This window comes from Rhamphochromis sp. 'chilingali' (assembly GCF_963969265.1).
Source record: "Rhamphochromis sp. 'chilingali' genome assembly, chromosome: 1".
NCBI lineage: Eukaryota > Metazoa > Chordata > Actinopteri > Cichliformes > Cichlidae > Rhamphochromis > Rhamphochromis sp. 'chilingali'.
In genome coordinates, this window is record NC_137929.1 from 66,141,671 (window position 1) to 66,213,759 (window position 72,089).

General features: G+C 41.8%; 3 protein-coding genes and 1 long non-coding RNA gene across 6 annotated transcripts in view; 1 reads left to right on the forward strand and 3 right to left on the reverse strand.

The window, feature by feature from the left end:
* Window positions 1-31,010: 31,010 nt before the first annotated feature.
* On the forward strand, window positions 31,011-33,636 carry LOC308405326 (uncharacterized protein; the record flags this gene model as incomplete). The annotated part of the gene is made up of 6 exons (XM_080895872.1): window positions 31,011-31,515; window positions 31,778-31,906; window positions 32,113-32,306; window positions 32,803-32,950; window positions 33,046-33,250; window positions 33,332-33,636. Exons 1-6 carry the CDS (start codon window positions 31,306-31,308, stop codon window positions 33,634-33,636), a joined length of 1,191 nt encoding a protein of 396 aa, XP_080751998.1. The 5' UTR covers window positions 31,011-31,305.
* LOC308405335 (uncharacterized protein) lies at window positions 33,633-36,511 on the reverse strand (the record flags this gene model as incomplete). Of its 3 annotated transcripts, none has more annotated exons than XM_080895883.1 (6): window positions 36,072-36,508; window positions 35,512-35,762; window positions 35,126-35,316; window positions 34,899-34,992; window positions 34,524-34,717; window positions 33,633-33,903 (listed from the first exon to the last, which is right to left on the reverse strand). In XM_080895883.1, the coding sequence occupies exons 1-6, from the start codon at window positions 36,267-36,269 to the stop codon at window positions 33,716-33,718; spliced, it is 1,116 nt and encodes a 371-aa protein (XP_080752009.1). In that variant the 5' UTR covers window positions 36,270-36,508. The 3 variants fall into 3 exon arrangements, with proteins under 3 accessions (XP_080752009.1, XP_080752010.1, XP_080752011.1); XM_080895884.1 differs by having other exon boundaries at window positions 33,716-33,903; window positions 34,524-34,714; window positions 36,072-36,511; XM_080895885.1 differs by having other exon boundaries at window positions 33,760-33,903; window positions 34,534-34,717; window positions 36,072-36,511.
* A 5,076-nt stretch (window positions 36,512-41,587) lies between these two features.
* On the reverse strand, window positions 41,588-46,274 carry LOC308405267 (nuclear factor 7, brain-like). Its single transcript, XM_080895773.1, has one exon. The coding sequence runs from the start codon at window positions 46,188-46,190 to the stop codon at window positions 44,817-44,819; it is 1,374 nt and encodes a 457-aa protein (XP_080751899.1). The 5' UTR covers window positions 46,191-46,274; the 3' UTR covers window positions 41,588-44,816.
* Window positions 46,275-70,714: 24,440 nt separating this feature from the next.
* LOC308405593 overlaps window positions 70,715-72,089 on the reverse strand; it is a 2,840-nt gene continuing 1,465 nt past the window's right edge. Inside the window, exon 3 of the long non-coding RNA XR_013973364.1 lies at window positions 70,715-72,058. This is a non-coding gene — a long non-coding RNA (uncharacterized lncRNA). The remainder of the gene's footprint in view (window positions 72,059-72,089) is intronic.

Genomic DNA, 72,089 nt, shown 5'->3' on the forward strand with positions numbered 1-72,089 from the left:
TTGAATGCCTCTGATTTTAACATGGACCTCAAACTTACACAGAGAGAAAAAAAAACTTAAGAAACAAAAAAACGTCAGTGTCAAACTAGCTTTAATTTTATGGATCTGTAGCAATGTCACCTGATTTATCACTCAGTGTAAAAACCAACAAAGGACTCATTCATTACATATTACTTCTTGTATACCTGCTAACATGACACATTGTTTTCTTTACCATCTGTGTAAGGCTACGTCCACACGTACCCGGGTACTTTTGAAAACGCAGATTTTTCTATGCATATGCACCTTTCGTCCACACGTAAACAGCGTTTTTGGTCACTGAAAACGGAGATTTTTAAAAATGCTTTGGCATGTTCCTAGCAGCGTTTTCCTTCATTTCTGCCTTTACGTGTGGACGGGATTATTTTTTAAAACGAAAACAGAAAATCTCCGTTTTCAAAAAAACCGCGTACGTGTGGACGTAGCCCAAGTCCGCCAGAGCTTATATTATATTTTTACATGCTGTAGTGCCATTTTTGGGAGCATTTCAAGTTGCTATACATCAATACAACCATTATAGCCCAGATGTTAATAATATGTATTCATTAAGTGCATAGTACTTTCATAAATTGCAAAAAAGAGCAATAAACTACAAAAAAATTAAAAATCGTTTTTGTCTTTTTAACATATATTTCTAGTTGGAGAAATTTAAGAAGCTGATCCCGCAAAACTGTAAATACAAAAAAGTTGCACAAAACAGTTTCCCACCACAGGAAATTTATTTTGAGTGTCTTCATAATTTTATTTTTGAAATAAACCAACTTTTATACACTGCAGGAAAAACCAAACTAAATATTGTAATGCAAATTTGCAAAAAAAAAAAAAAAAGGCATATGCATCAAAATAAACTATTCCCAGCAGTGCAATTTGAGTTCTAAGTATCCCAGATATGATACAGAAAGTCATAAAGTCAAACATAACTTTTAAAAATACCAGTATAGGCTTATGAGGCCCTGAAGTAAAAAAAAAAAAACTACATTTCCGTGAAAATGACGTCATTTCCTGTTTCGGGCCGGTCATGGCGGACATGCGACAGTTCGCGCTGACTTCTAATCCAACGTAGGAAGTGTTACAAACAGCTGATCGGATCGGCAAAGCGTGTTTCTGGAATATTATGTTTTTGTTGCTGCAAGCGCTTTTTATACAATTTTTGCAAAGCTATATGTGGAAGGAAACTGTGACCGAGGACAAGCTGATGGCATAAGATTTAAGTACAACTCCTCCGGTTTCATATGCAAAAAAAATTATTGCGCTAGCTTACGTGGTTCCAGTTCTACCGGGATTTAAAAATAGTTACGCAAAACGGAGCGTGCCCGCTCCGACCGGCTTTAAAGGGTTAATGGTAGAGCTGGATCTTTGACATGAACGACGCGAGCCAGCTCGTTGTTGCGAGCCGTGGAGTTTTTTTCTTTCTCTCACCCTCTCTCTTGCACTTTTTTCCGCTTCACTCTGCATGCGAGCCTTGTGCTTTGCGCTGGGAAGAAGGGGGAGGGGCGGCAGTTACACTCTCAGTAGCACAGGAACAGAGCGGGAGGGGGAGACAGACAAAGAGAGCCAGGGACAACAACATCACATTAGTGGTTTGCACTGTTTTGTGTTGTTTCACTTTAAATTTGTTTAAAAGAAAAAAGCTGAAAATTTGAATAGTTAAAAGTTGAATTGTGAATAGTTGTTTTTTGTATTATATGGTTTATTTATTACATTTTATGTGGAGTGAATAAATAAAAGTATATTTATGGTGGCCCCTACAGACAAAGCACATATAAACTTCAAAACACGTAAAAACTCCGAAGCACGTACAAACTCCAAAACACGTACAAACTCCAAAACACGTAAAAACTCAGAAGCACATACAAACTAAGAAACATGTACAAAACACAACAGAAGTGCTCCAGGATGCTAGAACTATTTTGTTTAATTATCTGAATATGTCACGGTTCTGGGTCCGTTGGACCCAGTATTTTGAGTTTATTATGTTTTGGTTTATTTTTGCATTATGGATTGTTTTCTGATGTTCTGGTGCTTTGTTTATTATGATCATTATGGATCTGTTTCTGTTATTCTTGGTGAGGGATCAGTTCTTAGGTTTTGGGTTCTCATGTGAGTTGCAGTTTCTGGTCAGTGTCAGTGTCATGTCTGCATCTGGTTTAGTAATTCTTGTTTCCTGTCTTAATGTGAAAGTCTTTGTCTTATGTTAGTGTGTGCAGCTTAGCTCCCCCGTCTCGTTAGCCCTGATCTCCCCCAGCTGTGTCTCCCTTCTGTTGCCCATTCCGTCATTACTACCCTGTGTATTTAAGCCCTGTGTTTTCCCATGCTCGGTGTTGCGTTGTACCCTCAGATCTTGCCTGTGTGTTCCTGCTTGGTTTCATGGTTTGGTTTGGCTTCTGTTTTTGTTTCATGCCAGCAATAAAAGCTGTGGTTTTCAGTTACATTTCGTCTCGGAGTCCTGCATTTGGATCCACATTTCCACCTGCCCGCACACAGAGCCCTGACAGAATATATATGAGTGCTGGTCTATAAATACATAAACAATACACGTATGCTTTCAATTGTGTAATTTAAGTGATCTAGGTAGCTCTGTTTTTAAATTCAACATTTGTAGATGAGAATTCAGCTGCGTTGTTTTTTTAAATTTCACTGTAAAAACCCCAAAATGCTCTTTATTTAGGATGATATTCTTATGGATTCTGTTTTTTTTTTTATATATATATTTTATTCTATGAATAACATTTATGCTATAAAAAATATTAAATTTTAAATGAAGATGCAGATGTTTGATAAAACACATTTTTAACAGAGCCAAAGAGCACAATGGAGAAGGCTATTGTGTTTTTAACATATATTTCTGAAATTTTAAGAGAAATTTAAGAAGCTTATCCCTCAAGACTGCAAATACAAAAAAGTTGCACAAAATAGTTTCCCACCACAGGAAACTTATTTTGAGTGTCTCTATAGTTTTATTTTTGAAATACACCAATTTTTATATACTGCAGGAAAAACGAAAATAAATACTATGATGCAAATTTGCAAAAAAAACAGCATATGCATCAAAATAAACTATTCCCAGCAGTGCAATTTGAGTCCTAAGCGTCCCAGAAACGACACAGAAAGTCATAAAGTCAAACATAACTTTTAAAAACACCAGTATAGGCTCATAAGGCCCTGAAGGTAAAAAACTACAATTCTGCAAAATGATGTCACGTCCGGTTTCGGGCAGGTCATGTCGGACATTTGATAGTTCACCCTGATGAACTAGGAAGTGTTACGAACAGATGATCGGATCGGCAAAGCGTGTTTCTGGAATATTATGTTTTTGTTGCTTTTTATAAAAAAAAAACACCCAGCACGCCCCTGCGGGCGGTTTATCCTTCAAGCTCGGGTCCTCTAACAGAGGCCTGGGAGCTTGAGGGTCCTGCGCAGTATCTTAGCTGTTCCCAGGACTGCGCTCTTCTGGACAGAGATCTCCGATGTTGTTCCCGGGATCTGCTGGAGCCACTCGCCTAGCTTGGGAGTCACCGCATCTAGTGCTCCGATTACCACGAGGACCACCTTTACCTTCACCCTCCACATCCTCTCGAGCTCTTCTCTGAGCCCTTGGTATTTCTCCAGCTTCTCGTGTTCCTTCTTCCTGATATTGCTGTCATTCGGAACCGCTACATCGATCACTACGGCCATCTTCTTCTGTTTGTCTACCACCACTATGTCCGGTTGGTTAGCCACCACCATTTTGTCCGTCTGTATCTGGAAGTCCCACAGGATCTTAGCTCGGTCATTCTCCACCACCCTTGGGGGCGTCTCCCACTTTGACCTCGGGACTTCCAGGTTATACTCGGCACAGATGTTCCTGTACACTATGCCGGCCACTTGGTTATGGCGTTCCATGTATGCCTCTTGCACCCTGCTGTTATGTGCTGGATTGTCTCTGGGGCATCTTTACACAGCCTGCACCTGGGGTCTTGCCTGGTGTGATAGACCCCAGCCTCTATGGATCTTGTGCTCAGAGCTTGTTCTTGTGCTGCCATGATTAGTGCCTCTGTGCTGTCTTTCAGTCCAGCTTTGTCCAGCCACTGGTAGGATTTCTGCATATCAGCCACCTCCTCTATCTGCCAGTGGTACATACCGTGCAGGGGCCTGTCCTTCCATGATGGTTCCTCGTCTCCCTCCTCTTTCTTGGGTTTCTGCTGCCTGAGGTATTCACTGAGCACTCGGTCAGTTGGGGCCATCTTCCCAATGTATTCTTGGATGTTCGTTGTCTCATCCTGGACTGTGGTGTTGACACTCACCAGTCCCCGGCCCCCTTCCTTCCGCTTAGCGTACAGCCTCAGGGTGCTGGACTTGGGGTGAAACCCTCCATGCATGGTAAGGAGCTTTCTTGTCTTTATGTCAGTGGCTTCTATCTCCTCCTTTGGCCAGCCTATTACTCCAGCAGGGTACCTGATCACGGGCAGGGCGTACGTGTTGATGGCCCGGATCTTGTTCTTACCATTCAGCTGACTCCTCAGGACTTGCCTGACCCTCTGCAGGTACTTTTCTAGCGGCCTCTTCATTATTCCCATTCGCCTGCGGGATCCCCAGGTACTTGTAACTGTCCTCTATGTCTGCAATGTTGCCTTCTGGTAGTTCAGTCCCCTCAGTTCTGACTACCTTCCCTCTCTTTGTTACCATCCGACTACACACACACACACACACACACACACACACACACACATATATATATATATATATATATATATATATATACATATATATAAAAAAGGGGTGCAACAATACACAAAATTCACGGTTCGGTTCGATACTTTGGTGTCACGGTTCAATATTTTTTCAATACAAAAAAATGTTCATGCCTTTTTAATTTGTCATTTACTAAAATTATAAATATATATTTTAACTCAAAAGTACAGTTTTTAAATTTAGTAATAAAAAAATAAATCTATCTGATCGAGAAATCTCTCATCTTTGGAAAAGAGAGTTTATTACAGAGAAATGCCTCTTTCCAAAATAAAAGCTATACTATACGGTTCTTCTGGGCTATATTCTCAGCAGCATATTAAACATATCAGGTCCCCATAAGGAGAATCATGTGCTAACGGCTGTCTAAATGACTCGGCTAAAGTTTGTAACATGCATGCTTGTTGTTTTTGTCTGCTTCCACTTGTCTTTGCACTAGGATGATGTCGGAGTAAATGTGCAGTCACATTCATTGTGTTCCCACTAGTGCTGTCAAGGTAAGCAGAGCCAGTTCAATCAATGTCTGCACATTGGATTGCTGTCTAAATTATTCCCACAAGTGTCCTGAATGCTGTTGTTGGTGAGTTGACGAGAAACGGTGGAAAGCTCCAGTCTCTACAGGAGTTAGATGTTAGCAGGAAGTTAGCTCGCTAGCTTCCACCTAAACATGATATACCATGTTCTGACTGAGAGATTTCTGAAAAAATTAAAGTCTACAGCTCTGCTATCACTTCAAACATAAATGAAGACAGAAAACTAAACAGTAGTAACGTTTCTAGGGTTACTGAAGCTGGCGTAGCTGGTATATTATGATACACTACATGGTGGCTCACTACAGAGCTATGGTTAGCATGATATAAAAACATTAGCACAGTGAAGCTGGAGGATGAACGATAACCTTTTTCCATTCGATAAAAGTTAAAGTGAGGGTTCCCGATGGTTAGGGACAAAGGCGATTGTATGGCAGGATGCTGTAAACGGACGAAACTTCAGTCTGAGATAATCCATCCACAATACGAGGTTAGTCATTAATTTGCTGTTGCATGGGCTGGGCTGTAGTTGCATTGTAAGTTTTTAAAAACTGAGCTTAAAAATGAACAGGGATCTCTGCCTTTTTTTAGGGTTCTTACGTTCGTGCCCCTAAAGCCACAAAACGGCCACACTCCAAAAAGTGCTATAAAAATGTTGTATATTAGTATTTTTTCCACTTTAAATGAGTCAGTTTTTTAAAACTACTCCTTTAAATCCCAGTATCTTTACATTACTTTTTTTTTTTACAGAAAAAACTAGAAAATTAAAATTTTTTTCATAAAATACATTTAAAGACATGTTTTTTTTTATTATAATTAGGCCTTTAGATGGATCAAAGATTGGCACCAACATTCATTTTGATCCATCTTTTTTTTTTTTTTGCAGTGGCACAGCAAATTCAGTATAAATGCTAAATGATTATTACCTTGTTGTGTTCTAAAATAAAATGAAAAATTATGTAAACAAAAATACAGGAACAGTTTAAACCAGAAAAAAAAACATTTATTTTAGAACAATAAACATTTATGTTTTTTGGGAACAGGAAAAGGTATGAAAAAAGAGCGAGTAAGAGGTTGAGAGAGAGAGAGAGCGTATGTGGAGGTGTGTCAGAGTCCTGCTCAGTTGAAGCAGAGGCTGCAAATGGACAGACTGTGGTCCTTACATGCGAGCCTTCCGCATTTGCAGCAGGTGCTGACGATTTGTCTTTTTTCGGTGTAAACTCGCACTGCCTCATGCCCTTCGGTTTAAGGATTGGAGAGGGGCCTGCAGCAGCACCCTGCGCTCTTGTCACAAAGTCTGCAGAAGCTGATGAGCGGGGAAGGTGCCCTCGCTTCAATATGTGTGGGTTTACCAACATTTCACCCACCTCTTCAACATACAGCCACCTCCTGTGTGTTTTCCTCTGCTTCCAGGATGGGTCATTGGTGTCCACAGCACGTAGGCATTGTATAGTGAGATGTCCAGCCGGTTGTGGAAGAGGGCCACTGGCCAGCGATTTGTTCTCCTCCTGCAGGAATAGGTGTCAAGAACCTAACAAAAAAAACAAAACCTGAAACATAAAACCTATGAATATATACAAATAAGGCGGAACGTCAGGCTTGATTTAGCAAATTGTGCCAACCAGGGCCAGTTTCCTCCTGAGTAGCTTTTCTGCCAGGGTGTAATGAAGTAAAAAAATTGTCACAGGTGATGGCGCGTCCCTGGAGCCCCTCTGTTAGTTCCAGGACCACCCTAATCCCCTGGTTGACCTCGGCACGATCACCATCTTCTTTGCCCGTGTATACCTGCAGTCAGGTGTTGGATGTTTTTCACATGACACACAACCCATATTTTTAGATCATATTTGGCCGACTGTTGGCATGTACTGCTTGAAGTTGCACCTGTCTCTGAATGCGACGAGCTGTTCATCGACACAAATGTCTCTGAACAGCAGCTCCAGACGATGTGTCCAACAATCCCATACCTTGCGGAAGGCAGACAGCTTGTCGGGGTCGGGAAAGTTTGTCATCAAAACGCAGCACCCTGCTGATTTGATGAAATCGCTTGTGGGACATGATAGCCTGGAAAATGTCCCGTCCGGATTTTTCACTCCAGAGGCTGAGGGTCGATTCGGTAGACACCAGCCAAAATGAGCGGCCCAACATAAGCACAAAATTCATCTGAGTCCATTTCTCGCAAGTCGGCGACTGCGCGTCTCCCGTGCACATTTGTCATGGCCACGGTGTGCTGCACAATTTCATCAGTGAGGAAGAGTGCAAAGCTGGATGTCGGGTCACTGATTTAGGCAGCAGCATAGTGTGTAGGTCCCGGGGTGACACTTGTGGCTGCTGGGACATAGTGGAGCATCTCCAAATTTGTGGGCAACCAAACGATTTTCCCGTTTTTTTGAAGTCCATCCCGATGCTGCTTCATTCATCCATCTCCCCTTCGCTCTCATTTTCAGAGGATATTTCACAGAAAATTGGACTCCAGCTACTCTGTTTCTACAGAATAATCCGTCTCATCTCTATAATCCTCGGAGGAGGAAGACGAGAAGCCATCCTCGCACTTAGAGTCCAGGACCATTTCCAATACCTGGTGGACAAATAAAAAAATTGCAAGTTTAAGGCCAGGATTCTAAAAGGAAATCATAACATAAAATGATTCCTTACTTTATGTTATCATAGTTTTGGAATGAAAAATAGTATTTAGAATTGTTGTCAATGGGCCAGAAAACGGCCATTAGGATAATGTGTGTGAGTATTTTTGCTGCTTAGGCATTTTAAGCTAATTTAAGAAACTCAGACCGAAGCTTAAAGAAGCTAAATAAAAAAAAAAAAATTATATCCTTTGGCAAATTTGGCTATATTTCATTCAACAGGAAATGGCTTGAAATAAAAAAAAGCAAGTGGCAGAAAATGGTCCCGGGGACACAGAGTATTACCGAATTACACTAACCCGGGAGGCACAAAACTAAAATACTGCACCCAGCATTTGTCTTCATTGTGCATTCAGCTATTACTCTGAGGCTACATCCACATGTATTTTTGAAAACGCAGCTTTTTCTATGCGTTTGCACCTTTCGTCCACACGTCAACGTTTTTTTTTTTAGTTTTTTACACGCTTGCATACAGACACACTTACTGTCTGTTCATTTACAAAGACAGAAGCATCAGAGTGAACTTCTCCATTCAACACAGACACTCTCACAACCCTAATCCCGACGTCGGTTTTGAATATTTTTTTTTAAATTTATGTATGCTGTATGCATTTTGTTCGTTTTTAAGTTGTGAGTCTACACCAGCCAAAATACTGTCTTTAGTCATTAACATTTGAAATGACGCAGGCACTTAAAAAGTAACACAAAATTAGCTGCCTTTCCAAAAAAAGTTTTTAGAAGTACTTAAGGTTTTTCTCTCCCAGCCATCTAGACTTCTGATTGACCAACATTTCTACATGGTTAGGATTGGCATGTTCTTGACAGCGCTTGACTTCGTTCTTGGTGTTTACATGTGGACGGAGATATTTCTTCAAAAGTGTACGAGTAAACAGGATATATTTAAAAAAAAAAAAACAAAAACACAAAATCTCAGTTTTCAAAGACACCCGTGTACGTAGTCTGAATATAAATTCTAAAACTGAAAATATTGTTACGCCTCCAATTCACATGACTGATTTACGCTGACATAGCAACAAGCTGCAGCCACACTAAGTCTCTGGCAGGAGTTTTGAAAAATCTCGGTTTTCAATGATCGAAAACGCCGTTTACGTGTGGACAAAAGGTTCAAATGCATGGAAAAAACTGTTTTCAAAAATACCCATGTACGTGTGAACATAGCCACAAATTATATTTACGTCAAACGTTTATACTTCCTGCATTTGAATGATTTTAACCATATGTAACACCTGCATTTGTGGGTGGTTTTTTTTTTTTTAAGGCTTTGAATTTGCAAGGCAATGCTATGAACAGCAGTACAGAGAAATCCAGGCAGCCAGCCCGTGTCTGTCCAACCAATCAGAGAGCTTCTTATGTCCCACAGAATGACTAATTTGCATTGCTTCAGGATTTAAAAAATGAAATTGTTAATTCAGCAACTAATCCAATAGTTAATCCGTGAGTTAACAGAAAAGGTAAATAGATTTTAAATTAACAATTTAAATGCCAGAAATAAATCGTTGATTTTTGAAACTATTTACTTGTTTCTGTTTTTTAAGTTGTGTTTTAAAAACGTTTTTTAATTTAGAATCCAAAAGTGGTTCTGTTCAGAGTTTTTTTTGTGAATTTCATTTTATTTAGAAATGTTTTAATAAATTAAGTGATTTTAAATGAATTTGAAAAGGAATTTACAAATGCAGAATTGATTCTACAATTAACTTTTAAAGCATAGAATTCTTTATTTTTAATTGTGTGGCTCTTGTGGTCCTCTTGTTTGAAATTCTAGGTGGTAGCAGACATAAGTTTTTCTGTAGTGTCTCAGGGATCACAGGGCTACACAGCCAAGAGACTCAAGCCACCAACAATGGAAAGGATTCACTATGTATTTTCCTCTCCAAGAACACCTCTTCCACATGTTGCTGCAGAATTCAGCAAAATGCAGAGGTCTCAGTGCAAGACTGGTGTGAATGGGCAGCTTCAGTTACTTGTTAATCACATCAAAACCTCTGTACATGTGAGGCACATTTACTAATAAAACTAACCATGTGTACTAAACAATAAAGGTTCATGAGTTGTATTCTTTTTACTGCTTTCAAAATGGCAGGGCAGATTATGTTTTACTAGGTGACCGGTGTGGCATCGTGAAGGAGAAAAACTGGTAAAGGTGCCTGAGCGGTGTTGACAAAGCCACATGGGGAGGTACTTACACCCCAGGAGAGATTACAATAGCCAGTGCAAACGTTGTAACAGTTATAAAAGGCATACAGCTTCATTATTACAAGCAGAGGTGAGGTAAGTCAATTTCACAAGACAAAGGTTATTGGACAAAACAACAGCAAATATACAACTGCAGAAAAGAAAACATCTTAAGTAGCAGGGCTGGCAATACTGAATCCTTAATTAAGACACTTCATTAACAAACATTACTTAAAAGAACAAGGTTTGCTGCCACAATGCTACCCTAGTTAAAATAACAGCTCAGAGTACTGCTTTAAGTACCGGCCTCTTGGGGACTCAACCTACAGGGAGTGCCATGAATTACTCACCCGTGCAGTCTCTGCAATCCTCATTGCCAGTCTAACTGCAACTTAAATGGCGCGTTATACCTGTTTCCCGGTGTGCACACTCACATGCATCAGAGAGATTTCCACCACACATGTCTAGTCCCCATAACAGGTGGTCACACTAAAGCAAAATAAAACAAACCACCTTAGGAAATAATATATAAATAAACAGGAACACACACAGACTCACTTGAGTAAATTTGAGGTTGCAGTTTTTAACTCCCACCCTTTGGGGACACCGGTTTCTGTATGGTTTAGAAGCAGGCTCACAACTGAATTTTACACCTCCAAGTCCAATGAAAACAAAAGTCACCAGAGATTTTCATTTTAAGCAATATTTCTCTATACAGTAGTTTGACACAAGCATCCCTCAGTCTATTGCACAAGCTTTTCTTTTTAAGGCATTAATGTGATTTCTGACATAATTTCTTACCCCAGTACAGTTTCTGTCTTTCACTGCATAGGGATCTCCATTGATGCATTGAGTGCAGTCCAGCTTAAATCCTATTATTATATTTCAGAGCATCCTAATAAAAATTAGTCTTACCTTCAGGGTCAATGTCAATATCATCAGGTGTTTGGCCTTTGTAGTGTGAAAAAGTTCCGTTCTCCAGTGTCAAAAGCTCATCTTGTGCTCATCTTAGCAAGCTGAAGTGTTCCCTGAGGCAATTGGTATACTGCCCGTGGACACGTATGTCATGGCCCAGAAAGTCTGCTAGTTGGTCTGCTTCATTTTCTTTAAGATTAAACAACCACAACATTGTTGGTATATGTTTTCGAAGTCTTCTTGATGTTCAGATTTCAGGGTGTTTGGCCCCACTCTCCTTTGCAAACATTTGGATACAGTCTCCTCTTCGATAGGCAGATAAAGCTCTTGGTCTAGCAAACATGGAGATGTTCTCTTTAGGGACACCACAAGATTCACGAGTTTCCACAACAAGCTCCATTGCAGAGACCGTTGATAGTTTTAAGAGAATAGGAACTCCTCTCCCTCGTTTTCCACAGGTTTCTACTCTGGTGAAGAAATCACTTTTTTTTTCAAGTAAGGTCAGGCAAGCAGCCATGTCCGTATAGATTTCTGGATTTCTTCTGTCTTTAAAGGTGGACACTTCCATTCTTGATACTTCTCCTTCTTTTCTTCTGTTAAAAATGATCACTTGAGCAAGTGTCACTTTGGCAAGCTTGCATGGCTACATGGCGGGGGAGACAATCTCAGCATTCTTTCAGCATCACCTTGAATAGTCTCCATATGGTGATCCAAGTAGGAGTAGGTAGGTCTCTGGAACGTATTTCTCTCTGGATTGTGCTCTCAGGATTGTGCCAACTCTTTCACTGCACATATCAAATGGTTGAAGTTTGCAGGATAAATCAGTTCCTCTGCCTTTTGAATGGGGCTATTTTTCTGAAGTATAAGCAGCTGGCCCCCAAATTCCCTAAGACTTTGCCTTATGTAGTCATGTCTGTTCTTTCTTGAACCATTTAGATCACACAAGTTCTGTCCAAACTGCAGAAGAAGTTGGCCATTTTGGATTGAGTAACTTTGTCATATTTCATGCAGGAATCACACTTTTCAAGCTGTGAGGCATAGAGGACACATGAAAACAAATGTCTTCAAGAAAGGGTTTTCTTTATTTTAACCCTCAAAAAGGTTCAAAAGACAAAATTCTTAAACATAAAACTACTCATAGTGACCTAAGGGTAGCTTTTACAGTGGTTTGGCCAAACCATTTACACACAATAGGGGGAAAACAAAAACTCACACTAATATTAACTAACATAGGCAAACCTAAAACACCCCTTTTTCCTGATAAGCACATGGTTGGTCCTGCTGAGCAGGCATTATGTTCTCAGAATCCTCAGCCACACCTTTTACCCAGACAGGAAACAGCCACCACCCAAAACCAGGTAACTCAAAAAAAGAGAAACACAATTAATATAACAGAAAACATTTTTAGAAAACACAATGCCTTTATGCGCGCGCCTCATAATATCAGTGTTAGGTTTAAATAAAATGATTAATGAATTATATTAATGAAGAAAACTGCAAACCAAACTAATAAAGTGAACAAATGGACTGATTTACCCATGTGTGGCTGATGCCATCACATAAGCCCTCTCCATTGTCACGAGCAACAGCAGTTTTCAGTGCACATTTGGATCGAACCCTCTGTTTCCCACCCTGGGAGTCACCTTCTTTCTTTGCTGGGCATCTTCTCATGTACTTCCACAGTGTTTTCAATGAATGAAATCAATGCCCTCTGTGGATTTGCTGTAGCTCATCAGCTCCCCTCTTCAACACACTGGCTTATGGGCAAAATTTCCACATCTTCTAAGGATGTTCAACCTATTGTGTCACACTCTTGAATTTTTGGGATATTGAAATGCAAAAGCAATCTCTTCTACATTTTTATTTACAGCCTCCAGGTGTCGTGCAATTTTTGATGTAGGTTGGTGTCTAAACAAACAGTAGTTTCTCTTATCATACACATGGTGACTTCCAAACTTTGAAGGTGGTAACAATTTGATTGATTCCGCAATCTGTTCAATTCTGCTTCTCTTTGGTGTACTTTTAGTATTCTGAGATCCTCTTCTTAGGAGTTATGGCAACATTGACTTTATTTAAAATTTCTGAAGAATTATCTAGTTTTTGTGGAGATAAATTGGGGTATCACACAGAAGGCAGAGGCTTCTGTGCAGTTGGATAAAGAGGTCCATCTTCATCTAGATGACAGGAACTTGGTCTGGAACATAATCAGCATCACTACAGTCTGGGTTATCGGATTCATCAAAAGACGTTTCTGCATATGTTGAGACCTTGGTAAAAAAAAAAAAAAACCATCTCTTTAAGATTTAAGGCATGACTGAAGTAGTTGGGTTGTGACAGATTAAAAGTTAAAGCCATTTAAAGATAAATAAAACATGTATATTACAAATTTTCTACCTATGACCTCTTTTTTTCAGTATTCAACAAAGCAATCCTCAAATGCTGGTTGAAGTGATGATGTTGTGGCAATTATATGAGGACCTGCAGCCTTTTAAGGATGGACAAAAAATAAAAACTCCATGCGTCTAAAAATACCATGTTATTATAATGTATTTTTGATATGTATGAAACCTTCTTCATCCTGGATCCCGCTGGTGCAGGGTCTTCGCTCTTCGGCAAAGGTTTCTCCATTTGGTTCTGTCCGAGGCATCCTCAGGTGATGCGTTGATGGTCTTAATGTCCTCCTTAATTTTGTCCATCCACTGTTTCTTCGGTCTGCCTCAAGGCCGGCATCCTTCTGGGTCGATCATCATTGCCATTTTTGCTACAGAGTTCTCATCGCTTCGAATCACGTGTCCATACCACCTCAGGCGGGACTCGAGCATCTTTTCCTTGAATTGGGGCTACACCTAGTCGCTTCCGTATGTCTTTGTTCGTAACACGGTCCCATCTTGTAATTCCCAGGCTCCATCGGAGCATGCGCGTCTCCATGGTGTTTAGGGCCTGTTCATGTGTGGTCAATGCGGGCCAACATGCGGAACCATACAGGGCTACTGGGCGGACCACCGCTTTGTAGATTTTTCCCTTGAGTCGATCTGGCATTCTTCTGTCGCAAAGGACACCAGTGACCTGTTGCCATTTTAACCAGGCTGCATTTATTCGTGCTCGGACAAAGGGGGTTATGTTTCCATCGTAGCTGATGATTCAGCCCAAGTAGCGGAACTCTTCTGTCTTCTTCAACTCTTCGTTGTCAATTATGATGGTGCCATCAGTTTGGGGGCCTCCTTCCAGGTATTCGGTCTTTTTCGTATAGAGCCGCATACCATATTCACTGAGCCGGGTCTTCCAGAGTTGCGTCGTCGTTTGGGTCTCTTCTCTGTCTTTGCTGGCGAAGAATACGTCGTCGGCAAAGAGGAGAGACCATGGATGAGGTAACTGGAGGTCGGCCGTGATGGTATCCGTACATAGAATGAAGAGGGGGAGTGACAGAGCTGACCCTTGGTGGACCCCAACACTAACTGGGAAGGGAGGTGATAGTCAAGCGGCGCATCGGACTGAACTGGTGGCGTTGTTGTAGAGGAGCTGTATCCATTTGATGTACGCCTCAGGGACACCATGCGATCTTAGGGAGTGCCGTATGAGGTCATGGGGTACCCTGATATGTATGAAACCAAATAAGGAAATATTAAACTGCAAAAGTAATACTGGTTACAGCATAAAATTCAAATCTGGAATCACTGGTTTGAGGATATACGTTTGAAAAAATATGTAATTTAGAAAATTAGCTTATGTAGGGCATTTTTTAAGAGGGACATGAAAATGAACATTAAAACTAACCTAAACTGCACAGCAATGCACTTGTTTAAATTCAAAGACTTGTTATCAATAGTTCGGCTACCTGCTGCACATCTTCCAGTGTTTCCCTGGTCCACATCTCCAAGGGGAAATGATCTGATAAGCGTAGCGGCACAGTAGTGATGTGCGATACCACTGATTTCCTTTCCAATCTGATACCAAGTAATATTCAGGGTGGTATCGACGATACTGATCCGATACCAATACTTTGTACAAAAACTTATTTTATTAATTGTATCTCAAATTATAGCATCATAATGATTACAGGACATCAGATTACTTGTTCTTATCACTTAATAATGCAGGGTTCATCATATAGAAATAAAAAAACTGAAGTTGTGCTATTTGAACACCTTGCCTGCCTGCAGCACTAAAGGACTCCATGAGAGACGTCTGTCTCGCCCTGGCAGCACCTGTCCCTGTCCTCCTCTTCAGTTCGTCTCAACATACGCTCGTCATATTCTGTGATATGATTTACTCTGAGGTGTTTGACAAGGTTAGTGATGTTGCCACAACCATACATGCCAACCCTCCCGAATCCGATCCCGAATTTCAGTGCCCCTTCCAAAAATCTCCCGGAGCCACCATTCTCCCGAATTTCTCCAATTTTCCAGGACAACAAAATTGAAAAACCATATCGCAGAATTCATAGCGCGGCCCAGCCAATTCCAGTTTCCAACAATGGCGGCAGCTACTTAGTTTTAATATTACTCTTATTTCTCTTTCTGGGTCGCAAAAAAACTTTTAACATATTTTCAGGTGAGAATGTAGCTGTGTAAACTTCAAATATCTGAGCCGACCGACACATCGTCTTCTTTTTTTTTTTTTTTTTGGCCTGTCCCGTTTGGCTCTTTTGCCATCAGAATTGTTGTCTAAAGGCAAAGAAAGATGCCCAACGGATTTACTTTACCAAACTGACCATCCCAGCCTTGCCGTAATGGTCCATTTGATTCACCTTTTATTGTTTATTTTATTTTCACTTACTGAATACGGGACAGACTTGACTGGGGGAAAGAAGGGGAGAAAGAAAGAGGGAAAGAGAAACAGCTGAGAAGAGGGACGGGGGAGAAGGGCAAAAAACAAAAACCAACAGAACGGGCAGAGAAAAAAAATGCATATATCAATCACCTGGATCACCTGCTGAGAAAGAAAAAAGAAAGCAAGCAGAAGAGAACAAGAGTAATAGAATAAACAACATCACAATGATATATGGGAATATGACAGTAAATACTAAATGTTAAACATTATTGTGCAGCACATAAGATCAACAGAACACAGTGTGCTTTGAGGTAGGAGCCAAAAAGGGTGTAGTTTGTGGGTGTGATCACCCGTGTGTACACCTGTGAGCATGGACGCGCTTGTTTTTTGTTTTTTAAAAGGTTCCTTCATGTAATAATCTGCTAGAGGGTGTGGGGGGGCCACAGCCCCGTCCTCCAGGGCGTGAAGCAGGTGTGGAGGAGATCAAAACTCCAGACATCCAGAGGCCCCCAGAACACAAGAGACCAAGGAAGACCAACAGAGGGGCAGCTGCGCCACTGTCCCGGAAAGAGCTGAGGAGAGTCCCAGATGAGGGCTCACTCAGCAGCCGCGGAGCAGAAGCCAGGGGGAGTTGCAGTGACATGCCCGTGAGCTCCGCCGGCAGCCAGCTGTGCCTGAGTGACCGAGCCCCAGGCCGAGAGGCCGGGGGCACCCCACCTCCGAAGTGGCCCGAGCGAGCCCCAGGCTCCAGGCCCCGATAAGCAGCCGCCAAGGAGTGAGCCGGTGTGTACCTGGACGCCCATCCCCGGACACAAAGAACCACCAACGCACCGATGTCTGAGGGGGTCCGCCACTGGCAGGGGAAGTGGTGGTAGGGGGAGATAGGCCTCCATACCTTGGAGGGCCTAAGATGTCCCCAGAGAGGTGGCGCCTGACACCCAACCTGACATATAGACACAGACATACAGGCACACACAGATACAAACATCCATTCCCACCCTCATGCTCTCATATGCACTTACTCCACACTCAACCAACGTGGAGACATACATAAAGAGACGTTGTACACACGATCACACTCCCCAAGCGTACTCTACAAACCGGGTCTAGGTGCCCCCGCCCCTGGAGGGGGGAACTGCACATCGTCTTCAAACCCCCGCGGTCTTTTGCTACTCGGGTTAAACATGATATATAAGTCACTTTGATAACTTAAAAATGTTATTGTTTGGCTTTTTCAGTGTTTTATTAGTTTGTGAGTAAATCGGTTTGGCTGAGATTAAAGTTATTAGATTTGATTAAATTAAATTTAACTTTATTAATCCATCGAGTGGGTTCCTCCGGGGTTTTCACACAGCTGAATAAACGTCAAACAGAAAACTAATTAAACAGAAGTGTGAGACGGTCGAGAGTTTACGGCAGTGCCCGGTTATATTTTAGATAGCAAGGAGCAGACGGCAGAGTTTCACTCCACCAAGGGACGTGACGTACTACCCGGCTTTCTTTAGACCGCGAAGGCCGGGTCCTCAGGTGGAAGCAGCCTCTGAATTTGGACACCCCCGCTGTTTCCAGGCCGGCCAATAATAACGGTGACATTTAACGTATTTTACCCGATAAATAAACACTGTAAAATGTATTTTGAATGTCTCCCTAATTCTGAGGTCTCAAGGTTGGCAAGTATGGCCACAACACCTCACTTTTTTGCCACATGTATCGCAAACCACGTCTCAGCTGTTTGTGGAGGTAAAATACGTCTGTACATGACATCAACTGCGCTCAGCCATTGTTGTGAGTGCGCACGCCAGCGGCTGCGAGACATGTAGTTTCTTTCCACTGTGTTCCTGTTAATGAAAAACTACAAATTTACCCTAAAGTACTAAAATATCGATATTTTAATGTGAGAATCGATTCTAGAACATAAATGATTGGTATCGGAGGAATCGATATTTCAGGATCAATCCGCACATCACTAGTAGACAGATATTCAACAATAAATAAACCATCTTTGTGAGTGCCATTACATCTTAAATTATACAGTACTTGTGACATTGATCAAATATTATCTGAATTTCCTTTTCTAAGCTGCAAATTGTAGGTGTATCTGAATGTCATGTTGAAAATTCATGTCAGGGGTATTTCCTGGCTGGGATTTTAGTTGTGAGCAAGAGTGATAAATGGGATGCTAGTTTTCAGAAGAGAAAATGAAGCAGGAACTTTAAATCTTAATCCTCCTCACACAGTGTATGGCCAGAGTGTTGCATATTCAGTACCCTTAACATAAAAATGTTATCATCTATCAAATAAATTTGGATACAAGACTTTGTATGTGTGACCTCTGGGTTATGTCTTCTCAGGCCTTTAAATGAACGAATGGGGTCAGGTAGATTTTGTAGTAACAGCCTCTTTTATTCAGTATCTGCATCTGCATTCACAACAAAGGGCAACAAAGAATGCTTTTTTTTATTGTTGCGGACAATCAGCGTGAGACCTGTGTGGAAATGCGACATCAGTGTTCGCTAATATTGAGATTGGAGAGATATTTTGCTGCTATTGTTCATAATCATCCTCATTACCATTGCATTAATAATACAATCTGCAGTATTGATATTGCATTCAGATGTTTAAACATATTGGTACCCAATTAGCCTTTATGAAAGAAAGAAGAGTACTTTATTGGTCCCCGTGGGGAAAATCCCTCTCTGCATTTAACCCATTCACTCAGTGAAACAGTGGGCAGCCATTGGGCGCCCGGGGAGCAGTGTGTAGGGACGGTACCTTGCTCAGGGGTACCTCAGGGTAGCTGTTCAGGGGAATCGAACCCCCGACCTTCCGATCATGGGGCCGCCACGCTACCCACTGAGCTATCCCTGCCCTACATTTATTACAGGTGCAGTGATAACCACTTTAAACTGTTGAGTTGAATCTATAATCTTAAATGCTTTTGAATGCTTTTTATAATTTTAAATGTTTATATGCAGATTACATTGCATTATAAAAGAAACTCTGAGTATAGTCTGGGCCTAAAAGTCTTGACAGGAAACTGTAGGTTTGCAGAGCATGCTTTGCATCCAGGAAATGAAACTAAGCAGAGCGTGAGTGACGTGGAGCTTAGAAGGTTAATCTTACAGCAAAAATAGTAGCTGAGCAGAGGCCTGAGTGTATTCAGCAACCTGCTGTGTTTGAGTTTGCTTGGTAACAGATGACTGAGAATAAGTCAGGAAGTATACTTCTAAAATGTCTTTGTTCCCTCTGTAAAGTGTGCATTTTGGTTGTCATTTTGAGGAGCTGTTTGGATGATGCTATTTGAATAACCAGGTTATTCATTATTATCTTTTATACTTTTATATTCTTTGATTAAGCTTTTAGTAGGTTCTTGATTAAAACATTTATTCAACATATTACAGATATAGTTTCAGTTAGGTTATTATGCACATGAGAATTGGCCTCTCTCCTAATAAGACAAAGTTCGTGTGAGGTCGAGCCACACACACACACACACACACACACACACACACACACACACGTACACATACACACACTTGCACAGCAGTTAGACTCAGGGGTAGGTGAAGGTTCAAATAATATTTTGTAAAAGCTTGCAACTGCAAAATTGTGTTTGCAAAAGAACAGTTTGTTGCAGAATGTGTGCCTGATGTTCCAGATGATAATCGAGCGTCCGGCAGCGACAGGAAGACACCTGGGATGGAGACGAGGCGATGTTGCATTTTCAAACTGTGTTAAAAGTCATTGTGGCTTTGATTTGACGTATACATATATTGTATCTGCTTAACGCATGAGGGGGCGTTATAAATTTCCCCGATGGTATAAAAACAACTGCTTGTGTGTTGTTAGACAGAGATCGATGCTGTCTGCGTACAGTATTCATCTCCCACACGTGTGTTTCATTAAAATCATCGTTTGGCCCGGCCCTGTCTGGACTTAGTGTTATTGTGTACTTCCTCCTCAATATTTGAACCCTTAACACTAACTATACTCCCGGGTCTTTTTACTGATAAAGACGTCTCACATACACGAAAGTTTAACCAAGGGGTGGGCAACTCCAGGCCTCAAGGGCTGGTGTCCTGCAGGTTTTAGATTTCACCCTGGGTCAGCACACCTGAATCAAATGATTAGTTCATTACCAGGTCTCTGGAGAACTGCAGGAGATGTTGAGGCGTAATTCAGCCATTTAAATCAGCTGTGTTTAATCAAGGACACATCTAAAACCTGCAGAACACTGGCCCTTGAGCCCTGGAGTTGCGCACCCCTGGTTAAACCCAACATAAGGATGGGAGAAATAACCCACGGGAAAGAATGTTTAACCAAAAATAACTGGGTCAACTTGTATTACCCTTACAGCTAGCAACATGACTTTTTTTGTTCATGACATTTGCACATCCTTATCTCTACGGACATCCTCCATTACTCTGAGGATTACCCAGAATCCCTTGCCCCTTCGTGGTTATTGCAGGGTGACATTTACAACAGTAGGTGGTGCCAATGTCCCATTTAGCAGAATTTAACTTGAACCTTATTTAACTATGTTGTTACGGCCCTGGACCGGCTGTGTATTTTTGTTGTGCTGTGTCTTTTATGACTCTACAGGTCCTTCCTGGTTGGGGAGCTAGCGGCGGCTGATTGGTCCCCTCATCAGGTGGCTGTTTCTAAAAGATCCCTGCCCAGCAGATGTCAGCAGCAGCAACTGACAGCAGCAACAGAAGACCCCCTGAGCTTTGTACATAGCGTGTAGATACATTTTCACTTGTAAATAGTACATTGTGAATAGAAAATGAAACAGAAGGGGTGAGCTGCCTTATTATTTTCTTGTACTGTTTTCTCCTCTTTATTTCAGTTAGGGAGTTAGATGTAGCATCTGTCTTTTGTTTGGTTTTTGTTTCACATAGGGTTTTAGATGGCACCTCCTCTCCTGACTTAGCTTGTTTTGTTTGTTATTTTGGTCTTTGTTCACTCCAGAGCTTAGTTTTCATTGTAGACATTAAACCACCTTTCACTTAAGAAATTGTTTTTTCTGTGTATGATTTTGGGGACCAGGGCGGGGTCACTTCCTTTTTACCCCTTATGCTATGTTCCTCTACCCCTTGACTGTAGCGTAACATATGTTACATATGCACTTACTAAATACCCAAGTACATTACTCGCAAGAGCATCCAGTTTTGTTAGTTCCTGTGCCAGCTTTGCACATTTCATTAAACTCATGGTGTAATGTTTTTCCTCAGCATTTCGCTCATCCCCTGTCTTTCTGTGACTTTTCAGGGATTTCACATGATGTTGCCGCAGCTTGGTTATTTGTGACTAGGTGTACAAACTAACATAAAGCAAACATTAGTTGTACCACACATAATTAGCACCAGCTCATTTGTTAATTACTTTTGTAGAAACTATTCAAACTTTGAAGCTAAACTTGCATAACAGATTTCATTTAATCATCACCTGACTCACAAATGTTGGGTAAAACACACTGCTTTAACCTAAATATGGGCCAATCACAACACCCTTTACCTCAGGGCACTAATAAGTACAGTGTTAAAGATCTATGAGTGATAAAACATTCTGCCTTTTTTACAAATACTGAATGAAAAGGCACAGGCTGAAGCATTGTTTACATTTATGCCTGGCCTATATTTTTATCACTAAAGATACCCTACCTTCCAACTAGAGAAAATTAAGATTAACAAACAAAACTGCAACAATACTCTCACATGTGGTCCCATTTCAGTGCAGGGCAACTTGCATGTGACAAATAAAGGTTCACTTGACTTCTTGACAAAAACAATTTTGTAAAGCATTCTTTTGAAGACCAAAAATTAATTTCACATTTTTAAGCACACATCAACATCATTCACAATTCAACCCCCAAATCAGAAATACATATTTGTTTAGTCTCTTTCTTTGGTTTTTTTATAATAAAATTACAAAAATCATATTAAAAAAACTACTTTTTAAATCCAGTCTCAAGTGGCCAACCCAAGAAATTTTAGAATCTATTGTTTAGCTTCCCAGTTTCACGTACTGTGGATGCGGATTTTTGCAAAAGTTAGTTACAGTCTCAATAGCGCAAAAGGAATTAAAGTTAATACCATTAGCAGTTATTCCTGTTGCACGTACTGTGAGTACGTGCAACAGGAATAATAGTAGTAGGACTATATGTTTGCTAGCTTCAGTCAACTATCTCAATTCTATGGTCTGAAATATAATATTTGTAAATACCTACAGATCAGAGATTGGGTCAGGAGCCAAACATTAGGGAAAAATAACTAATTAATCTCACAATTTTCTGTCATTAATCACGATTAATCGCAATTACTTGATGAATAGCCTGGCTGCAATTACACTTTTTCAACTTTATATTTAAGCTTGTAACAGACATTTATGCAATATAATGAAATAAATGGAGAATAAAGCTGAAGATTATTGTGACAGCTGTGGCTGTCGATGTTGTTTTGTTTATTTGTTTGTTGTTTTTCTTCATTGTATCAGTAGGCACCAATGTGTGTACTGATTGTAGTATAGAGTGGTTTACTTTCTTTTTTTTAAAATATCGTTGCAGACAGCGAAGGTCTGTGAAGTGTTCTCTGCAGTAACTCTGAGCTTCAGTCCAGGTCTTCAGCTGGTTCACAAAGTGGTATTCTCTGGAGTGGGGAGGAAGAGTGGAAAGTCCTCCTGAGAAAAATGAAAAGTTTTTATTGTGGAAACTGGGCTGTTAGACAAACCACTGAAAAAGTCTGAAAAATTTAAACCCTTTAAATAGTTACACTGTTCTTTGAGTTTAAATGGAGAAAACGATAACACACAAAAGAAAGTCCTGCTGGTGAATGAGCAATATTTTTTAATTCTGTTTATTTTTCTTTTCTTTTTATTCAAACTGCAATAACTATGTGTAGCGCAATCATGTACAATTAATAATATTAATAGTATTAATAATGTTACAACATTTTTATAACATAACCTAAATAGAATGAGTACAACAGAGTAACTTTTTCTGTTTAGCAAAACTCAATAGTTTTTTCTTTACTTTTGTAATCTTTTTAATTACACAAAAGTCAAATAACTGGATATTAAAATCTCAAAAAACATGTCAGACTGTCAGGGTCCTGGGCCTGAGCGACCAAGGATCCATGGGCAGTCATGGACTTGTGTTATTTTATGTATTTTGGTGTTGCTGCCCCTCTTCTCCCTCTTTGCGCACGTGTGTATATGTGTTTCTGCGGGCACCTTCAGGCCTGGTGGGTGTGGCCCTGCTGGCAAACTGGCCACACCCGAAGCCACACACCTGCTGCTGATCAGGCCTCGTCGGGGGAGCTACTTAAGAGAGTCTTGGAGCTCCCACCGACGCGGGATCATTGTGTGAGACTTCCTGTCAGTTCTCCAGCTGGTCTGTTTGTGAGTGTGAACTTACCAAGTGTAATTAAGGGTGCTAACTACTGCCTCGATTTTCCCAGGAGGATTGCTGGATGAGAGGGCAGCAGGCACAGTCTACACGGGCACAAGGGAGCAGACACATGGAGCACAAACACTGGGAGAAGACACGGAGTGGAAGTCGGGGAAAGCACGGGGATTTATTGTTCTTATTTCCACACACTTTAAATAAACGCACTGTTTATACACAGAGCACTGCGCCTGGGTCCTCCTTCCCCACATCCCCACGGTCTGCCACGCCAAACCGTGACACAGACAAAATGTAAAAATCTTAACGTAGCTGATTACCCAGTTGCACAGATTGCTGCTTAATTTAAAACCTTAAGTAGATTTCATCAGTTCAACAGTATCGTCACGGTCCTGGGTCACTGACCCAGTCTTTTGGATTTGTTGCATTATTATTATTATTATTATTCTGTGACTTCATGGTTTTTGATTACTTTTGTTTTGGTTTCTGTGTTAGCGCTCTAGTCCTTTTTTGCTTTGTTAATTCCTAGTTCCTAGATTTTGTTCCGGTGCCCCCATGTTTAGTGTCGGTTTAGTTCTGTCCCCGTGTTTGTGTTGTTCCCCAGTCAGTAATGTCTCATGTTGCTCCTGTCTCTGTACTCTGTTCAGTGTCTAGTGTGGGTCTCTGTCAGTCGTGTACTTCCTGTTTTATTTTGACAGTTCTGCTCTACGTTCAGCCTCTGTTCCCCATCTCCTCTGTGTAATTAGTACCAGCTGTGTTTCCCTTCTGTCTCCCATTTCCTGATTACTAAGTCATGTATTTTAGTCCTCTTTCATCCCCTGCTTGTTGCTGTGTCATCCCTTTTGCTGTGTGCTTCCCTGTGTGTCTCTCCATGAGTTTAGTTCATATTATCTCAGTATCATTTTTGTATTGTTTTTCTTTTGAGTCAGCAATAAAGCTGCTTTTGAGTACTTGTTTTCCTGTTTTTTCCTCGTTTTAAACCGGTATCGGTCCGATGCTGAACCAAATTACTGGATCGGATATCGGAGAGTAATTAAAATTGCAATCCTAAATAGGGATGCAACGAAACCAATTTTTTCAAACCGATACGATACCGATACTTGGATCTGAGTACTTGCCGATACAGAGTACATAAACTGCTACTTCTACCACACACACACACACACACACACACACACACACACACACACACACACACACACACACACACACACAAATACAATTAATTGGAAGAGAGGTTTTATTATATTCCCTGCCGATAAAAAATAAAATCTTAATAAAAATGACCACAAAAAATTTTCAAGTGAAAAATAAGCACTTCTGTTAAATTATTGCAGAGTCTCCACATTGTAATTTTACAAAATATCACTGAATTATTGGCACTGTCTCGAGCTTTCAGAATAATAAATAAACACTTCTGTGTGGAATAAAATAAATACAAATTAGGTTTGAGAATAAAATAAACTTTTATTGCAGTGTCCATATTGTAAACAAACAAACAAAATAACGAAAGTATTTGGCATTGACGAACAAACTCCTCATCAGTCCACTGTGCCGTTAAACCGAGGACTGACATCGCGCACACATTGCTTGTCTTTACCTCTTCAGAAAGTTTTGGCACCACTATCTCCCTGATGTGTGGGCAGTTGGGAATTTCATATCGCAGCTCGAGTATGCTGAGAAGATGGTGCAATCCTATGTTTTCCACGACCGGCATTGGCTGGTCATCCAGAGCGATAAAATGAGTCAGAGCCTCTGTTATTTAAGCTGCCCGTGGATTTTCTCTTGACATTTTTTATCACTTTTCCAAAACCTGAGTTAAAGTTGGCTGTTCCGGTCCACACTGCTGACATTTTGTTTAGCCTAGCTACAGCAGCCTCCAGTTTCTCTTTTTTATCTGGAGTCGTCAGTCTCACTCCCCTAACCCTGTGCCTGTTTAGCGCGGGATGTCCCCCTAGTGGCCAATCTAAAAAACTACAACAGAAATGACAAGCCACCCTCTGATTAATGAAATAAGTTGGTATCGGTTAACTTTTACGAGTATGAGTACACACACATTTTACAGTATCGGCCCCGATACCCGATACCAGTAGATACCCGATACCAGTATCGGTATCGGTGCTTCCCTAATCCTAAATACAAACTTAACAATGTGGTATATGTAGTGTATAGTGTATGCTGTACAGTGCAGCGAGGAATGCCCAGACCTCTACATTGGAGAGATCATACAGCCACTTCACAAGCGCATGGCACGACATAGAAGAGCCACCTCCACAGGACAAGACTCAGCGGTCCATCTGCATCTTTCAAGGATGCCAATGTTCACATTTTGGACAGAAAGGACAGATGGTTTGAAAGAGGAGTAAAAGAAGCCATCTATGTCCACTGTGAGCAACCATCTTTGAACAGAGGCGGTGGCTTATGACACCAACTCTCTGCCATCTATAATCCAGTTTTGAGATCCCTTCTCAGACGTCTTAACGCCCACTCACATCCTGGGCCGTCTGACCTCAGGAAATCACATCATAGGGTGGGGCCAGGTTTCACAGTGAGCTCACCTGAAACCCTGGCTGATTGTGACCCACACCCGTTTTCACACCTTGGCTCATGTGATTAGGTAGAGGATCATCAGGGGGTCCTTTGTCCCTCTTTGGGGGGTTACTCCCACTAGGTTTATATCTGGGACTCTCCACCATTTGACCTTAGAACTGAAGAAGCTTCTCGGATGAGAGGTGAAACGTCTTCAAGCAACCTAAAGAAGTCCAGATGCTTTTCTTTCCAAGCTCCTTAGACAGATTGTTGATTGAGCATTTTTATACACCGAGTGTTGTTCTTCCTTCAGCCCAAAGATCAAAGAATTGGGATATTTAACAGAACATTTCAAGTTTCTACACATCAATACAACCGTTATAGCCCATTTTTAAAAAATATGTATGCATTAAGTGCATAGTAACTACATAAATTGCAAAAAAAAAGAATAATAAACTACAAAAAAACTGAAAATAATTTTTGTTTTGTTTTTTACACATATTTCTACTTAGAGAAATTTAAGAGGTTTATCCCTCAAAACTGTAAATACCAAAAAGTTGCACAAAATAGTTTCCCACCACAGGAAATTTATTTTGAGTGCCTTCATAGTCTTATTTTTGAAATACACCAATTTATGATATTGGTACCGGACATAAAAAAGTGGTATCATGCCATCTCTAGTTGTAACCAATGACAAGCCTCTTGTTCACAGTCACTCATGGATAAATCCCATGAACTCTCAACTGGCAAGCATATATGAACTGAGTAGGACCTAGTGTGTACCACTTCTACAGTTCTGTGACACAGAAATGGAAGGTCAGCATCATGGAAGAGGGGTGAGGATGCGGGGGGAACAAAACAGGGGAAGACGCCACATACATAGGCAGATTCCTAATGAAATTGGGGCAACACTTGTTGTCCATGTTGTCAATCGCGGCCTCAAAGTGGATGAGGCTTGTCGGAGGGTGCAACCAAATGTTGGAAGAACCACTGTGAATTCAATCATTCAAACATTTCATAGGCAGAACAGGTATGTATAGTATGGGACAGTAATCCAACATTTCATAATATCTCATGTTTAGTGTGCATTACTGTAGTTTTACTGTAATTTGCACCACAAAGGATTGAAAGACAGGCTCGCAGAGGTGGAAGACAGCCCCCTTTTACCCCGCAGTAAGAGGAAACTATTTGTGCAATGGTGATTGCAAACAATGCAATAAAGTTGAAAGAAATTCAAAGCGCTGTCATAGAGGATAACGGTGTATTTGGCAATATTGGATCTGTGTCAATTGCAATAATGGACAGAGTGCTCAAGAGAAAAGTAATGTGCATGAAACAATTGTACAAAGTGCCATTTGAACGGAAAAGTTAAAGAGTGAAGGAGATCGGTCACCAGTATGTACAGGTAAAACATGTCTCGTATACTCTAATGTTTAGCACTGTAAACTGTTTTACTTTGTGTAGTTTCATGTAGTAGACTAGCAATTCTGTTTCCATATTCACAGAACATGCAAAATGCATTATGTTACACTGGATAGGGAACCACTGCACACATTCATATATGTTGATGAGGCGGGTTTCAATCTGGCCAAAGGCAGAAGGCGTGGAAGAGATCGCTTTGGACAGACAGCAACCACTGATGTCCCAGGTTGGCACGGAGGGAATGTTACAATATGTGCAGCCAACTCAGACAATGGCATCCTCACCCATATTCCCTTTTTGTTCCATATAAACACAACATCTCCTGACTTTTCAGACACTCTTTACAGGGACATAGTCCCTGAGAATGAGAGGGGTGGAGGCCAACTCAACATGAATGTTGTTGTGTGGGATAATGACCGTTTTCACCACTCACATCTGGTCATAAAGTGGTTAGCAGCACATGACACAATGCTGGTTGAACTTCTCCCTCCCTGCTCCCCATTCCTTAATCCAAAAGAGGAGATTTTCTCTGCCTGGAGGTGGAAGGCCCTGCTAGCAGCCATGGATGCAGCATGAGACGACATTACAGAGTCATGCAGAGGGTGGATTCGCCACTCCAGGAGATACTTTCCTCGTTGCATCGCAAGGGATGATATCCGTTGTGATGTAGATGAAATTATGTGGCCAGACAGACAGGAATGTCTGGATGTGCCACAAAACCCTAGAACTGAGGAAGCTTCTTAGATGAGAGGTGAAGTGCCTTCAAGCAACTTAAAGAAGTCCAGACGCTTTTCTTTCCAAGCTCCTTTAATAAGTTAAGTATCATTTCCTGTAACTGGAGCTATATCAGCACATGAACTGTGTAAAGATGAATGATGAATTAATAAGAACCCCTGTTTTGTTCACTGGTAAGTCATTTGAGGAACTTTTTCCACTATAGTTTTGAAGTGCAACATCACTCTCAACCCAACTGTATATATATAAAACCCTATTTATTGGACATTACTTTTTAAAACTGGTTTGTATATTTGTACATTTCTCTTTTCTTTGCTTTAACCATCTTGTGACTCTTATCTAACAATTGCATTTTTTTAAATCTTTACTGTGACCGAAAATTTCCTCACTAGCTTTTTATTAGAGAAATGCATTTAAAGCATTGAAAAGCTAAATAAAGAAAAGTCAGTTGAGTCTTTTTAAAGATTGCAGTTGATACATGCTTCATTTTAATGCTCCAGTAAATTCATTATTTTTTTTCATGAATTGTTTTTAAAATCATTATGCCATGTTTCAAAACAGAAGTAAAAACAACGACATCAAAAACTATTTGTTAAACTTTGTGCATAATGTTAATGCAAGAACCTGAGAGCAATTGATAAAAGACAAGGACATTTTACTTTTACTCGAGTTCCTTTGCTCAGAAAAGTCTTTTATGTTTGTGGTCAAATTGACCCCAGGAATCGAAACCTTTCAAAGATGACCTCCATATAATAGAAATAAATAAGTCAAACTTAATGATATTTTTAAGTAGCAGATTACTACTAAGTTGATCAGAAATAATACATTAAACTAAGTCAAATAAAAGAAAATGTTAGATGAACTTAATTTAATTTAGCAGCACTATTTTCTTTTAATTACACTTACAATTCCTAATTTATTTAATATCAATACCAATGTATGTACATTCATTATCTGCAGCCAGTTCTTTCCCTTTACAGTCATAGTCCCTATATTTAAAATCCTTACTCTTACACACCACGCTGCCTTTACCTCTCTCTATTTACACATATTTCCCTGTCCTCCTCCTTTGTCTAAGCCCAGCAGTTTGTAATGGCGCTGTTATTAGCAAGTGTTAACTCAGGGCACATCCAGTATGGAAATTCAATTCTTATCCACATTTTATTTGGCAGTGATTTGACGTCAGGTGTCAATAATGATGCAACTCACAGCATTTTGTCTGGGCTTGGGACAAACTATAGGTTTACGCTGGCTTGTTGTTAATAACAGTAATAATAAGAATGAGGAGGAAAAGAAGTGAAGAGAAAAAATATTTATTCCCTAAGCTGTAGAATTGCCACGAATCAACAGCCAAAGCTTAAAAATCTATTTGGTTCAATAGATATCATTATAAATAACAACAAAACAACAAAATATTAACAAAGGAAGATAATTTTACATTAATGCAGGTGTTGTGGTAGGGGGAGATAAAGATTTTCTGACTGTTCTTGTGGTTGATGTGTTAATAAAAAAAAAACTGTACATGTAATCTGATTACCCAAATGACATCAGTCTGCCTCTGTGTGTTTATAGGCTACATTTCAAATGTTTAAGATATTAATATTACTGACCTGAGAGCAGCAGGATGAGCAGTAAACAGGTTTCTTCCATTCTTCTGTTTAATAGATACTCATCATGATTATTATTGTACTGTAATTATTATCAAGTGTTTATCATTTAAGGTTTCTCTTCTCCAGTCTAATAAGTATATAGTTTATATGCATATCCAAAATAATTCTATTCAATACTTTTTAAATATTTCAAAACTATCATGTCTTAAAAACGGTTTAAATCATCATTTCTAAGTTTTAGAATAATGGATATAATATAAACATATCCAAGAATATAACTTTAGGATTAATGATGCATAACTTACCTGACAGCTTGTGTTCTCCTCTGTTGACTGAAGCTGACTTTTAAGAAAGTCTTTGTTTGTTCTTTTCATATATTTTACTGTCAAATGAGGAAAGCAGAAGGGAGTGACCTCTCTGTAGAAACACACTTTTATCTAAACTATTATTGTATGTTCTGAGCTCTGACCAGTTTATTGATTATCCCCTTAGCTTCTCTAATTGGAGATCTTACGAAAACTTGTTAAACATGAAAATGTTTCAAACTGAATACTGTATATGTAAATGTTTGATATCTTCAAGTGGGCCTATCTGTAATTTTCAGAAAGGTAACACGTGGACATGCAGGTATGTTCTATAAAACCTTTGAGGCAACAAGTTTTCTGAGTCTATACAGTCATGAAACGTTTTTGCAGTGGCACCAAAGTGTTAAACTTTTATTTAACATGTTTCAAGGTGTGCCTCGATGCTCGATGCAGATCTATCATTAATAATTTTCTAATAATTCAATTCAATTTTATTTATATAGCACCAAATTATAATACATCAGACATAATACATGTGAGGCCAAAAGACCACTAACTATACATCAATGCATTTAATCAGAATCAGAATACTTTATTGATCCCTGGGGGAAATTATTTTTTGTTACAGTGCTCCATTATAAACCAACATTAAGACAAGACAGACAATACACTAACTAAGAATAGTACAATATATACATACATACATACATACATACATAAGTCAACAACAAGAACCTAACCACATTCAAATGCCATTTAAGCAGTTTATTATTAAAATATGATCTATACCAGTGTTTCCAAACCACTGTGCCACAAGAAATTATCAGGTATGCCTGGAAAATTATCTGGTTCCACCTGATTAGTACTCAAAGTACGGGCTAGTAACGGGCAGAACAATTACAATCTCTACCACTAGAGGGGAGTACAACTACCAGCTGTAATTAAATTGGTTGCCAACTGCCGGAAAAACAGAAGAAGACGTAGAAGAAATTACATATTAGTCGTAATATGTGTGAAATAGCAATAAATAAATATTTAAAAAGAAAATAGTAGTCAATCTCACCTGGGTCCTGGAGAAAATTTCGACCCAGATGAAGGCCCCATCATGAGTAGTGGAAAAAAGTGTTGTTAAAAATAACAGTGCATAATAATCAATGTTGATGTTGATCAAGTAGATGTCCCGGACTCTACTATTAATAATACAGCAGGGTCCGTGTACTTTTCGGTATTTGAAGTTTCGTTTCAGAAAGTATAATTTAAAAAAGAAAATGAGACACTTATTTAATTCTCAACTTAAAAAGCTAAAATGAAAAACGTAAAACAATTGTTTTTTTCATTTTGTCCTTTCGCACATCAGAAACGAAAAACCCAAGAAAAAAGAACGAGAAAGGGCCCTTTATTTATTTTGTCTGAACCGGAAGTTTTAGTAGGTCAACAACCTGTACAAGTGATGCGCAAACTTATGGCAAACACTGTAGTGTGGACATCATGACGTTGGAAAAATACTCAGACGTGATCATGGAGATGGCAAAACAAGGCCTGTCATCGGAAATTATATCAGAGCGTCTGTCATATGAACACGGGGAAGTGAGAGGATTTTCTGCGAGAAATGTTAGAAAGTTTTGTGCTGAGCAAATCACTAGCTGTCGACTCTCGGACACACGGTTGGAGCTTGAGGTGACACAAGCTATAAATGAGGTAAGGTACTTTCTTCCTTCACCTTATGACTGTGTATGGTTGTCTTAACTGGGTTGTAAGGGGGTTAGTCTAGACTGTGTGCGCGCGCCCGCGCGTTTTAGCGTCTTGCGGGTGGTGGGTAACGTTAGTTATTTTAAAGATGTCTCTCACTGGTATTTGTACAGTTAATTAGCACAATACTTTAGCTTTACACATTTGCTTTCAGAATAAGCTACTTTACATTTGTTGTTCTAGTAGTAGCATGATCTTTTATTTTAAACAGGTGGGCCCAACATATGGCCGCAAAATGATGAAGGGCTATCTGTCCACAAAAGGGGTACATGCTGCAGAGGGACGAATTGGGTCAATTTTAAGAGAGGTGCATCAACCTTATCATGAAGCAAGACGCCAGGTAGCCTATGTTATTTAATCTTCCACTAGAACTGTATTCCAATGTTCTTTGTCATATTTGTGATATACATCATGTAATGGTAGGGCCTAATTCTGTTTAACAGATGTACGCCCTGCTTTAACAGTTACTTGACTCTTCCTCAAACTTATGATCAAATCTGCCTTTATCCAGTCAGCTGTCATTTATTTTTGTGATTTTTTTGTAAGGGAGCTCGGAATCTTAATCCCACACCGTACCATGCTGAATGCATGGGGCACAAGGTTCACCTGGACCAAAACGAGAAACTTGTAATGTTTGGAGTCACCCATGTTTTAGCTGTAGATGGATTCAGTAAAAAGATTGTGAGTCATTCCACAATGCCAATCAAAAACAACTTGAGCATCTATGAATATGTTTTCAGGTAATACAACCTCTCAAACCATTTATTTCATCTTAAGTGTTTTGATGGACATGTTAGTCATATTGGACATGAGCTGCACCCAAATTTACAATATTTGAATTTAAATTAGACATGCAACAGATGGGTCTGGTTATGTTCCTGAATATAATATATTAAGAACTTACCAAACATTTTGATCAACATTTTCTATTAATGTAAAAATAAATAAAATGGAATTGCACATGAATCATTTAACTACTTTATTGCAATTAATCAGTGTTCATTTATGAATGGAACAAGGTTCTTGGATTTCCACATATCTTTCAATTGTTCTGACATACATCTAAAGTCTGAGCATGACAGTGACATTGCAAAGAAACTTAAGAAATATATGTTGTCCTACTACAACTAAAATATTACCCAAAAAAAACATGAATGAATACATTCAAAATAATAACACCTTTGCTGGTCTTAAAGCAAAATAGTTAATAAATGTTCTTTATTTTTCCTGTACCAGACCTGCAGTGATCACCTATGGTATGTGGGACCAGGTGCGAGTAGACCATGGAAAGGAATTTTATTTAACACTGTTCATGCAAGAGATGCTGTCACATCATCGCTTCAATCAGGAGAGACTGCCTTATTTACAGACCTCATCCACAAGAGTAAGATTTAAGTACCATTAACATCAGCTGAAATTCTTATACTATTACGTGTACTACTACGTACATTTAAGACATGTTTCTTTTAACTCTTTTAGAACCACACAGTTGAAAGGATTTGGCCTGAAATCAACAACCGTGTCAACTACCCACTAAAAACTGCCCTACTCCAGCTGATGGACCAGGAGGAGATAGATATGGAGGATAACCTTGTGCGATACTGTGTGTCCAATCTAACCTGTCAGCTGTGTAACATTGGTCTTGCAAGTGTGGTAGAATCATGGAATGCTCATAGAATCCCAGGTAAAAAAAAAAAAAAAAAAAAAGTCAGATTGCTTACAACCCTGATAATGAACATTTAAACACCTCCTCTATTTTTTACAGGAAAAGGCATACCAAATCACTTTGCAGAACATGGGTGTAAAAGAAGAATTTCTCCAGAGCTCTTGCCAAATGCACTTGAAGCAGCAGACCTTTACAGGCAGCACTTGGGATCTGCACTCAAAGAATATTCGACTTTTGGAGTTGATCCCTTCACAACCGAACAGGACAAACTTAGAACAGAGAGTCATTTTGCAGAAAAATATCCTGATATTTCACATTTGTTTTTTAGAGCCGTAAATGGTGACTTTATGCCATACAAAGAAGCTCTGCTCTGTCTCATAAACATAACTCAGAGAAATGTATGAACCACTGCATCTGTAAACTGTACAGAACAGACAAAAAAAAAAATCAACTGACTGTAAACATTTGTGTGTACACACTACATTACTCCTCTGCAAAAAAAGATTTCAATACAGAAAATGCAGCTGTTAGACCAGTAATTTGTAGAACTCCGTTGTTACTCTCCCTGCATTTTGCACAGTGCTGTGATGTCTCTTGCCACTGTTCCACACATGTCTTGCAGCCAATAATGCTTCTGCAGCACAGTGAGAACACTGGATCCTCAATGATGTCTGCAAAAGTAAATCAGATAAGTGAGACTGTTATCCATTTATGTTGAATTTAGTTCAAACTATAGGTTCAAAGTCAGTCTTGACATAAATTTACAGACAGCATGCAGAATATTTTTGGTTATTCTGTAATTCCTCTTGTTCACGCTGTTCTGAGAAAGTCCCTGTCTATATTTTTGTCTATAATTGATGAGGGGCAAAATCAGTACATTTTCTCAATTAGCAAGCAAGAAAAATGAAAAAGTTACAGGTACTTGATTCAATATATGCAACTACAGTCCCATTTTAAATGTGAACTTTTTAGTTTTACATTACTGTGAACAGTGTACCGTCACCCATACTGACATTGTAATCAATTTGAAAAGCTATACTTTCATAGTCAAGATTGCAAGGAGAACCCAAATTAAATGTGCATGTAAACTTTTGAATGTTATGTTACAGTAGACCTGCATCTTGATTGTCTGTGCCTAAGTATTTAAATGGACACTGCTGAATAAAGAGCCTATGTTTGGTAAAAAAATGTTTGTCCAAAGTAATGATTGAATGTGGTTTGACATTGTTTTAATTGTAATTAAAATGTTAGTGTAGATGTAATGTATTTACTAAGCAACATTTGAACATACTCATACAAACCACGCAGCTAAATCCCTCCTTGAGTGTCTGCAGCTTGGGGGTTGTGACTTTCTGGGCAACTGCAAGATCAGTGAGCTCTTTGATTGCTGCTGTGACAGCTGGCAGACTTTGAGATGCCAACACCAACTCTTCTATTTTGTCACTCACTTCTCCCAAACTGGCACTGTCATCATCTTTACGGCTGCTACAAATAAAAATGGATAATCAGATGTCAAAGCTACTTACTGGCTTAAAGAAACATCACATCACTTACTGATAGATGATGATTTATGTAGTGATGTCTTACTGCTATTATAGGATTTAAATCAAATTAATTCTTCTATATTGATGTTCATCCTATAGTATATACATATTTATTCACATACCTCAGTTTCTTCCTCTTTGTTCCCTGGAGGCAATTAAAGTCTTGTTCAGGCACAGCAAGAATTTTTCGTGCATTTTGTCTCCAGTACTGTGACCCTACAGATGAAAAACAAAACCAAAGAAACCTGTTTAGAAGCCAATACCATATTACCCAATAAATATTACAAAGAGTCTGGTAAGACATGTCTCTCCATAAGATATGGGCTTTAGCTGTAATATTATGGCTCACCTGTTGTGCCCTCCGACTCCAGAATTGCATTGCCCTGTGCATCTGTCAAAATTATTGGGTTGTAATTACCAATGGCATCTTGCACTTTTCCTACTATCCCTTGAAGCGTAGCCTCAGACTCCAGGAATCGTACAACCACCATTCTATTGGGAATCAACCTCCCACCAACTACATCTGCAAAGTACACTGATCTGTAAAACAAAACATAATAATTTTACATATCTTGTAAAAGACAGCAGGCCACAAATCCATTCAGTGATTGCTATAGGCAAATTGTACTAAAACAGCTTTGCTATTCTTAACAATTCAACTATCCATGCACCTTATGTTTCTTTTTATTTTGCCTGTTCTGTAATTTAATATTCAAGAACACAGACTCATCCTACCTCTGAAATGTTTTGGAGGACATAGGGGAACTTGAAGTAGCCTGCTGTGAACGTGAAGGTGCAGACGCTGCCACAGCTGGTGCTCGCATAAATGCAAAACGCTGCCCGCTGGAACCTGCTGTTGGAATTGACTCCATGTCTTCATAGTGACCTCTGGGTGTAAGGTCTAATGCGCTGAAAACACCAGAGACCGCACCGGGGAACATAGCCACGTTTGAATCATCCGTGATGTACAGAGTATGCGCGGATACCTGTTTAAGAAAAGTTTCCGTAAATCACGTTGCTCTGCTAACGTGTTACTCCTGTGCACACGGTTAATAGGCTCTAAAGGCTTACTTATTAGCTAGTAGCCGGTAAAAGTCAATGAATAACTATTTACACATTAGCACATGTGCACAATTCACATATTAGCACAATGAAGACGGCTAGACATAGTATTAGTAAAAGTAGGCCTACATGAAATCACCAAATGTTAACGTTAGCCGTTCCGCAGTAAGGAAGAACAATAACGTTCATAAAAAAACTGCTGAAAGCAAAGTTTGCGAAGTTTACATATCTACCTGAAAGATGCGACCCAGTTTTTCTGCAGTCATGTCTTCGTCCCGGAGTGTCACTCTCTTAGTTTTCCTAAAAACAACGTAATGGTCCATCCTCTGTTTATTCCAGTGTAACTTTAAGGCCGTCGATCTCTTGTGTGGGGGACGGTGTGCGCGCGCCATAAAAAAACGCGCAGAAGAAGTACTTCCCGTTTCAGACATTGAAAATGCGTCTATTTTTTTGTTTTTGCGCTAGTATACTTTCATTATTTGAATCACGAAGAAATCCAAAAAAGCACGTCTAATTTTAAGTGTATGACGGCTATTTGTTACCACCGAATGAAAAAACAAGTTATTTTCGCCCATTTTATTCTTTATCAAAAATTAAAAAAATGAAAATTCTTTTAAATATCGTTTTTTCGTTTTGGTTTCTGAAACAAAACTTCAAATACCGAAAAGTACACGGACCCAGCAGTCCCTCATTTATCGCAGGAGTTACGCTTTAAAAATAACCCGGGGTAGGTGAAATCCATGAAGTAACCAACTTGATTTTTTTTTTACATTTATTATAGATGTTTTAAGACTGTAAAACCCCTCACTACATGCTTTATACACTTTTCTCAGACAGGCATGAAGCTGACTTTTAAGAAGGTCTTTGTTTGTTCTTTTCATATATTTTACTGTCAAATGAGGAAAGCAGAAGGGAGTGACCTCTCTGTAGAAACACACTTTTATCTAAACTATTATTGTATGTTCTGAGCTCTGACCAGTTTATTGATTATCCCCTTAGCTTCTCTGATTGGAGATCTTAAGAAAAATTGTTGAGCAGGAAAATGTTTTAATTTAATGCTTCAAACTGAATACTGTATATGTAAATGTCTTCAAGTGTTCCTATTTGTAATTTACAAAAAGGTAGCAAGTGGACTTGCAGATATGTTCTACAGAACCTGTGACGCAACAGGTTTTTTCTATACAGTCATGAAACGTTTTTGCAGTGGCATCAAAGTATTAAACTTTTATTTAACACGTTTCAAAGACTTTTATTGACAATAAAACAACTACATGTAGCTGGAAGTGGTGTCACTCCCAAAACTAAATATTATGGTATTTTTGGCCATGTGACCATACCTGTGCTTTTTAAAAACCAGGAATTCTGTAAATGGTGTGCCTCGATGCTTAAAGAAACACACGCAAGGTTACGCTAAAATGATTCTGCTTCACCAACATGCAAACCATTAGGAAAATCAAGCTGTTAATAAGTTTAAAAAAAACAAAGCAAATTAACTCAGGCGTGGTTCTAGGAACAGGCGCAGTTGTTAGTAGGATTAAGTGGGGAAGGATTGTTGAGTCTGTGCTCGTCATTTGTCTCCATGCGTTAAGGACACTGTAGAGTTTGTCACTGAATCTCAGGGATGGGAACGCTTAAGCTTCTAAGATAAGATAAGATAAGATAAGATAAGATAAGCATTATTTGTCCTACATGTGGGAAATTTGTTTTGCCACAGCAGGAAGTGGGTGTCTGTAGCTCAGGTGGCAGAGCAGGTCAGCCACTAATCAGAAGGTCGGTGGTTCGATCCCAGGTTGCCTCCTGGCTGCATGCCAAATATCCTTGGGCAAGATACTAACCCCATGTTTGCCTACTGGTGGTGGTCAGAGGGCCCGGTGGCGCCTGTGTCCGGCAGCCTCGCCTCTGTCAGTGCGCCCCAGGGCAGCTGTGGCTACAATGTAGCTTGATGTAGCTTGCCATCGCCAGTGTGTGAATGTGTGTGGGTGAATGCCTGAATGTAGTGTGAAGCTCTTTGGGGTCCTTAGGGACTAGAAAAGCGCTATACAAATGCAGGCCAATTTACAGTGCAAAGGTTATATAGCAAAAAATAGAATACAATAAGAATACAAAACTGTACAGAATAGAATAAAATACTATATACAGTAGAATAAAATATACAACAGGATAAAAATACAATACAAATTCTATATGTAACTGAGTAAAAATACAACTTTGTCAGAAAAAGAGTATTGCACTTAGTCTTATTGCACATGTGTGGATGTGTGTGTTTGATCAGTTGAAGTCTTTGTTGTGGAGTCTGACAGCAGTGGGGAGGAAAGACCTGCGAAATCTCTCCGTCCCACACCGTGGGTGCCGCAGTCTCCCACTGAAGGAGCTGCTCAGTGCTGTCACAGTCTCCTGCATGGGGTGGGAGATGTTGTCCATCAGGAATGACAGCTTAGCCGCCGTTCTCCTGTCACTCACCACCTCCACTGGGTCCAGAGGGCATCCTAGAACAGAGCTGACCCTTCTGATCAGCCTGTTCAGTCTCTTCCTGTCCCCGGTTGAGATGTTGGAAACCCCAGCAGACCACACCACAAAAGATAGCTGAGGCCACCACAGAGTCATAGAAGCTCTTCAGGAGTGGGCCCTCCACTCCAAAAGACCTGAGTCTCCACAGCAGGTAGAGACTCTGCCCTTTCCTGTAAAGGGCGTCTGAATTAGGAGTCCAGTCCAGTTTGTTGTTCAGATGAACACCAAGGTACCTGTAGCTGTCCACAGCCTCAGTATTCATACCTTGGATGTTCAGTGGTTGCAGTGGAGGTTGTTTGTGCCTGCGGAAGTCTACCACCAGCTCCTTGGTTTTACTGGTGTTAATCTGGAGGTAGTTCAGCTGGCACCAGTCCACAAAGCATTGGGTCAGCATCATCTGCTCCAATGCTAGGTTGGTAGGCAAACTGAAGTGGGTCCACTGATGAGCTCACCAGGCGCCGAAATTGAGCCAGAAACAACCACTCCAGGGTCTTCAGGGTCAGCTAAAAATAATTTTTGTATTCACTAAAATATAAATTTTAAGTCGTCCTAAACCTAAATCATGATCATCATTCAAACAACCAGCAAAATATTCCTGAGTTGTCTGCTCAGTACATTGGGCGTGGCTGTAGCTCAGGAAGTTGGTGGTTCAATCCCTGGCTGCTCTGTCTCTGATGGATCCTTCTGTGTCAATTTATGATAGAAGAAATGTTGTAGTTGTGAAATGATTGTATAGATGTGTGGAATGAGGCATGTTGAGTGCTGAGGGAGAGTAGAAAAGATGCTGCATATGAACAAGTCCATTATTTTGGAACTTTACAGTGTTGTTTATTAGAGATTTACATCATTAATTTATTACTGAGACTAAGTGGAAGTTAAAATACAAAAATACATAAAATAAATATGTTTATGTGTGAATGAACAGAAATCTGTTAAAAACCTAAAATATAAATTAAAAATAACCATGCAGTGACACCTGATACACAGTAATCGCATCAATGCCAGCAAAATGAAGGAGCTAGTGAGTGACTTCAGCAAGAGGTCACCCCCTATTACACCAGTGAACATCCAGGATTTGGCAATTGAAATGGTGGAGGAGTATAAATACCTGGGTTTTCTGCTCTCTTTTATGTTGGAGTGGTGGAATGGCAGAGAGGGACAGGGGGAAACTTAACAAACTTTTCAAGATGGCGCGGCCATGTCCAGACGCCTTCCTGACCGCTCTGCTCCGACTATCCACTTTTCTTGTTTTTTACTTTTTTTTTGCCCTGGTTGACATCCCAAAATCCTCTAATCTTATAGTATACGACAGCAGATCACTTGTAAACATCGGTGACAAGGTTGCACATCTAATCTTGGACAATTTTAAACCCGACCCATCCTGGCCGCCAGAGATTCTACGCGGCGCGGAGAACAACAAAGGACGGGGCGCTCATCCGAGGCGTAGAACAAAGAAGCGCCGGGGGAAACGCGCTGGCATTAGGAACAGACTGAGACAGCAGGCGCATTGCGCACCACTGCCCAGTATCCTACTGGCCAACATACAATCCATGGAGAACAAGCTCGATGACCTAAGAGCAAGAGTCACCTTCCAACGTGACATGAGGGACTGCAACATTCTGTGCTTCACGGAGACATGGCTGACCCCCACTGTGCCGGACTCCGTCGGATTCCACAGAGGAGGGGCCTGAAAACTGAAGGCTCTGCCTCCCATTCTACTTTTAAATACTCTAGGAACAACAAGTAGGCCTGCAGAGCGAGAGCGAAGTGCTCTAATAGGGTGATATGGTACTACAAGGTCATTAAGATAAGATGGGGCCTGATTATTTAAGACCTTGTATGTGAGGAGCAGGATTTTGAATTCAATTCTGGATTTAACAGGAAGCCAATGAAGGGAAGCCAAAACAAGAGAAATATGCTCTCTCTTTCTAGTCCCTGTCAGGACTCTTGCTGCAGCATTTTGAATTAGCTGAAGGCTTTTCAGTGAGTCTTTTGGACATCCTGATAATAATGAATTACAGTAGTCCAGCAAGTAATAAATGCATATATATATATATATATATATATATATATATATATATATATATATATATATATATATATATATATGATGACGTCACAGAGCAGAATCATTCTGTCCAATAAAGGATCTCAGATCAGCTGCTGCCATCTTGTGGCCACAGTTGGTTACTGTCTCTGAAAGCTGCCTCATGTTTCCTGTTTTCCTGTTAACAAAGGTTGGAGCTCATCATGCTGAGAGGGGAGCAGCATTTGTCGGCTCTTCACACATGTTCATTATATTCTGATGATCCGGGATGGAGACAAAGTGTGATAAGTGTGTTCAGCACAACTAGTTTTGTAGTGGAGATATCAAAGATAGGCACGGCTGTGGCACTGATTCAGTCTTTGAGCACTACGGTCACCCCGGTGTGTCGGCCAGATCACCACTGAAGGCCAAATTGTCCCAGTGTATGAGAGAAGAAGGGAGCTTGAGGTTTGAGGCACTTTATTGTCACCACTCAATTTCTGGGGCTGTAAACACAGCGGGTGTACATAGGTGTGTGTGTGTGGTTTTCTACAAAGGAAATAAACAATGGAAATAACGATAAATAAAGAGAATAGACAAGTAAAACACTCAAATACAGACATAATACAATATAGTTAACATAATTAAATATAAAGATCACAAAAATATAGTACACTTCAAACTGCTCACACTATGCAACTAAACGGCATTAGTGCGAGGTTAAGTTACCGTGGGGACATAGGAACTTCCGATAGTTATAATATAAAAAAAAAGTAAAGCGTCCGCATTATAATCAGCTGTAATGCTCTTATTGCGAAGGGCAAGCAGGAACGCCATACTTCCGGTCGAACTATGTTTGCTATTTTATTAATCCTCGTACCTAATTGTTCGCTACAAACTCCGCTACTTTAAAGTAAACAATCACAAGCATCACATACAACATACAGAGAAGGTCTGATAACACAGGAATGACGTTATGGACATACGAGCGACCGTCATGCGTCAACAAAGCTAAACCGGGGTAAGCTAACAACATAAATTAGCATATGAAATGAGGGTGAACTCACGCGTTGCATGCGTGGCCTACCACTCCAACTATGGACTACATTAGCTCCTAAATGGTAACATACTACAGTACTGACACAAACAATGGCAAAATACAACACAGGCCAATACTTACTTGTCATTTACGCACACATAACATTCCCCATTCAGTGCACCCCCTCCGGACCAACACTGCTCATCCGACATTAAACTGCCCACCTTATTAATCGTCACTAGAAGGTGGGCTGGCCCAAACTGACAGAAGACTGAACATTAAATGAACTTATATAAACTTATAAACACCAATAAAACTATTCTATGAACTTTGGGGCCTTTTATACAAGTTTATCTCATTACAGCAGTTTGATGTTTCCCTTTGAATCCCCCTGAAGATCCTGACAGTGAAGCACGTACATAATACTCCAGCCTTTCAACTCTGAGCTTATTTAGTTCTATTAATACACTGAAATCTCATTTGTGTCATGAAGAAAGTCTTTAATCAAACAGAATTCAAAGATCAGAAACATTTCATATATGGAGTTAAACATGAATCATTGTTTCAACAACATATTTATTGTTGTCATAAACAGACAAGAAGACAACAACAAACTGCTCCTCCCATTCAACACATGTCAGTCCATATCCCAGCAAACTAAATCATCTCCATTTACACATCAAATAGAAACATGAATCACTTGTAATGATTAGAAACTTGATAGAATTTCAAATCTAGTTTGGGGAGTCATTCAGTGAGAAACAGTGAAATGATTTTCCATGTGAAAAGGTGGACAGCAGAAACAGAAAGAAACAGTGAGAACTAAAAGAGAAACAAAGAGCTTTGGAACAACGAGGCAGCAGGAGGACAGCTGCAGTTTAACAGCTTCAACTCACTGACAGGAAACAACATTAGAAATATCATCATCCTCAAAAAAGGGATTGGCCATCTCTTGAATTTATGTAAGCATCTTGCCTGAATTCAACACAATTGCCTTATACTTTAACCCTTTAAGACCTACCATAGAACCAAGTCCGCCAGAGCTTATATTATATTTTTACATGCTGTGGAACCATTTTTGGGAGCATTTCAAGTTGCTATACATCAATACAACCATTATAGCCCAAATTTTAATAATATGCATGCATTAAGTGCATAGTACTTACATAAATTGCAAAAAAGTGCAATAAACTACAAAAAAATTGAAAATCGTTTTTGGTTTTTTAACATATATTTGTAGTTAGAGAAATTTAAGAGGCTTATCCCTCAAAACTGTAAATACAAAAAAGTTGCACAAAATTGTTTCCCACCACAGGAAACTTATTTTGAGTGTCTTTATAGTTTTATTTTTGAAATACACCAATTTTCATATACTGCAGGAAAAACCAAAATAAATATTATAATGCAAATTTGCAAAAAAGCAGCAAATGCATCAAAATAAACTATTTCCAGCAGTGCAATATGAGTCCTAAGCATCCCAGAAACGACACAGAAAGTCATAAAGTCAAACATAACTTTTAAAAACACCAGTATAGGCCCTGAGGCCCTGATGGTAAAAAACTACATTTCCGCAAAATGACGTCACTTCCAGTTTCGGCCAGGTCATGGCGGACATGCGACAGTTCACGCTGATGGACGTAGGAAGTGTTATGAACAGCTGATCGGATCGGCAAAGTGTGTTTCTGGAATATTATGTTTTCGTTGCTGCAAGTGCTTTTTATGCAGTTTTTGCAAAGCTATATGTGGAAGGAAACTGTGACCTAGGACAAGCTGATGGCATAAGATGTAAGTACAACTCCTCCGGTTTCATATGCAAAAAAAAATATTGCGCTAGCTCACGTGGTTGCAGTCCTACCGGTATTTTAAAATAGTTACGCAAAATGGAGCGTGTCCGCTCCGACCGGCTTTAAAGGGTTAAAGTTAAGTGTAACTATATATTGTAGAAATTACATGATATGCAGAGAGGGTATATAAAATTGTTCATATCATGTTTGAGGGAAATAAGTCAGTAATGTAACAATGCTAAATCTCCCAACACCGCATGCAATTTCCACTCGTGAGCTTCAGATTGTGGTTTGAGGAAGGTATCCATCTCAGTCAAGTCAAGCAGTCACCTCTACTTTTGTTGGTATACCAAAAAGGAAATTGGTTGGTTCTTACATTTACAAAAATCGAACTTATAATTTGAACAAAATAATTTCATGTTTTTGTGGTGAACGTAATGAAATCATGTAGGATCTATATGAAATTCATCAACTTAATTTGTTCTTGTTGAGATGACATGATACAATCTAGTAAGTTCAAGTTCAAATTTTATTCGCCACACGCAGGATGCCCTGCATGGTTCCGAATAGGTAGATATCTTCAGCGTCCTTGATCGACAGTCCCGCCAGGCACACGACCCTCCATGTCTGCATGGAGACATCGTGTACTCAGCAGGGAAAGTCCCTCCAGGGCACTCGGGCTCTCCCAAGCCCAGACTTCTTGTTGAGAAAAGGGTGTCAATAGCATTCAGAGACCAGTTGATCAAATCCTTAATTCTCTTTTAGGTTTTTAGACACAGACTGTGAGAGAGTGTTCCAGAGAAAGTAATACATACGAGACAAGACAAGGACACAAGAGGCTAAGCAGGGAAGATAAGGGAGAGGAGGAGAGGAGAAAAGTGCGACTGCCTTCGCCAAGAGCCAAACGAGAAGAGTGGTTAGTTGCTGGACTCATGAAATCAACAAGATCGCACAAGATTTCAAACTGCAGGACAAAAACCTACAGAAAAAGCTGCATCAAGCCTTGTAATTATAGCTTTCCTGCTCTCATTAAGTCTGGAATGGTGGCATTGTGTTTAGGGCAGTTACCTCACCGCAAGAAGGTCCTAAGTTCAAATCCACAGTCTGGCTAGTTTGCAGTGGGTTCCCTCTGGGTATTCTGGTTTTCTCCCACAGTTAACAGTCACACAATTGGAGTTGGGTGTGTTGGTTATTCCAAATTGCCTATGAATGTGAGTGCAAATGGTTGTTTATCTCTATGTGATAGAGCTGTCCAGGGTGTACCCTGCGGCTTAACCTATCGCAACGTAAGCCCTACAACCCGGATAAAGATAGGAGAATGGTAGTTGTTGTAAATCCATTCAATTTTTATGTTAGCCAGACTCTAGACTTTGTTGAACATGTCATATGTAATATGAAGACAACATGTAGTATTTAAGTCACCAAGTAGTATTGGGGTAACAGTTATTGAATAGTGTTGCAATAAAATGACAAAATTGTGAAGGACTAAAATATTCCGTATTATTGAATATGAATCAGGTGTGTTGATTTAAATAAGTTGTGTAAGTTTCTGCCAAAGCAAAAAAAAATGTGTGCAACCAATGTCCACTAATGAATTAAGTAAATCCAACATGCTCTTTTTTTAGTGCACTGACACCTTCAACGGACACACCTTCACTTTACGCAAAGTTTGAATATATGGGAACATCCTGTGAGTGAAAGTGTGTGTGAAGGTGTGTATGTGTGTGTTAGTATCAGGATCAGAGAACAACAGCTTTCCTCTGTTCCAGTCCAGATTCACTCTGATCCTCTGGAGCTTCTTCTGGACTGAGAGAGCAGTGGATGGAGCTGATGAGCGTGCTGAGTATTTACCTTCATAGAACCATATTCTCCATAATCCAGACTGTATCAGTCCCTTCCTCTGCACAGACTCTGCTAACACACCCAGTTCCCACCCTTTACTGTCTCCAACTTCAACATCCCAGCTGTGAGTCCCTGAGTTAAAGCCCTCAGAGCCCAGGACAGAGTAGAACAAATCAAACCTCTCTGGATTATCAGGAAGCTGCTGCTTCTCTCCTCCATATCTCACACTGGTCAGATCTTCAGACAGGATGAGTTCTGGATGAGCAGTGTTTGGGTCCAGAATGAGAGGAGTGTAGGAGACCATGTCCTTCATGTTGTTCCAGATGTTGAAGGTCAGGTTGCCCAGGTGTTTGGCCTGGTCTATCAGAGCTCCTGAGGGCAGCTGTGGATCATCCAGCAGGGGGCAGCGCTGGACTCTTTCCACTGCAGCCTTGTAGTTGTGCAGGAATGAGACGTCTTCAGCTCTCAGCTCCTCCTCTGTGGCTCTGACTGTGTCTGAAAGAGCTGCTATCTCTCTGCTCAGAGCCTCCATCTTCTCCTTCATCATCCCACTCTTCTGCTCCTCTTCCTCCCTCAGTGCAGCCAGCCTGGCCTCCTCTTCCTCTGCTAGAAACTGGTGAAGCTCCTTAAACTGCTCCTTAATCTGCCTCTCTGTGTGTCGGGCCTGGACCTTAATGTGTTCTGCTGTTTGATCAAACTTCACTTGAACTCGTTTGCAAACCTTTAACTTCTTCTTTAAGGGCTCCAGAGTTTCCTGAAGTTCCTTCTTGTGTTGTCGTGCAGCTTCATCGATGGGTCTGAATCTGTGATTGGTGTGTTTTTCTGAGTCTCTGCAGACGACACACACTGGCTGCTGATGGTCCAGACAGAAGAGTTTGAGTTTCTCAGAGTGCAGACTGCAGAGAGCCTCTGAAGCTCTCTGATCTCTCTCCTGTAAGAACGACTCACGCAGGTTCTTTAAAGCCAGATTAAAAGGTGGATCCTCCCTTGAAGATCTTCTGTTACAAACTGGACACTCGTGTGTTGGTCTCTCTTTCCACCATCTCTTCAGACAGTCTTTACAAAAGCTGTGGCTACATGACAGAAGAACAGGATCTCTGAAGACCTCCTGACAGACCGGACAGCAGAGATCCTCCTCTGATCTAGAAGCCATTGAGTCTGTGAGTGAAGCTGAAAACAGCAGACAGGAAGTACAGTCAGTCCTGGCTCCCCTCCCTCCTCTACCACCTTCACTGTAACTTCCTTTGAGCCGTGTTTTTGCTCAAACTCACATTCAGTGTGTGGAGCGTCAGCAGCTTGAAGCAGCAGTGTTGGAGTTTTCCACTTTTCTCTCCTGTAGCTGGACTCACTCAGAGGAAGCTGCTAGTTTGGTCTTAGCTCAGTCTGATCGTCTGTGCGTCTCTCTTTACTGAGGACAAAGAACTTCCTGTTTCCTGGTTTGTTGCATTTGAGTGACGTAAGGGGAGGAGTAAAATGTTGCTGTTTCACCTGTGACTGAGGTGTGTTTCATTCCAGAGTTAAACTGTAATCCTGCCTTCAGGTCAAAAGCTATTAAACAGGTTTTGCATCATTTTCACCTTCACATGTCACAACATAAAACCTTTTGTTAATTCTATAAAATAAAGCGTGGCTCAGTCGTGCAGTTGTTTGGCAGCTTTTATTTCAGACTTTGTTCTGGTTATTGTTCAGGTTCCCTAGCAGTGGGAGTGTAATGCAGTCACACAAACACAGGTTTTGTTAAGGTGTATTCACTTTTTTGCAGACCAAAAAATTCAAATGGATCATAGATGTGCGTTTTTTGCTCCTCTCACTGAAGAACCAGCTGTTACTGTAACAGCAGCTACATTTCCATCAGACCAACACCAACATCAAATTGTCTTTGGGAAAAACTACAGCTCTAGATGGAAATTAATCTTTGAGTTTAAGTCCTGCTGTTTATTCCCTAAAGCACAATTACATTAATTCATTGATTATTTTACTCAGAAATTTCGTTTATTACCATTAAATATGTTTAAGAATTACACATTTACAATTCATTCATGAGTGCACCTGCAACGCTTACCTGTTGAAGATCATGGTTGATGTAATAGCATTATTTAAGACCAGCATCCACATCTCCTTTTTGCCAGTTTGTCACCTTTCTCTATATCCACCAGTCGCTCTGCCTGCAGCTCGCCCACTTCTCGGACATCCTTTTCACTTGGTCACCTGAGGCAGACTCAGCCTTTAGGCAACTAAAACATCTGTTCACTTCTGTACATCCTGACTCATCCAGACACTAGCAAACCATTCAATGCTGAGGCTGATGCCTCAACTGATGCTACAAGCCTGTGCCTTTTTTCCCATGGTTCAACCCCTACTGAGTGAAATTATGATGTTGGTGAGCGAGAACTGTTGGCCCTTGAGGAATGGTGTCTTCTGTTAGAGTGGACAGAACAATCTTTCATCATTTGGACCAACCATCAAAACTTAACGTACTTAAGAACTATCAAATGGCTTGCAGCCTGTCATGCCTTTGGGTCCCTGTTTCTTTTTACTTTTCTTTCTTTCTTTTTTTTTTTACTGTTTTTTTGTTGTTGTTGTTCTTTACTCTACCAGATCCCTGCAACACCAAACTAGATGGATTGTCACATCAATTCATCACCAACACAGATACAACTGAGCCCATTACCATCCTTCCACCCACCTGTAAAATCAGTTACTTTACCGAGGATATGGAGGGGGCCATTCATCAAGCTCTGGTATCAGCACCAGATCCCGACGCATGTGGCAGGGCCTGCAACACATCGCTGATTTCCAGCAGAGTAGCAGCAGAGTCACAGTCAGCTGCAAAACGCTACCAGATGAGCTGAGTTGTACGCTCGCTTCAACACCCTCAACACCAACCAAAACAGAGGAATTTTATCAGCAGAGGTAGCACAGAGCTCTTCACTCACTCTGACTTCGGCTGAGGTATGCAAGGTTCTGAGGAGGACTAACCCCTGAAAAGCAGCCGGCCCTGACTACATCCCTGGCCGTGCTTTGAGGGTCTACTCTTCAGAGCTGGCTGAGTTGTTTACAGACATTTTCAATTTGTCCCTCACATGGTCAGCTGTGCCCACATGCTTCAAGTCCACCATCATAGTGCCCCTCGCCAAGAAAAACAACATAATCTGTTTGAATGACTATTGCCCAATTGCACTCACTTCTATTGTAATGAAGTGTTTTGAGAGGATAGTCATGTCCCATATCAAAGAAGCCATCCCGGACACATTAGACCCTCTGCAATTTGTATATTGGAAGAATGTCTGTGAAGGTTCTCAGTCATCCAGGTCATCGTAGTCAAAGGAGCTTGCAAAGAAAAGCGTCTGGACTTCTTTAAGTTACTTGAAGACGTTTCACCTCTCATCCGAGAAGCTTCTTCAGTTCTAAGGTCAAATGGTGTAGAGTCCCCACCTGAGAGTCTCCACCATTTGACCTTAGAACTGAAGAAGCTTCTCGGATGAGAGGTGAAACGTCTTCAAGTAACTTAAAGAAGTCCAGACGCTTTTCTTTGCAAGCTCCTTGGACATATTGGAAGAATCGTTCTACTGAAGATGCCGTTAATACAGCCATCTACACAGCCCTCTCACACCTCAAAAATAAGTACATCTACATTCAAATGCTGTTTAGACTACAGCTCAGAATCTAACACCACCATCCCAAACAGACTGGTGGAAAAGCTCTCTCCTCTTGGACTGACACCCCTCCTCTGTCGCTGGGTCCTAGACTTCCTCACAGGCAGAGTTGGTACCAGGACATCAGGTACAAAGATAGTGAGCACAGGGACTCCCCAAGACTGTGTGCTCAGTCCACTCCTGTACACCCTCTTCACTCATGACTGTGTCCCCTCCAGGAGGAACACCTCCATCATTAAGTTCGCTGACAACACAACCATCGTTGGCCTGATCACTGGTGGAAAGGAGACGGCCTAAAGGGAATAGGTGGCTCAGCTGGTGTCCTGGAAAATGATCTCTCCTTAAATGCTGAGTAGACTAAAGATTTGATTATTGACCTGGGATGAGGAAAGACCAGCACGCCCCAACACACACCAACGGGACTCAGGTGGAGAGGGTGAAGACCTTCAAGTTCCTCACCACCCACATCAGTGAGGAACTCAACTGGACCCATAACACACGGCAGCTCATCAAGAAGGCTCAACGATGAATCTAAGAAAGCTGAGAAAATTTGGATTAACTAAAAAGCAGTTTCTATCCACGGGCCATCAGGCTACTGAATCACTGACTATGTCAAACTGTTTATCCATAACTGTAAATTTGCAATTTTGTACATCTCTACATATACACCTTAATATTGCATATTCTGTATATATTATCACTGTGACAGTGTTGCAACTACCGTATTTCCCGGACTACAAAGCGCACCTGAATATTAGCCGCGCAAGCTAAAATCAGGGGAAAATCCTGTTTTGTACATACATTAGCCGCACCTGACTAAAAGCCGCAGGTGTTTCAATGTTGACTTATCATATGTAAGAGATTATGCACAAAGCGAATTGTCAGGAAAGAGATGGCTGTTTGGAGACACACCCCTTTTATTAATATTTTGAAAAACAAGTTATGGGTACATATTTGCACATGTAGTACATAACAGTAACCTACAGCACACCAGAAAAATAGATTCGGACTACCTTTTAGGCTCAGGTGCAGTGACACGGCTTTAACAAGAAGAAAAGTCAGTCATTCACCACCATCTTTCTCTTCTTCCTGCGCACTAAAACCACCAAAGTCCTCTTCTCCAGTGTCGGATACGAACAGGCTCAGGATGGCTTCGTCATCCACTCTAAGCTTCTTTCCTTCGTTGTCACTTTCAAAACCAAAGAAATCCTCGTTGTCAGTGTCAGAGTCGAACACCCTCAGAAGGGCCGTGGCGGTGTCCTCCTCTCCATCATGCAGCAGTCCAGCCCTTCGAAATCCGTTGGTGATCGTGGATGTTTTCACACTTTTCCACGCTGTCAGAATCCACCGGTGGAGTTGAGCATAATTTGCTTTTCGCAAGTTTATCGCTGCTCATCATCCACGCCTCCTGCTGAACGCGTAGCGCTACTTTGAAGTTTGTTTTTCGCACTACTTCGTACGGCACTACGTTGCCTGGCGGACGGACATGTGACTAACATACCACTCTTGAACCCCGATCCTTCCGCCAGGCAACGTAGTGCCGTACAACAGTGGAACAAACAAAACAAATCATCTTACGATATGACAAAAATCATGGACAATCCATAGAAAAGCCGCACCTGACTAAAAGCCGCAGGGTTCAAAGCTTGTGCAAAAAGTAGCGGCTTATAGCCCGACAATTACGGTACTTGCGCTTTAAAATTCTGTTTACACTCACACATAAGCTACAAGATCTACAAAGCACTATTATACTTATTATTTCTTTTTTTAGCCGTGTGAAGAGAACCTGCAAAGTAAGAATTTCATTGCTCTGCAAAACCGATTCTGTTTTGCGGTGTACATGAAAATAAACTTCTTGAATCTTGTCATAGTTCTGAGTCTGATGACTGAGTGGTTTTGTTTTGATTTATATTGTCTTATGTTTCGGTTGAATTCTTGTTAAGATTTTCTTGTTCTTAGGTTCTGGTTTCCATGCTCACACTGCTGAGTGTCTGGTCTGTGTCTATGCACCTGCCCTGGTCCCATGTCTCCTGTCTAGTCATCCCTGTCCTTGTGTTCCCACTGTACTATGTCAGCATGTTGTCTCTGTGTCTGTAAGTTCAGTCTGAAAACTGAAAGAAGATGCACATTCTCTGTCATATGGACCTGCATGAATAAACTTTCTGAATCCTTTATCATCTGCAACTGAAAATAGTTGTGGATGATTACTATACCTTTCTAATGTGATGTTGTTGTCCCTGGCTCTCTTTCTCTGTCCCCCCCCTTCCGCTCTGTTCCTGTGCTAACTACCGCCCCTCTTCCCAGCGCAAAGCACAAGGCTCACATGCGGAGTGAAGGGGAAAAAAGTGCGAGAGAGAGAGAGAGAGAGAGAGAGAGAGAGAGAGAGGGTGAGAGAAAGAAAAAAAAATCCCGGCTCACAATAAGGAGTCGGCTCACGTCGTTCACGTCAAAGATCCGCCTCTAAGAGCCATTTCGTTCGCGACCGACACATCACTACCTCATACTGGACGATGGTTTTCTGAACCTCGCAGAAGATTTGTTGGCAAACAGCAGTCAGCCTCTCCTGTATGAACTCTCTCAGAGACTCAGCTGAACACATGGCTGCTTCAGCTGCTGCGGGTCGATAGAAGCGACAGCGACGCTGTGTTAATGGTGTTTGATCAACAGGAACAGGAGCGATACTTACTTTCTGCGTGAGCTCGGTCTGCTTCATAGGACGGCAGCCATGTCTGCGCACGCGCAACTCTTCTCCCGCTGTCGCTACTCTGCTGAGGTTTGCTGTAAGCGGTCACGTGGGGTGCTCATATCCTACGGATCGCTGCATGGGACAGTAAAGCAAAAGAAATGAGGGGGTGTTTTGTGGGATTCCGCAAACGTTTTAAATTAATTCCAGTTTCGTTATTTTACAGGGAACAGAACAGGTTCTTTTCTGAACCTAAAACCTGGGGTTAGGTTAATTGGTCATTCTAAATTGCCCATAGGTGTGAATGGTTGTTCATCTTTGTGTTTTAAACTACCGGTGTCGAACTCTAGGCCTCTGCAGGTTTTAGCTGTGTCCTTGATACAACACAGCTGATTTAATGGTAAATAACCGCCTCAACATGTCTTGGAGTTTTCCAGAAGCCTTGTAATGAACTAATCATTTGATTCAGGTGTGTTGACCCAGGGTGTTATCTAAAACGTGCCGGACACTGGCCCCTGAGGCCTGGAGTTCGACACCCCTGTGTTAAACCAATGACAGGATGGCGCCCTTTCCAGTGTGTACCATGCATCTCGTCCCATGGAACCTGGGATACACTCCAGCCACACCTTCTTTGCTTTGTATTCATACCTAACAGAGAAAGATCACGTGTCCTCATTAGGAGAGGGATTTGTTGGTGTGTAGGGCTGTAGCCTCAGGTTTTTATTATGAGACAGCGTGTTTCAGATCATTTTACAGAGTAACATCAAAGTAACTTAACAAGTAGTACAAGTTCTCATTCTTTCACGGTTTTTTCAGTGCACTCTCTGAACACTTAGATGGCACACTTGTTCTTGGAGGCGACCTCAACCTTGGACTAAATGAAGACATGGATAGGCTCAATACAGCGGGAACTCAGCGTAATTGGCAGTCCACAAATATAATCAAACAGTATATGAGCGACTTTGGTCTTTGCGATGCATGGCGCTCCCTTCACCCCACCAGTAAGGAATATACTTTTTTCTCACATGTCCATCACTCCTACTCTCGTCTGAATTATTTTTTGGTCAGCTGCTCACTGCTGAATGACATTTCAGACACTGAGATTCATCCTATAGCTGTCAGCGATCATGCTCCTGTATCTTTAACACTAATGCACAAGAATAATACTACGCCAAGAAAAAACTGGAGATTTAATATATCACTGCTTAAAGATGAAGACCTTATTAAATATTTTAAAAAAGAGTGGACTTCATATTTAGACTATAATGACACTCCCGAAACATCAGCTTCTGTTCTATGTGAAGCAGGGAAAGCTGTGATGAGAGGTAAAATAATTTCTTTCTCATCACATAAAAAGAAAAAAGAAAACAAAAATATTCAGGAATTAGAAAAAAACATCAAATCACTAGAAGAAGCCTACGCGGCCCACCAAGATCAGGAAACATTGAACAAAATACGCAAAACAAAACTAGAATTAAATGAGATAATTGATAAAAAAAAACAAGATTCTTAGTACAAAGACTACGCCTACAAAATTATGAACATGGTAATAAATCCGGTCAATTTCTAGCAAACCAGCTAAAAATAAATAAATAAAAAACAACTATATGTGCTGTTCAAGATTCATCTGGGAACACAATAGCTAGGTTTCATTTGACGTAGACGTGACGTCGACGTAAAGCGCGAAATTTGACTGGCGGTCGGAAGTGAAAAAGATAAGCGCACAATCACAGACAGACAGTACGCAAAATGCCTATGTCCTGTTGTGTTTACGGATGCTCCAGTAGGTCGACCAGAGAAACTGATAAACGGTATTTTAGGGTACCAAAAATAGCCCAACGAAGAGAAGAAAAATGGAAAATTCTAACCGAAAAACGTAGGAAAAAATGGATTTTAAATTTACGTTTACAGTCGGGAGGAGCAGAGTCTGCCAATGCCCGTGTCTGCAGCGACCACTTCGTCAGAGGTAATGTTATGTTTGCAAACGAACTTATTAGCATTAGGTTGTCGTTAAATTCTCGTTTACTTAGTGCTTTTAAGTTAGTAGTCTAATATTGACTTGATTGGGACTATAGGCTGCCCAAGTGCTTTGGATGACGAAGAGTCGGAGGACTGGGCTCCGACGGTCAATCTCGGCTACGAACGAAAACCCAGATCGGAATCAGTTCTCAAACGAGAGAAAAGAATGAAGCTTAAGGCAGAACAGCATCGATGTGCAGAGGCGATTTTGGATATGCAACAGACGGCTGAGAGCCCGGATTTGAGCCTAGTGACAGTGGAGAACAGGCTACTAACCCTGCCATACAATTGCAATGAGCTGCAATCACTTCTCCATCCTCCTTTGCAATTACCCAAGTCTTCAGAGGTGTCTCGTTAGACCGCTGAGAATGGTTTACCTTGAAACAAACAACTGTCACTCTAACGAAGTCCTAAGGATGTGGCATGTTTGTTGACGTTAAAGCCGCTACCGCTAACTGTTAGCGTGTTTAAGATAAAGCAATATAAGAACAAACACTCACCCTTGCAAACACCAAACTGTATCCATCACGGAGACGTTTTGTTCCAAGGTTGTGGACCCACCCGCTGACAAAAAAATTGTACGCCTCCAGACTCTTGAAAGCTTTCATTTGCTGCCTAGTGTAGTAAGAAGTCTGGAGGACCAAGTAGTTGGTGATATCCACAGCCTCGATAGTAGGCAAATCCTTTACTTCTGTGGTGTATTCGAACATTTTCAAAGAATACGGATCACGTCCGATATATTTTTTAACTATCTGTTTATATCTCTCCCGAGAAACGGGGTCTAAAGTTGCACAATAGCTGCTCTCCTGACTCTCCACAGTGTCCTCCATGTTTACTTCCGCCCTCCACTCAAAAATCGCGCTGCCTCCGCACGGCATCAGAACCACGTGACCGCAACCCAACTATATATGAACCGATACAAATAAACAACATTTTCAGGGATTTCTATAAAACGTTGTATTCACCACAAATAAACCCATCTAAAAAAGAAATTGATCAGTTTTTGGACAACATAACTCTTCCAAAATTATTGGACACTCAAGCAATGGCACTGGATTCACCACTGACACCAGGTGAACTCCAGGAAGCCCTGATAAGTATGCCCAATAATAAGGCTCCAGGTCCAGACGGCTTTCCTGCAGAATTCTACAAAGAATTCTGGTCGATTCTAGCACCAGTTTTCTACAGAACGTTGTTGGAAATTAAAGAAAAGGGCAGACTTCCATCAAATATGAATTCTGCAAACATTAATCTCCTGCTAAAACCAGGCAAAGACCCTGTATATCCCTCAAGCTATCGTCCAATATCCCTTATAAATGTAGACCTTAAAATAATCTGCAAAACTCTCTCAAAGAGACTGGAGAAAATAACCCCCCTCTTAATTCATCCTGACCAAACTGGTTTCATAAAAGGTAGGCACTCATCAACAAATACACGTAGATTACTTAATTTGATAGACTACTGTTAAGATTCAAAAGTTGAGAAAGGGTACAAGAGGTGATCGAAAAATAACCACACTGGTCCGGCCGGGTGAAGTCAAACGAAGATTTTAATTCACACGTGGGAAGATCACTGAAAACAGCAATTGATCTTCGACTTACTAAGGCACAAACAATTATTTTATAACATCAGGGTTTGTTTACTGACGCCCCTTCATGCGTCACAGATACATTTTATACATAGATCAGATCAACATCATCATGACTTTTCACCCAGAAAATCATCTTCTATTTTCATGGCTTGGTACTTTCCGTTCTTATCTTAAAATGAATTGTTCCTCTTTCTTGTCTAGACATAACTGATCTCCCCTCTAAATAAATCTTAACTAATGTGTGTGTACGTGTTGACCTCACATGCTCTTTGTGTCACCTCTTCACCTCCTACTGTCTGTGTCTCGTCCTCAAATGCTCTTTCTCAATTCACCTGTTGCACTTCTGGCCTTTCACCTGGACAGAGGCTCACTGAGACTATGTGTATGTCTTCTACTAAATAAATGTTTTAACCAAGAACCTCTACTAAAACCTTAATATAAAATGACCTGATATAAGTGTTTTGTAAGCATGTATTGCAATTCCTTCTATGTTCTAGTTTTCCCTCAGCATGTATCACCTGAACAGTCACGTCAGTGAGGCTTACGACCTTTAAAGAACCTGAACATCAACTCAAATAAGCACAGATATGCAATATGTATAAAATAGTTATAACTGCACCTGGAATACAAAATTAATATAATAACTTGTATGCATAAACATCTTAAGGCCATCTTAAAGCTATCTGTTACATTGTTAAAGCAATGATCATACTGCAGATTATATTATGCTGGTCAAATACTTTTCTGTTCATCCCCACAATCCCCCTTTCGACCTCTGGCACACCAGAGGTCGATACACAGGTTGTTGTCCACTCCTCAGTCCACTCGACTACTTCCAGATCCATCATCGGCATCATGGACATAGGGGCCACCGCCCCAGGGTCCACTGCCTTTACAATCACTTTCTCTACCAACCTTCGGGCACAAGGAATGAGACAACAACCACAGGTCACCAAAATACCCACCAATACAGATAGAGACAACATAATTGACAGAGCAAGCCCCTTCCACTTTCCCTTTTTTACTCTTTTTATTTAAACCACCCCTTTTCAAACTCTCAATTTGTTACCACTCCTTTCTGTAGGCGCGGCGATCTCCTCCTAGGCTGCTCTTCTTTCTTCGGCCTTCCAGGTGGACTACTGGTCGGCCCGTTACACAGGTGAAGAGGTTTATTCTGCCTCTGTTTCTTGACACCTGCGTTCTTTGAAGGCAAATTTTCCTCCACCAAGCTCTCGTGTGCGGGTGCACACTGCGACCAGTGGTACCAGGTGTCGCCTTTCCCTTTCAGCTGGACTGCTGTAGCCGTCCGGGCGGTCACCTCATACGGACCAGTCCAGCGGGGCTCCTTCCACTTTCGCTTAATGGCCTTTAGCCACACTGCCTTTGCGTCCGGGACCTCTCCGTTCCCCGTGGGTCTCTCACAAGTGACCTGTTTTGTAAAGCTGGACACAAGAGCCTTCAACTCATTAAAATATTCTGCATGAGACCTGTTGCTTGTCCTGGGCTGCTCCACCGGGACCACTGTCCAGGGTGCTGGAAACTGTCTCCCAGTCAGCAGCTCATAAGGGGTGAAACCTGTGGATTGGTTAACAGAACATCTTATGGTCATCAGAGCAATGGGCAGGGCTGCGACCCAATTTAGCCCTGTCTGCGCACAGATTTTAGCCAACTTGTTTTTCAAATTTAGGTTCATCCTCTCTACCTTTCCTTGAGATTGAGGATGATAAACCGTCCCGAACTTATGTTGCACTCCCAACATCCTCTCTACCTCTTGCAAATCTTTGTTCTTGAAGTGAGTACCATTGTCTGATCTAATTCTCTTGGGAAACCCATGCCTTGGAATGTAATGATTGATTAAGCACTTAATCACACCTTTCGCGTCTTCACGTTTGGTCGCCCATGCTTCGGGCCATCCAGTCAGAACATCCACACACACCAACAAATACCTCACCCCACCTGGGCCTGTATCAATCATGTCGGTATAATCAATCACGACCTCTTCTCCTGGCCTTTCTGGCATGAGAAACTTACCAGCTTCAGGTTTTACTGCTGGCTTTGGGTTGTGTGCCCCACAAATTAGGCACGTTCTGGCCTTTTCCAGTATCATCCTTCTCAAATCAGGATGCCACCATCGGCACAAATTTCTCTCCATCTGTTTCACTCCCACGTGACCAAGCCCGTGAGCCTCATTCACCTTTTGTTCCGCCATTTCGGCCGTTAAAGCGGGACGCCCATCTGGCCCCCTCCACAAACCGCCATCTTGCCAGGCTCCTTTGTTTTCCCACACCCCCTTTTCCTCTGGGGATGTCTCCTCCTGAGCCTGTCTAACTTCTTCCATGCTGTTAGTGCTAACCTCCTCTTCTGGGGTTACCTGCACCATTTGTCTCTGTCCTTTGTAGCCCGCTGCTTCCTTTGCGGCTTCATCAGCTTTCTGATTTCCCTTTGCCACCATACTGTCTGCTTGTGAGTGGCCTTTGCATTTTATAATACTTACCTCGTCTGGGTCCTCCAGGGCCTTTTCCAGTTCCTCCATTTCCTTTTTGTGACAGATGGGTGTATTAGTGGCCGTTCTGAACCCAGCTCTCTTCCACTGAGCCAGTTCCACATGAGCTGCTCCAAACGCATATGCTGAGTCAGTGTAGATGTTCACTCTCATGTTTTTAGCCAACCTCAGGGCTCGAGTTAGGGCTATCACTTCAGCTCTCTGGGCCGACTGTTGTCCCTCAATTTTTCCTGCTTCTTTCACCTGAAACTCAGTTCCTACTCTACAGACTACTGCATAGCCCGCTTTCAATCCTTCTTCATCTCTGTGGCAGCATCCATCTGTGAACCAATCCTCAGCTCCAAGTATGGGCTCTGCCTTTAGATCTTCCCTGATTTTTCCTTCAACCTGGGCTTTCTTAATACAGTCATGTGGTTCTCCTGACCCCATTAGGTCTGCCATATTTATTCCTTCATGTGTGAATATCAAATTTGGCGCCTCTAAAATTTTGCTCAACCTTTGTTGCGTCAGTGGAGTCATTGTGAATACCTGTGAGTTCACATAGGCCACTACACTGTGTGTGGTAAGCACTTTCAGTGGGTGTTCCCTCACTATGTGTGCTGTTTTCTGAATTATCTTTGCTACTCCTGCTGCGTGTTGTGTGCATGTGGGATGCCTTGCTTCTGTTGAATTTAATCTTATGCTAACATACATAAGTACATCCCTACCTCCCCCTTTTTTCTGAAACAACACACCATTCACAACTCCCTTTGTTTCTGAAACATCAAGATAAAATGCCTCATCATAGTTAGGTGTGGCCAGATCTGTGGCTCTTGACAAATCCTGTTTTAGCGAAATGAACGCTGTCTCTGTGTCCGGCGTCCAAGGCAACTCAGCCTTCATATTTCGGACACCAACTTTCTTGATCAGGTCCCTTAAAGGGGCAGTTTTACCCGCATAGTTCGGAATGAACTGCCTGCTGTAACCTGTCAAGCCAAGAAAGGAAAGCAACTCCTTCACAGTTCTTGGTTTTGGATGTGTCAGAATTTGGTCTCTGTGTGTGTTCATTAACCCCACTGATCTGTGTGCGATCACCCGGCCCAGGAATGTTACCTCTGGCCGGACCAACTGCAGTTTTTCTTTACTCACTTTGAAGCCACACTCCGCCAATCTGCTCAACACCACGAGCGATGCTGCCGTACAGGCCGCTGCTGACGGGGCTGCAATAAGAAGATCATCAACATACTGTATTAATGTACAGCCCTCTGGCAGTTGACATGGGGACAATGCCTCTTTCAACACCTGATTGAAAATTCCTGGTGAGAGTGCAAAGCCTTGTGGTAGGCGTGTGTACCTAAATCTCCGGCCTCTGTATGTGAAAGAGAAAATGTCTCTGAGTGACTCGTGCAGTGGGAGACAAAAGAATGCATTCGCTAGGTCAATACATGTGAACCACTTTTGGTCCCCAGTAATTTCGGTCAAAGCTGTGTAGGGATTTGGTACAGGCACAGTGTCAGTCCTCAGTATGGCATTTATTGCTCTCAAATCATGTGCCATACGGTACTTCCCTGTCCCATGTTTTTCCACTGGCAAAATAGGTGTGTTCCAAAATGACCATGAGGGCTCAAGCACTCCTGCTTTCCACAGCCCTTCAATGGTTTCAGCTATACCTTCTTCTGCTTCAGTTTTGTGCTTATATTGTGGTCTGTTAATTGGTATGTCAGACTTCAGCTGGAACAGGACAGGCGAACAGTTAGCTAAACCTACATCTGTGGGCCCTGCGGACCACAAAGTATCAGGCAATTTTGAGAGCTCAGCTGCTGCATCAGGATGATCCATTCTTTCCCTGCCATGTATTCTGGAGATTTCTTTATGTTCTAAGATCACTGCATCGTTGGACAAACAAGTTATGCGATATATTTTACATTTTGGTGCATACCAGACATTTGGAATTTGGGTGGTTTGCCAGCATGCGTTGTCCAGCGCCCGCTTGACCATTGGTCCCAGATCTCTTGGCCCATGACCCTCGTGGACCGCCAATGTAATGTGAGGGGCTGAATCCTCTCCCACATTGTACCAAGGCAGTTGTTCATCAGTAAATTTCACAGCCGCGGCCACACCTTCTGGTCCAACATAAATGTTATGTGTTCGCACATTCCACGTCTGTCCCTCAAGATCAGACTGGAACTGTTCCCGATAGATATCGTTATCTTCCCTATCATAAAAGAGTGTAACGTGGAAAGGATCTCGCGGAGGGGAATAGACGGCCAGGCTCATTATCCAGGGTTTCCATAGCTGATAATGTCTCAGAATGCCTTCTTCCACCAGCCTCCCCCAGTAGATTTCGGCAGTGGGTTGTTCAGAATTCTGGACTAGATATTGAGTCTTTGAAGGTGATCCCAGACACGGGAATTCTTTTCCTCCGGGCAGAGTAACAATCAGTCCATCTGGTGAGCACATGATTGTGGCTCCCAGTTTCACAAGCAGGTCCCTGCCCATGAGATTTGCAGGCACCTGTGAGGACACCACATATTGGTGTTTCAAAGTCTGTTTTCCCAGCTGTGTCAATGCTGGATCCGTCAATGGCAGTGTCATTGGAATCCCGGAAAAGCCTACCACATTAACTGTGTGACAGGAAAGTGTCGCACTGTCTGGTGTGTCCTTCAGTGTTGAGTATGTTGCTCCAGTATCCACCAGGAAGGGCAATTCAGTGCCTTCCACGGTCATTGACAGCATGGGTTCTGCCGTCCCCACGCTGTTCGGTTTCTCCGGGCTCCGTCAGTATTGCTCCCTCTCCCAGCCCCAGTCAGCTACTGGGTACTGAGCGGCTGGTGCTGCATTCGGGTTTGGAGCTTGATGTGCTCCCCCGTAAGCAGCTCTTTGTCTTGGGCCTCCTCGTGCCTGGGATCGCCCCTGATAGTTCTGCGGCGGTTCAGGGCAGTCTCGGGCCCAGTGTCCTTCTGCTCCACATCTCAGACACGCAGTCCAAGACACACTGCCAGGATTCCCCGGATTCCGAGCCCTTTGTCCTCCCCTCACGGATCCACCACGCCCTCTCTGCGGTCCACCGGTCCCCCAATTCCCCACTGGTTGACGCTGCCTTGGTGCATTGGCGGGCCAACGATCGTCAGGGTAGAGACCTGGATCCTGATTTGGCCAGTCAGGCACAGGATCAGGCTGGGGCCTTGCCACCATTATTTTCCTTGCGCTCTCTTTATCCTCTTTCTTTCTGTCTCCTGCCTTGTTTCTCGCCTCCGTCAGCTGTATTTTTACCAGTTGCGCCTGTGCCTCCTCCAACTCTTTCTTTTGTTTGTTTGCCAAATCCTGTTCCTGCTGAAGTCTGTGGGTCACATGTCTCTCCCACTGCACCGAGTCTGCAACGGCAAAATCTGGGTTCTTTTCCAAGTCAACTGCAACCTGGTTGGGCAGCCCTGCCAGCACTGCCGAACGAAACCACGCTCTACTTTCACCCTCCTTCCCCGGATGTATTCCTGTTTCTAACAACCATTGTTCCTTTGCTTTAGCTAAAAACTCTCTGGGTGTGTTTTTAGGATCCCAAATAATTTTTGGAATGGCTCCAGAGTTAGGAGTTGGGTACTTCTCCCGGACTGCATCTGCTAAGTCATTCTGCACCTCATGGTATTGTAGGTCATTTGCATATCTGGTTGTTTGAGCTATCTGCTCTACATCTGCTAACCCACCACCCAGCATACAACGTCCGGCCAAAGCGCGAAAATCGCCCAGCGCTAATTCTTCTCCTTCGGTCAGCGCGCCCAGCCTTCTCAACCAGCTAGCTCCTCCCTCAGTTATTGGTGGAAGTTGTTTAACCAATGCTTCCAAATCTCTCACCTTATAGGCGCGATAAACTGGTTCGTTCTTTGGACCTGCTATTAGAGGCAGATTTAAACCAGGGTCAGGAGCTCCTTGTTCAAAACTCACTTTTCTACTCTTCCTCAACTTTCCTTTTCCCTTTGAGCTCTTAAATATGGGCCGTCTCTGTGCTTGGTCTCTCTTCACACTTCTTTTCCTCAAAATTAGGCTTGTACTTGGTTGGGGCTCAGCTCCTCCATCTTCGTCCTCCTCATCGTCCTCTTCTTCTGATGACCTCGCACGGTCTTCATTCTCCTCTTCTGGCCCTCCCTGCATTACTCTCTGCTTTATAACCTCCAATGCCGTTAATGCCTCTATTAACGCACGTGGGGGCTCATGCATTTGTCCGTACACTTCTCCTTCCCAATGTTCTCCCTTGGTTATCACTCCTTGTGGTATTTTGTCCTTCATTCTAGGGGTCCTTTTGGCCTCCCCGTCCTGCTTTGGCTGTTCCACTGTAGACACTTCGGCCCGTATGATGTTTCCACTATCCACCAAACTGGGAGGCGAGGTCGAGCCTTCATCTGCAGCTGAGGCTATCATTCTCCCTCCCATATCTTGGGACTGACATTCCACTGCCCTTATCCCTTCTTCGGGGATATTCAGGGGAGTAGTAGTATATTCAACATCTGCTATTCCGCCAAGGACAACTCCAGTCTGTCCATCAGGACCACGAACTTGTCCCCCTCCAAGGGTCATTACAGGCATGACATATGGTGGTGGTGGTGCACAACGTGCCAATTCGGCCCAAGGATATAGTTTCGGTGTGTAATACCTGTTCGCCTCTTCTACCTTCGGAGTCAAGTCCTTCACTTGGTCCTCTAGCTTTTTATTTTCCTCCTTCAAATGTTTCAAAGACTCCATTATACTCACCATGTCTCCTGATTTTCCTGTATCATCCTCTTCTGTCATCCAGGAAGAGGCTGCCCTCCACAGGAACAGCCACTTACAGCACCTGTCATGAGTTTCTTTTAGGTCCTTAATTTCTCCTCTGGCTTTCCTGTTCACTGAATGTCCCTTAGACTCCTCTTCTAATTGTTTCAATTTCTGTTCACATCTCTCTCCTTCAGTTTTTAACACCAGGCTCAGAGCTATTTTATCACCCAGCCCTTTCTGTTGGGATGTAATAAGTTTGCTTACCTCAACCTCCATTGCTTGGCACTCTTTCTCTGCTGATTTCAATGCTCCAGGGGAAGCCAAACGAATAGCTTTCTTAAGCTGTTCAAGCTGATCCTTCAGAGGTTTGCATCCCCTTTTCCCACTAGGTGTCGCACCCGAGCTGTCAGCCATTCTCTGAAACACAGACTTACCTCTTCCAACGGCGTTGGTCGACTCCACCTTCTAGGTCTAGGTCACCCAGACACGCTTAACTTTCGGTTTCAGTCTTCGTCTCGCTGTTCTCGCAACCACTGGCTCCTCTTCCCCTGCTCGGTGACACACAAAGTTTAACCCAGCACTTTAGACGCTGTCCTCGCGTTCTCAAGCGTTGACACTCAATCAAAATTATTCGCCCTCATAGTGTTAATATATGACACCAGCAACCCTTATGCGCAACGCGCTCACCTCCGTATACTTACCTCTCCAATAGTTCCTCGGATTAGTGTTTTTTCATTTATTTTAAACCCATTAACGGCGCTGCGCGTCCCTTATATACTTTACAGCAACACACCCTCAAGGGTCCCTCAACTTGTCCCGTACTAATAAATCTAAAACCAAGAAATCACCTTTATGTCATTATGTCAAAGCTTTCTCCATTTTGCACAGCCTGCCACAGGTTTAACAAAAAATCGCTGCCCGAGAAGGCTCCCACATATCAAGGTGGTCGTTCTCACAAATTTCCAGCAGACCCTCAAATAAACAAAAACAACGACCCAGGCAGGCTTCCAGTTCAGCCTCCTCAATTTCTATGCACACCGAAAACTCATGGGGAGAATCTTCTGTCTCCCCGTGTCCTACACAATTCACCTCCAAATGATCCCCTACAATTGAAATTTCAGTGTGGAATGACGCAGAGATTAACATTTCCTTATTTATTTACTATATGTAACATGAATTTTTCTCTCTCTTATCGAATAACAAAGGTTATCTTTAAAATTTGTTATTGAACTACTAATTAAGTTGCTTTTTATGGTATCAGTGGTAAACTACCCCTAAAAAGTCCACTTTATTGCGTGTTCATTGAGTTACTTCTATTAAGGCTATTTAACAAGTTCAATTTACACATACTCATTAATCTGTCACGCTTATTAGTGGCTCATGGTTGCTTAAAGCCTATGTCTGACTTGACCACAGAGTTAGAGCATCATTCAATCCTCTCAGGATGACCACTCCACTTACTCTGCATCCAGTCAGCTCATGAATTAACAACACTTGCAGACTGTAACCCTTTTATTTTTTGTTTATGCCTTCAAATCCACCTTAAATCTTCTTACCTAAACGTTGGTTTTAAACACAAACAATTCTTATATTCTATTTTGAAACGCTGTCACCATTCATATATTTACAATGTTATTATTTACTAAGCCAGCATTTTAATTGCAGACATTTATCCACATTTGCAAACAATAGTTATAGAGCTGAATGACACACAAAACCGAAAGCATAGTCCTCTCATGCGCTCTGCATCAGCTGCCTCATTTGCATGCACACACACTCTTCATCTAAGAATAGCAGCAGGCAGTCAGTGCATTGCTGACTCGACCCACAGAGATCTCTCACACCAAATTTTCTTATTCTATATTACAACGACGTCTTATATTTACAACCACTGTCAGATCTGTCAGCTTTAGCGCCTACACAATTTTAGACAAATTTAAAATAACCGCCCAGCGGATAAACTCCCTGAGTTTTTTGCGATCAATTCACCAGTATCTGTCCAACAGTTTCTGGCCTCATCTCTAAACTCCCTAACTCAATTTAAAAGTGTCCAACACCCAAGGTCCAACCTTTGCTGCCCAAAAAAGCGCAGATACCGTTCCAAACGGTAAGGAGACTCTAACTCCTAGCTTAATTCCAGGATGCCCTGTACCCCACAGTTAGCCACACTGAACTATCCCTCTTCGCCAAGAGGTCAATGTCGCGCGTCCACGACAAGGAGGGAGCGTAACCTCCGGGCTCTGCGCTTCCTAGAACCCCCACGGTTCCGTTCTAAAATAATTTATAATACTTTGAAACAACAGTAAAACACCCAACAAAGTGTAAGACTGAAGCAGGTCCAACCTTATAACCAAAAAATAACCAAATTCCCTAACCTACTAAAATCATTTCCAGCAGTCCAACTGCTTCCCGCGGTCCAACCGCATTAAATCCTTTCCAGCAGTCCAACTGCTTTAAATCCTCAGTACTGTCATGAGATTCTCATCAAAATCAAAACAGACATCCACCAGTAACTTCAGTGAGTAGACTTAAATTTTATCATGTCCAATTTGGCACACTTTGGAAATAATTCAACAGGTAGTGCCTTACCTTTTGGATAAGCCGGCTTATGCCCACTCACTTCGACCACTGGAATTCATGTCTGCCCGTCTGACCACCTCGGACCACCGCTCACACCTCCACTTTTCTCCCTTACTCAACCACCGGACGAAGCCCCCAAATGTTAAGATTCAAAAGTTGAGAAAGGGTACAAGAGGTGATCGAAAAATAACCACACTGGTCCGGCCGGGTGAAGTCAAACGAAGATTTTAATTCACACGTGGGAAGATCACTGAAAACAGCAATTGATCTTCGACTTACTAAGGCACAAACAATTATTTTATAACATCAGGGTTTGTTTACTGACGCCCCTTCATGCGTCACAGATACATTTTATACATAGATCAGATCAACATCATCATGACTTTTCACCCAGAAAATCATCTTCTATTTTCATGGCTTGGTACTTTCCGTTCTTATCTTAAAATGAATTGTTCCTCTTTCTTGTCTAGACATAACTGATCTCCCCTCTAAATAAATCTTAACTAATGTGTGTGTACGTGTTGACCTCACATGCTCTTTGTGTCACCTCTTCACCTCCTACTGTCTGTGTCTCGTCCTCAAATGCTCTTTCTCAATTCACCTGTTGCACTTCTGGCCTTTCACCTGGACAGAGGCTCACTGAGACTATGTGTATGTCTTCTACTAAATAAATGTTTTAACCAAGAACCTCTACTAAAACCTTAATATAAAATGACCTGATATAAGTGTTTTGTAAGCATGTATTGCAATTCCTTCTATGTTCTAGTTTTCCCTCAGCATGTATCACCTGAACAGTCACGTCAGTGAGGCTTACGACCTTTAAAGAACCTGAACATCAACTCAAATAAGCACAGATATGCAATATGTATAAAATAGTTATAACTGCACCTGGAATACAAAATTAATATAATAACTTGTATGCATAAACATCTTAAGGCCATCTTAAAGCTATCTGTTACATTGTTAAAGCAATGATCATACTGCAGATTATATTATGCTGGTCAAATACTTTTCTGTTCATCCCCACACTACTCATACAGTAAAAACCTAGAAACTACAATATTCTCTTTAGACGCAGAAATAGCATTTGACAGAGTTAACTGGAAATTTCTATTTGCTACTTTACACAAATTTGGTTTTGGATCCTCTTTCATAAACTGGTTAAAAATATTATATAATTCCCCAACAGCTTGTGTTAGAACAAATGACCAGACATCCTCCAGCTTCTGTCTCTTGAGGGGCACCAGGCAGGGATGCCCACTCTCCCCTTCACTGTTTGCAATTTTTATTGAACCACTAGCAGCAGCAATTAGACAGAATTCAGTAATTAAGGGCATAAAATGCAAGAACGTGGAACATAAAATCAGCCTTTATGCAGATGATGTGTTACTCTTTCTCCAAAATTCACAAACCAATATCTCTGGGGTGATTGAATTGATAAACTCTTTTGCAAGAATATCAGATTACTCAATTAACTGGTCAAAATCTACAGTTCTACCGATTAATTGCTCCTTCCATAATTCCTGTTCTACACCACTGCAATCGGGAAATATAAAATATTTAGGTATTAATATTTCTCCCAAGCTTGCAGATCTAACTAAATTAAACCATATCCCACTTTTAAAGAAGGTAGAAGATGATTTGGCTAGATGGAAATGTCTACCCATATCACTCATGGGAAGGGTTGCCACTATAAAAATGATGGTCTTACCAAAAATAAATTATTTATTCTCAATGATCCCAACTAAATCGCCACAAGATTGGTTCAGATCTCTAGATTCATGTATGTCCAAATTCCTTTGGAAAAATAAACCCCCACGTATAAGCTTTTAAAAGCATCAACATCAGCTCTTCTCTGACAGCATGGTGGGAGTTTCTAAAATTGACGGCGTCTTCATTAATCCCATGCAAACGTACACCTATCTGGAACAACCCTGACATATTACAAAACAATAATATGATAAACTTTTCAGATTGGAGTGGTAAAGGAATCAAATATTTAGAACATATACTAGAAGGAACAGAATTTATTTCATTTGACGGACTAGTTACACAATATGGGATCAACAAGAAAAGATTTTTAGAATATCAACAAATTAAATCCATAGTAAAAAAGAAATTTAAACCGGGTCAAGTTCAACTACAAACACAACCAAGTGGGGTTCAATTTCTTACTCTTAAAACCCCCAAATTACTATCCAAAATATACAGAATGCTTTCTAAAACAGATGAATCAATATCACTTCCTATTGCAAAATAGGAAGCGGATTTATCAGTTAACTTAGACCTAAACTTCTGGTCTCAGATTTGCTTAAAAACCTTTCATCTAATTAGAAATCCCAGTCTTCAATTAATTCAATACAAAATATTACATAGAGTACACTATACAGGTCATCGGATGTTCAAGATGGGCTTTACGTCTACCAACAACTGCTCACACTGCCAAACCAATTCACCGGACAATTATATCCACGCTCTTTGGTTCTGTCCACCAGTTCAGAAGTTTTGGCGCGAGATATGTGAAGACTTATCGAAGTGTCTGAAATGTAACATTCCAACTTCCACTTTAGTGTGTTTGTTGGGCAGCTTAGATAATGTCACTTCAGAAAAGAATATCGCCCATATGGTTTTCACTGCCCTATGCATAGCCAAGAAAACAGTCCTCATGAACTGGAAAAATAAAAATAATCTTAATTCTAACCAATATAGAAATTATCTATTAGATTACATTAGTCTTGATACAGCCTCTGCCACCACATCAGATCAATTGCTCTGGGCTCCTTTGATCAGCTCCATCACCTAGTGGGGGTGGGGGGTCATAGTTTGGTCCAGCCTTCACTGTTGTGATTGGTGTGGGGGTAGGGACAGGCTTAGGGCGGCGGGGGGTTCCCCGGAGGCATCTTCCTTGGGGGGCTCAACCCGGGGTAGCGGTCATGTCCGATTGGGGGCTCTGTTGGCTCTCAGGTGACTGTTTCCTCGCGGCTGCGTGCAGTGGGGCTGGGGGAGGGTCTGTGCTGACGGACGTGGGTTACTGACCTGGTAGCCTGGCTGCCCCTGGTTGGGTCCGGGATGGGCGTGAGGTTCTGGGGGCGCTCCGTCTCTGGGCTGGGGCCCGGGCCGGGCCTCGGGGGCTTGGGTCCTGGTTGGGGTGTTGCCGGGGTTGTGGGCGGGTGGGTGCATGGGGGCCCAGCCCTGGAGCAGATTGCCGCCGGTGCATCGAGCCACCTGGGGGGCTCTTCAACTGGTGGGGGAGATTGTCACATCTTGCAGGAACTTTCCTCTCTTCAGGAACTCTCTCTGCAGGAGGGAGAGATACAGGAGAGGTGGAGGAAGATCTCAGCCTGGGTGTTTATTGTCTTATGTAGTCTGGAAGATGAGTGGATGGTGGGGTGGGTGCAGTTTTCTCTGTGGTGGGGTTGGGTGGACTGTCCCGGGCTCTGTGGGGCCGGGAGGCGCTGCTGCACTGGGTCCCGGTCTGGATGGGCCTGGGCCCCCTTTCCCTGGCGGGTCGCGGATTATGGGGGTGCCTACTGGGGTCAGCGGGGGAGCTGGCCCCAGGGAGGGGTCACTTGCCCCTCCCTTCCTTCCCTCCCCATCTCCAGCTGCCTCCCCCTTCCCGCTCCACCACAACCACCCACACATGCAGGACCTTGGAGTAGGGGTATGTCACCAGGGTGCAGAGGAGGCTACCCCCCCCCCCCTCTGTCCCCTTCTGGCTGCCTCTGCCTCAATTTTATCCCACAACTTAGACATTCACATTACTCACACTCTCATTACACATACATATAGGATCTTGGGGGTGGGCACGATACACGGAATCCAAATTACCATCAGGGTGTACACCTCACCCCTGGCGTCGTTGCCCACCTCTCAATTTTAAATACACGTAGACATTGAGGGCTAGCAGGAGGGACTATGCGCTTACCTGCTGCTCTCTGGCAGGTAGCTCCATGCCCTCCTGGGTTTTAAATGCACCTTAGAACACACATGCATCAACACTACAATGAGCGGGTGGAGGGAGGTTTGGAGTCTTCTCTCACCCCCATTCTCTGCGGCCTGCTGGAGCGGGGGGGCTAGGAGGAGGAGTTGGCCATCCGACTGCGGTCTGGAGTGTGGGGCCTCCCTGCTGCTGCGGAGTCGGGGCGGTCTGCCTCCCCCCACCGCAGGGAAAAGGGTAACACCACCTGGGTCTGGGTGCAGTTCCCCCCTCCAGGGGCAAGGGTACCTAGACCCGGTTCGTAGAGTACGCTTGGGGAGTGTGATCGTGTGTACAGCGTCTCTTTATGTCTGTCTCCACATTGGTTGAGTGTGGAGTAAGTGCATATGAGAGCATGAGGGTGGGAATGGATGTTTGTATATGTGTGTGCCTGTATGTCTGTGTCTATATGTCAGGTTGGGTATCAGACGCCACCTCTCTGGGGACATCTCAGGCCCTCCAAGGTTTGGAGGCCTATCTCTCCCTACCACCACTTCCCCTGCCAGTGGTGGACTCCCTCAGACATCGGTGCGTTGGTGGTTCTTTGTGTCCAGGGATGGGCGTCCAGGTACACACCGGCTCACTCCTTGGCGGCCGCTTATCGGGGCCTGGAGCCTGGGGCTCGCTCGGGCCACTCCGGAGGTGAGGTGCCCCCGGCCTCTCGGCCTGGGGCTCGGTCACTCAGGCACAGCTGGCTGCCGGCGGAGCTCACGGGCGCGGCTGCTGAGTGGGCCCTCATCTGAGACTCTCCTCAGCTCTTTCTTGGACAGTGGCGCGGCTGACCCTCTGTTGGTCTTCCTTGGTCTCTTGTGTTCTGGGGGCCTCTGGATGTCTGGCGTTTTGATCTCCTCCATACCTGCTTCATGCCCTGGAGGACGGGGCTGTGGCCCCCCCACACCCTCTAGCAGATCATTACATGAAGGAACCTTTTAAAAAAAAAAACAAGCGCTCCATGCTCACAGGTGTACACACGGGTGATCACACCCACAAACTACACCCTTTTTGGCTCCTACCTCAAAGCACACTGTGTTCTGTTGATCTTATGTGCTGCACAATAATGTTTAATATTTAGTATTTACTGTCATATTCCCATATATCATTGTGATGTTGTTTATTCTATTACTCTTGTTCTCTTCTGCTTGTTTTCTTTTTTCTTTCTCAGCAGGTGACCCAGGTGATCGATATATGCATTTTTTTTTCTGCCCGTTCTGTTGGTTTTTGTTTTTTGCCCTTCTCCCCCGTCCCTCTTCTCAGCTGTTTCTCTTTCCCTCTTTCTTTCTCCCCTTCTTTCCCCCAGTCAAGTCTGTCCCGTATTCAGTAAGTGAAAATAAAATAAACAATAAAAGGTGAATCAAATGGACCATTACGGCAAGGCTGGGATGGTCCATTTGGTAAAGTAAATCCGTTGGGCATCTTTCTTTGCCTTTAGACAACAATTCTGATGGCAAAAGAGCCAAACGGGACAGGCGAAAAAAACAACAAAAAAAAAAAAACAAGTAGTACAAGTTAGCTAATTACACCCAGGTCTTTCTCCTGGGTGTAAATACGTAATTCATGTCTGAGCAGGGACGCTGTGATTGGAACTTTTACTACCATTGGTGAAAAGTGATCTATAACACAAAACTCCACTATAAAGCATAAGCGCAACACTGATGAATATTCTCATAACTAACATATAACTTAAGGCCCTTTACATTTGAATGCCTGTGATTTTGACATGGACCTAAAACTTACACAGACGCATACAAAACTAAAGAAACAAAAAAACTTCAGTGTCAAACTAACTTTACTTTCATGGATTTGTAGCAATTTCACCTGATTTATCACTCAGTGTCAAAAACAAACAAATGACTCATTCATTTATTAACAGAAAAGTACAATCAAGTTACCTACACCACAAATTAAGTTCAAATGAATAAAATGAAATTATTTTCATGGGTTCACTCCAGCTAAGCTAATGAAACAAACAAAGATGTCAATATTGGCAAAATATAAATTTGTTGAAGTCAAATTATATTATTAAATAAGAAATTAATCTATAAAAGGCAATAAATAATGTTCTGTTCTGTTCACTTACTATTTTAATATTTCTCACTCATTTTGTATTACTTTTTCTATACCTGTCTACATGGATTTATTGTTTTCAAACACACAAAAACATGAATGAAACCACAGAACACATTAAAACCCTTTCAAATATATCATGAAGAAAGCTGAAAGATACAAAAACAAAAGTAGACAAACATGTCAACACAGGCGAAAATACAAGTCAAAACTAAGATCACGACAGTAACTATGGCAACACCAACACAAACTTTACCCACCACCTGCAGTGCTTACTAGAGTGACTGTGACTTTGTCTGTGCCTCCAAAGTGACAGTCAAGTTAAAGTGTCAGATACGAGGACATCCAGCATGTTTTGCAACTGCTCTCCATTGAAAACGATGATCCACATTTATATCAGGTAAGGTTTGGGACTGTTATGGTCTCATTGATAGCTGTTAATTGTTCAATCAGTTGTTTAATCTCTGCCTCTCTTCCACAGCATGTCTTTATCCTGTTTTCTTTCTCACACCCCAACCGGTCGCAGCAGATGGCCCCGCCCCTCCCTGAGCCTGGTTCTGTTGAAGGTTTCTTCCTCTTAAAAGGGAGTTTTTCCTTCCCACTGTTGCCAAAGTGCTGACAGCTGGACAAAATGTGCAGATGATGAAAAACATGAAGCATAGTTTGAACTTGTGTCAAGTTTGTGTTGGTGACTGAACTGCTGACCTGCTGTGAAACCTGCTGCTGGATCTCTGTGCTGTGCATGTCTGCCTCTGACTGAAGCTTCATTTTCACCACTGTTTGCTTTGTCACTGCTAAAAATGAACCACATATAAAAACACAAACATTAGTGTTTTACATGATGACAGGATCTTACAGTGTTTGCATTCTGGACCTCACTTGTGAAACAGAAAAAATAGATTCTGACATCACAGTTGCCATCATTCAATTTCCCCGACATTAAATGCAAATCTCCACAGTATTCAACTGAACCGTAGTTATTAGGCTCAGAAGACATCCAGTTAGTGAATGTGGAGGTTGTGTTGTCAGACCAGGAAGCCCAGGGATCCCTGTAGAGGCCAATCCACACATACTGAACCCCTGATCCATTCAAAGTGAGTGTGATGTTGGATTTCTCCTCTTTGCTTCTTATACTGGTCAGGTCTGTGTGGTATGTCCTGCAGTACGACTGAGCCGCTGACCAGGAGCGGCTCTCCTTCACTAAAATGTAACTTGTACTGCTGGCTGTAAAAGATTCAACAGAGGATTCATTTTG

Coding starts and splice junctions, on each gene's coding strand:
- LOC308405267 (XM_080895773.1), bottom strand. CDS start 46,190: ATGGCTTCTAGATCAGAGGAGGATCTCTGCTGTCCGGTCTGTCAGGAG.